We start from the raw sequence: 72,089 nt of genomic DNA on the forward strand, positions 1-72,089 counted from the left end.
TGACTTGGTGCGTCACAAACAGCCGATTCTAAAGAAATTAGTGACTGCAGTTTATACAGAGATTAAAGAATCCATGTTTATATTCCTGTAACTCCAAGAGCGTCTTCAGTGGAAATGCTTCTAGTTATGACTGATGTGGAGCTGAGCTTCCCAAGATCACACAGAGGAGTAGAAGTGTTATTAGAACTATGGTTTCCGAGCACAGTTTACAGCTGTTGTACCTAATCGCTTTTGATATCTCCAGTGCGGTTCCAATAGACATGAGGCGAAGGGCATGATGGGTGTGGGGCACAAAGGGTATGTTCTTACTTTTTACCCTCCTACCTTTATTTGCTTGGTGCATGAAGATGCAAGGTTAATCAACATGTTATTTTCACATTTGAGCTAATTACTGTGTGAATGTAAATAACAATAAAAGATAATTTCAGACTGTGAAAACACGCTTTCCTTTCTCCCTATTTCACTTCCAATATATATGATTGTGTATATTTATCGGAGCCTGCAGTTAGTAAACAACAAGCGATTTGTATAGGGTTGATTGAAAGTCCCCAAGGCTGTCCCTGTCCCCCCCAGAAATGTATTGTCTCCTACGCCCCTGGACTTGGGCCCCACAAATAACTCATAAGTGCCCCAGGGTACGGTCAGGACCTTTCACACTGTTTACTGACTGAACGTGTGCGAGTCAGATGCATTGCTAATCCCTGCTTTCAGAAAGACAAGTCTCAAGGTATGAAAGCAATCAGAATTTCTAAAGAGATATATGAGGTGGGTGTCAGAGACATATAAGGCTTCAATTCAAAGCTATCGCTAATTTCTCGTACCTTTAGAACACTAGCATTATAACACTTAAGGCAGACCATTTACTACTGAAAAACGACCATTTTTAAACGCACCAAACAACTGTCCCCCTTGTTTTAAAACGTAATTTTTGATTCATTCATAAGGTCAAATCCTCAATAGCTTGAAACTATTCATGTGATTTACAGCAGTAAAATACCTTAAATGCTATTATCAAATTTCCATTTGGGCTATCTAGTTTATGCTTCATAGTGCTCAAGCAGGAGGCAGTTTCAGGACACAAATACCAATAAAAAAAACTATAATAAACCTCTTAGATCGCATGTAGTTTACATATAAATTATGAACAGTACATTGTATTAAAGAATGCTTATGTTTTACCTCATCTGTGTCGGTAAAAGAGGGCCTGATAAAGTCGTGTAAGCTCTGTCTTGTGATTAATTTACACTGATGCACATGGCCCTAGGCTCATTTTTTCCTCGTATTTTTATTAGCGCTTAGGTACTGCTTTCAGCGTTCAAGGAATTCAGCACATGTAGATTGGTGCTGCACAATGAATAAATACATTATTTATTTATTTTGCATGAGTTCGGGTGAGTACTTCCACTCCAGAGTATTTTCCATCGCCCATCATGCGTTGTCCGTCTCCCCTCTCCCCCGCCCCGCCACGGAAGTGGTCATATCATCTTAGCCCTGCCAATAATTTGGTGAACCTGGCTACAATGCACACAAGCGACACCTAAAAGAAAATATAAGAGTGCATAGCCCATGGACACATATGCCACACACTCTGTTTCACTGATTCATGCCAATAAATGTGTCTTATTCATACTTGGCTTGCAGCCATAAACATGTCTTGTGGATTGGGCCTTTTAAATTGTATTTTATTTCACAAAAATATAACAGTTTTTTTTACCGTGTCTAAGCACTACAAATGAATAGTTACCATTTAACGGAATATAACATGTATCGATCTTGACAACATAACAACCGGAGCTGGTTCTACAGAGATGTCGACTTCTGACCTGCAGCTCACACACAGACATTGAGAGCTTAACTCACTGGGCTAGTTGTCTTGACACTGATGCGTATTTTGTGACTGTCAAATTAAGAAAACACACAAAAAGCATCCAGAATCGCACTTTGCAAAGAAGGGCGGTTAAATTGTGTTCAAAGCGCCCTGTAGTGTCTTGAAACCACACTCAGATGCAATTAACATCTCATAAGTAAAATAAATATCACCACAACACACCCGGACGTCAAATGACATACTCATAACAAACAGCCCATTTGCGAATGTGTATTCCTTGTATTAAGGCATTCTGATAAAAGTTGCCCCGGATTTATAGTGTTTTGACTTGACTGGGACAGTCTGTACGAGGAGTGTGAAGAGGGTAGCTCTCTTTATTGATGCTCACAAGATCGCCTGCCCTTTTTCCCTCACCACAGAGACTGTGCGCTGCTCTGCTTTGCAGTGCTTGGTATGGCAAGTGATGACGCAGAAACAAAGGTTTTACATTTATTAGCGCATAAACGTAGTGCCGCAATAATCGAGTGTGACTTTAACCGAACTAATAAAGATTGTACGGGGACAAATGTGCCCTCAGAGTAGTTCGCCAACATTTATAAGCGTGCTTTATATAACGTGATGTATTAGAATTGTACTAATCTGACATAACCGTAAACGTGTGCCATGATTTGCTTGTTTGAAATGTTTTAACTTAGCATAACTTTAGTGGAGGCTTCGGCCTAGTTGCCTTGTCTCACGGTGTAGATGCTCGTGTTTTTCTAATGTGCTAATAAAACGTGTATTCCTGCTTGAAGCTGTACTTTTCCAGTGAGATCGGTTCACATGCTTATCTTTAAGGTTTCGTGCCAGCCTGGCATCTTCTTCTTTGCTCCAAAGTCAATCTGCAGGTGCAGACAATGGAAGCTCTGAAAGTGAGTTAATTGGTAAAATATGTTGCAACTTACGTTCCCGACTCCAAGGATAATGTATGCCTAGGTAGAAGCTTGTGAATTGTTGGTTTTGATTGGACAATTTGAAGCCAACCTATGAACCCTCCAATGGAAGACCCTACTGGATTTGAACTGTTGTTTATAAAAACCTGGTGCACAAGAAGAAAGCAGCCATTAGCCATTGGCCATTACCCGCCATTTGCAGGACATTGCAGCCATTATGGCCCATCTTGCCGACTTCGTCATTTTGCCATCTTCTACGATGCCAATTGATGTTCGACGCCATTTTGAATGAGACTTTGATGCTTTCTCTAATCGAGAGAAAGAGACTTTAAGTAATTCTCGCCCTAGAGACTTTAACTTTGATCTGCCCCTTTGCATAAAGTAGTAGTTTTGTCCTTTTATCTTGCCGCTGTGAGGCAATTGCCCCGTCCACCCTGCCCCCTTTGCCCTGTCCCATGCTGATCGAAACCGGTACCTGTGAGACGAAGACTTCCTTGAATGCTGATTGAATTTGGTAAATATGAAAGGAAAATGTACAATTGCATTGTGTTTCTTTTTAGGTAACCAACTGCTGAATTTTGATAAGAGCCCTAGTTAGGAGTTTTCCAAATCAATGTTACTAAATTGTTTTTTTGCATGAAGTCCCACATGCAGATGCTAATTTGAGGTTAGATGAGGATTCATTTGTTGCACAATGCAATTTGAGACCTTGTTATGCTGACTAATGTATGCAATTAGCCCATTACAGATTATAGTTTTAGTGGTTTGCGTTGCTATTATCGAATGCATTGTTATTCAAATGCTGCATAGATTGCATCTTTTTCGCCGTTATGGACAGCTATTAATGTTCATTTACATATATCATTTGGTGTTGAGACACATTTATATCGTGCTAGCTTTGTTAATATAGGGAAATAAATTCATTAACTTTGAATGAACTGGTGTGGTTATTCATGGCCGAAAGGTCATGGTTCGCCGAAATGTTTTCTGGATTAATTGTGAAGTGTTATGTTGATCAGGGCATTGCTTATGTTCGTTATTGATTATTGATTTGATTAAATTGACTAATCTCGGGTGAAGAGAGCCCCACTTGGTCAAAAGATTCATCGACCCAAGAGCGTCCGAATACAGGTAATTTATTAGGACGGAACGCTCTATCAGTAGATGGTAGCAGAGGACGGTTTCGCCCTTTGGGACCCCACTCGAGAGGTGACGGTTTCGCCCTTTGGGACCCCACTCGAGAGGTAACGGTTTCGCCCTTTGGGACCCCGCTCGAGAGGTAACGGTTGCGCTCTTTGAGACCCCACTCGAGAGGTATATGGTGTTGAATTAGATTTTTTCTTGGGTAAAACAGATTGAGAGAATGATGATGCCCTAAGTCCCCCGCGACTTTCCCGGGATCTCGGAGCTTGCGAATGGAGAGAATGGAGGTGTGAAATCGGCGTTGGCGGTACTAGTGACGGTATGAGTGAAGTCAGGGTTTTGCGCTTGCACAGCTTATTGCCGCAGATTGTTTGAAAAGGTTGCGAGGATTTGAGAGAATAGCGGAGGTGCGACTCCGAGTGTGAGAGTAGGGAAGTCGTCGAACTTCATGTGCATGTGGCGCTTTGTACAGAAAAAGGTCCACGTGGTTGTTGTTGTTAAGACGGGCCCTGCGAGGTCAAGAGACTCCGGAGTATGTTGAAAAGTGTATGAGACACTTGTTTTATGTTGTGGTCTGGTCGGTTTAATAGGTTGACCGGGCGTGGTCAACGAGTCGGTACGTGTGTTAAGGGAGTGAAAGAAAACTTCGACTTCGGGCTTTGACAAATTCTAAGTGCACTAGAATAGATCATTGACAAGTTGAGAGCAGAGTCTGCGGGTCAGATTTGCTTGCGAAAGTGGGGACAGAGAAAGATGGAATAACTGCCGAGGCTAGCGAAAAATCCCTAAGGTCCTGAAGCGATTGTGTTACCCTTCCTGTAGTAAACCGACAGATCTGTTTTATTATTATTTGGTTGCTCGCGATACATGCCAGAAGTTGTTACGAGAGGAGCTGAGTGAAGGAGGACTAGCCGCGAGGCTTTGTCAGCCGCAGTGTGTGTGAGTGTGACGTCACTAGGAGCCGCGCTGGGATAGGTTGGTTGCAAAGAAGGGCCGCGCACGGATTGGACGCAGTCCGTGGGGCTCGATTGGAAGGGGAAAGGCAAGCGAAGAGTATTCCGGGAATTAAAGTCACTTATTGATTACAAATTTTGTGAAATAAAAGACGAGAAAATGAATTTTTTTAAAGCATTAAAGAGTGCGATGAAGGGAGAGTCTTACATTAAAGCGAGCGTAGGAGAGGAGACGCCACCCGAAGGTACACCAGCTTACATTGTAATGGAGGAAAGGGGGGTAGCTCCGTGCCTTTGGCTAAAGCAATGGCACAAGCTGACAGAGAGACATGGGAGCGTAGCGTTCCCGATCCATGGGACATTCAATATAAGGATCCTAGAGAATTTGAGATTCGCGATGTACGACATGAAGGTACCTCCAAGGCCAGCACAGTTTGAGGCTCTAGCGATTTGGGAACTAATGGCTAGACAGCAACAGCAAAAGAAGTTCGAGACCAGGATAAGAAAGGTAGAAAAGACACTAGCGGACGCTAGGTGGGATAATGCACAGAAGGTGTGGAGGTCAGATATATTGCAGGGGATAAAATTGTTTCCCGCAATTGCTAAGGAAGAAGAGGCGACAGGCAAGAAAGCTACCTGTAAGACAAACAGGAGGTGTTCCAAAGATAGAGAGGATTAGGAAAAGTTAAGGAGAGAAGACGAGTCAGAGGATGAGGAGTTCATCATGCAATTACTGAACGACCGTCCACCACCTTATGCAGAGAGTGAACAAGGTCCAAGTACCAGTTCTGCCCCTCCGGCACCGGTACAGAATAATGAAACTCCGAGTTCAGAAACGCCATCGGGATCTAAGGACCCGAGTTTACTGTTCACCCCGCAGATACCGCAGGTTAGGAGAATATATCCAGATGTGCCTATATTGAAAACAGCAGAAAATTATCAGCCGCAGGTCCCAAGGTACTACAGCAGTGACAACAGTACGGGAATGATTCTAGATCCAACCGTAATGGGAGTACAGAATGGTCGCAACCCAACATTGGCACAAGCTGAATCAACCCAGTTTTTGATGCCTCAAAAGCAGATGCAGGGGGGAACCGCACATGCTCAGATGACGGGGAGTCAGACGGGCATGCCGGCAATGATGACCCATAGTGTGGGAATGAACATGCCTCAGAACCTGGGGAATGGACAGAACCCAGATGCGATATCCCTACCTATTACTGTAGGTCCACCGGTACCTTTGTACATTCAGCCTAACTCAGGTATGAGCGGTCAAGGATCAATGGTGCAAAGTGGGACGGAAAGGAGGTACATAGAAAACACTCCAGAGACAACTCCGATAGCGGCTCAGCCAACTGGATCTGGGTCCTTGATGGAGTTTAGTCCCATATGTGCTCAGTCAACAGTGGTGAGGTCGAGTCCCCCACTGATGATACCGCTATCATCGAACACTGAAAAGTTGCCGCAACCATCAATGGCAGTCGATGTGAATGCTACACTGATGGGGTTGAATGCGCAACAGCTGACACAGTGGTTCAACAGTCTGAATTCCACACAAAGCTCAGCCAGTGGGAAGGGAGAAGACTATCTGAATAAGGTCAGGTTGAACATGGAAGCAGAAGAATTGGTGGAAGGGACTATGGGTTTGAATAGGTTAGAGTCCTACTCGGAAGAAGAGCTGAGGTATCTATGTCCCAGGATTACGAGAGAAGTGAACAAGGTACATAGAAGGTTGCAAGAAATAGCTGACAAAAACAGGGTTGAGATAGACAAGACAAAACACTTGAGCAGGAGCTATAGATTGGATTTCGGGACCACAGACTTTGAACACATGAGGTCAGCAGGCATGAAAACGCACCTTAGAGAATTGCTGCAGAGTGCACAAGTGTGGAGGTGCTTAGACAAATGGGAAAGCAGATGGGCAAAGAAAAAGGAAAAGAGGAAAGACAGTGTCCCAGAGCACAACGAGAAAAGATCACAGAGTAGTGATGCAATAACCATGTTACCAATGAGGGAGACAGCAGGGGGAAAATTAATACATGTACCGTGGCACAGAAGCGACATTCAGTCTTTTACGGATGATTTTCCCAAACTGAGAGAGAAACCGATTGAATGGTATCAACAGACTGATAGGTTTGTGAAGCTTGCAAAATGTCTTTGGGAAGACCTGAACACCCTCTTTGAGATTGTGGTTCCGGCAGATTTGTGGGAAGACTGCAAAAGGGCTGTAGGTTGGCCGACAAGTGAACCAGAGAGAGACAGGGATACGGGTGCACCATCACCTATGGTAATGAGCTTGTACTATAAGGTGATTGAGCATTTGAAGACGAAGGTTGCCGCGAAAAATGTGCATTGGCAGAAGATTGATCGAACTGCCCAAGAGGCTAAAGAGTCGATTCATGGTTACTATGAGAGGTTGTTGAAGGCGTTCAAGAACTATAGTGGCACGGAAACAATAGAGGCGAAGGACATGCTTCATTTTGTGTTTAGATTTGTGGAAGGGCTGAGACCAGAGATAAGTCAGATGATAAAGACGCATTTGATTTGTTGGCAGTCGAAACCTATTGATGAGGTGTTGAATTATGCGAAATACTGTAGCGACGAAATTGAAGTGAAACAGAAAAGGTTGAAAGAGAAAGTGATGGTGATGCAACTTAAAGCAGCTCAGACAGGTCTGCAAGGGTTGCAAGGGTTCCCACAGCAGATATCGCAGCCGCAGCCGCAGGGAAATATGGTGTTTCAGCCACAGGCGAGAGGCAGAGGCAGAGGAGGCTTTGGGAGTAATGGTCCGGATTTGAACACTGTTGCAATTCCGAATGGTGTGCAGGCAATGAAAAGGGTGATGCCGTGTCACGTGTGCGGAATCGTCGGACATTGGAAACGCAAGTGCCCGATGGTGATGCAGGAAGGTGCAGGTGTTGGTCAGCAAAACAATGATGTCAATGCATTCCAGACAATGAGGGGACCGAAAATGAGAGGTCCAAACCCAAATTTTCAGACCATAAATCAGCTGCAGGGATTACAGCCCATGCAGCCGCAGCAGATGCAGATGCCCCGTATGCAGATGACGCAAATGCAGCCAATGCAACAGCAGTTTCCCATGGTACCTAATCAGCAAATGCAAATACCTTTGGCACCAGTGAGTCAGCAGCAAGTGATGGTTCCTCCAAAGGTCTCGGGTCAGGTGATGAATACAAATGGCACCGTACAACAGTTCCCATTACACAGTGAGAATGGAATAAACAATGTATGGGAGAGTGAAAGTTCAGATGAGGAGGGAAATTGTGTGCTTGCAGCATCCTTGGAAGTTGATCAAAAGGGTCCATATGTGGAGGGAAGAGTTCTGGGTCATCGTGTTTCATTCTTGGTTGACACAGGAGCCACACGTTCAACTGTTAGGAGCATTGAAGTACCAAATTTGCCACTCTCAGGGAGAACAGTTCAAGTAGTGGGAGTAGCAAACAGGCACCTGACGAACCCAATCACAGATCCAGTACAAGTCAGAATTGGTAACTATCAAGGGTTACATAATTTTGTGGTATGTGACTCAAGCCCGATAGCACTGTTAGGGAGAGACCTATTGTGCAAATTGGGATGTTCGATTATGTGTTCGAACGATGGAATTAGAATTCAGACGAGCAGTGATGGGGAAGAAGAGGACAGTGTAGAAGGGGATGAGATGGAAACTGTCGATGAAGAATATCCTCTGATTAACCTTTTTCCGATGATAACTGAAGAAGATATTCCAGCTGAATTACGGGAAACAGTCGGAAAGGAAGTGTGGGATATGACAGGAAAAGAGGTGGGATTGGTGAAAGGAGTGGAACCAGTGAAAGTAACCGTAAAACCCAATGTAACCTTTCCCCAGACCCCACAATACCACATGGCACAAGACACCCTCATGAAAGTCGCCCAACTCATTGACGAGTTTGTAAAACAGGGAGTACTGAAAGAAGTGTTAAGCAGTCCATGTAATTCACCAATCATGGGACTAATAAAGCCGAGTGGAAAGGTCCGAATCGTGCAGGACTTGAGGAAAATAAATGACATCATAATTAAATGCTGCCCTGTAGTACCGAATCCAGCTGTGATAATGTTTCAAGTCCCTTGCGAGGCCGAGTGGTTCTCAGTCATTGACTTGTCACAAGCATTCTTTTCGGTGCCTCTTCATGAGGACAGCCAATTTCTCTTTTGTTTCAAATTCTTAGACAGAGTTTACAGTTGGTGTCGAATTCCTCAAGGGTTTTCTGAGTCACCGTCAATTTTCAATCAGATTCTAAAGAAAGACTTGGAAGCGTTAGAATTGCCATTCGAGTCAACCCTAGTACAGTACATCGATGACTTACTGATTGCATCTAAGACAGAAAGTGGCTGCACAGCCGACACCATTGCTCTACTGAACCATTTGGGAAGGAATGGACACAAGGTGTCTCCTTCAAAGTTGCAGTTCTGTCAGAAGAAAGTAAAATACTTGGGTCATCAAATAGAGAAAGGGTCACGGAGAATAATGAAGGAAAGAATAACAAGTGTACTTCAAATGAGTCCACCAAAGACGAGGAGGGAGGTGAGGAAGTTTTTGGGGATGGTGAGCTACTGTCGCCAGTGGATTCCCAACTTTTCAACTCTAGCAAAGCCTTTACTGAAACTGACCCAGAAGGATGCCTTGGATAAAATTGAGCTGAAAGGAGATGAGATGGATGCTTTTATTGAATTGAAAGAATGCATGTGCAGGGCTCCAGCTTTAGGTATGCCTGATTACACAAAGCCTTTCACATTGTTTTGTCATGAACGTGATGCATGTTCTTTGTCTGTCTTGACCCAAGCTCATGGTGGCATAAACAGACCAGTAGCGTATTTTTCAGCTACTTTGGATCCGGTCGCAGCAGCACTGCCAGGGTGTTTGCGCACCGTAGCAGCAGTTGGTATCAGCCTCACTCAGAGTGAAGGAATAGTGATGGGACACCCATTAACAGTCATGGTCCCTCACTCAGTTGAGATACTTTTGACCCACTCCCGAACGCAACACATGACTGGAGCAAGACTCACAAGGTATGAAACAATAATTCTGGGCTCACCGAATGTGCAGCTGAAAAGGTGCACTACGTTGAATCCAGCAACCTTGCTTCCCGGTGAAAATGCTGAAATTGAGAACGCTGAAGACGTCGAGCACGACTGCCTTCAGGTGACTGAATTTTGCACAAAACCCCGACCTGACATTAAGGATACTAAGCTTGATGAAAATGACCATATTATTTTTGTTGATGGGTCATGTTTAAGAGATGCATTGGGAATTTTGAAAGCAGGATATGCTGTATGTACTGTAACAGGTGTCTTGGAAGCATCCTGGCTTCAAGGAGTCTATTCCGCACAAGTAGCAGAGCTTGTAGCCCTTACAAGAGCATGCCAACTGTCTACATTGATGAAGGTTACCATTTACACTGACAGTCAGTACGGGTTTGGAATTGTGCACGACTTTGGGCAACTATGGTCACAGAGAGGTTTCCTGACCTCTTCAGGGTCCCCAGTGAAAAACGGGGAGAGAATAAGGGAATTGTTACACGCCATTCAGATGCCAGCCGAAATTGCAGTGGTAAAGTGTAGTGCTCATACAAAAGGACAGGACTATGTTTCCCTGGGAAATGCATATGCGGATCAAGTCGCAAGATTTTGTGCCTTGAACTGTATATTGCTCAGGGATGAATGGAATTTGATAAGTGAACCAGAACTCGAACCAGCTGAAGCATTTGCCTTGAAGGTCGTGGACACAATGGATGAACTAAAAGCATTACAGAATAGCGTCAGGGAAGATGAAAGAGTTTCCTGGATTAAGTCACAATGTACAAGGAGACCAGATGAGTTATGGGTTTCAAATGAGGGAAAATGTGTTTTACCAAATAGTCTCTTATCGCAGCTAGCGCGGTTCTATCATGGGCAGGCTCACCTAGGGAGAGATGCCATGATAAGATTGTTCAAAACTGACTGGTTTAACCCCAGATTCCGTCAAGTTGCAGAAGCAGTTTGCCATCGTTGTGTCATTTGTCAGCAGATGAACCCAGGAAAGGGAACGGTTGTGAACGTGAGCCACATTGGCAGGGCGGGTGGCCCGTTCAGCAGAATGCAGATGGACTTTATTGAGATGCCTGTGCATGGAGGTCTGAAGTATGTGTTGGTGATTGTGTGCATTTTTAGTCACTGGATTGAAGCATACCCCACACGTAGAAATGACAGCCTTACAGTTGCAAAACTATTGTTGAGGGAGTTGATACCACGTTTCGGATTCCCGATCTCTTTAGAATCAGATAGAGGAAGTCACTTCAATAACGAGGTGATAAAGTTACTTTGCGCAGCGCTGAACATTGAGCAAAAACTGCATTGTAGCTATCGCCCTGAAGCCTCAGGACTGGTGGAACAGATGAATGGTACACTGAAATCAAGAATGGCGAAAATATGTGCATCGACAAATTTGAAATGGCCTGACGCATTGCCTTTGGTGTTAATGTCAATGAGAAACACCCCTGACAGAAAGACTGGATGGTCCCCGCACGAAATTCTCATGGGCAGGGCCATGAGACTTCCTGCAGTTCCCGCAAACGCGCTTTTGAATATTACAGATGATATGGTGTTAGACTACTGCAAAGGTCTGGCTGACGTGGTTCGCTCTTTCTCTCACCAGGTGGACGCAACCACCTTGTCACCGATCCAAGGTCCAGGACACACACTGAAAGCAGGTGACTGGGTCGTGATAAAGAAGCACGTGAGGAAGTCGTGTCTGGAACCCCGTTGGAAAGGCCCTTTCCAAGTGATCCTGACGACCACTACCGCTGTGAAGTGTGCGGGAGTTCCCAACTGGATTCACGCCAGTCATACAAAGAAGGTGTTGTGTCCCACAGATGAGGAAGTTGAAGCGCTGAAACTGCCAGTACCTGATAACAAAGTGCCGAGCGCTGAGACAGAGCAAACCAGAACTAAGAGCGAACAGGCAGAAATAGAAGAGAGAGAAATATTCTCTGAGGACGAAACAACCGATTCACTTGGGGAAGACCAAGGAGAAACCTCGGACAGCGACGAAGCAGCTGAAGGTAACAAAGAGCCTGAAGCAGCTGAAAGTGACAAAGAGCCTGGAGAAAGTAACGGTGACAAAGGGCTCGAAAGAGGTGAAGAAGCAGGAGAGCCTGATCAGAGGAGGGCTTTCCCAGAAGCAGACGGTACAGAAAAAGAAAAGAAAAACCTGATTGACTCCCCAGAAGGAGGGGACAAGGCAGAACAGAACGAAACTGTTCAAACTTCCTCAGAAGAGATCGCAGGTCCATCAAGTGGACACAGTGCAAAGAGAAGACCAAGTATATCACCAGTAAAACTAAGAACTAGAGAAACGTTGAACGACAGTGAAGGGCCAAGAGTGAAAGAGAAAAGAAAGGAAGTGTCTGTCATGGTACCAACATCAAGTGAAGAAAAAGACTTGGCCAAAGAGGAAAGTACCAGTGAGGCAGAATCGAAGAGAGATGCAAAATTGAAAAGGAAAAGGATACCAAACAGGAGATATTCCGGTCCAGAATGGGCATATGTAGTCAATGACGATTGGACCGACGAATTTGTATCTCTTAGCCTCGAGAACGAAGAAGAAGAGATACCAATAGAAAAGAAAAGTTTTATGGACACTATTGATTGAAAGGGTGATAAATGACATTGCTTGCTATAATCTAACGTGATACAACCAGCTGAGACATTGCTAAACCGGATGAGACATTTGCTAACTTGATAAGACTTTGATAACCTGATTGACTCTTAAACCCGATTTGAGACAACGTTGCTAACTGATAAAAGACTGAGTTATTGCCGAATTGAGACAAATGCTGCTAACCGATAAGTGACTGGGCTCCTGAAGAAAACTGTGTGAACATTGCGCTCGTTCAGCTTTGTAACTAATTGCTAAATCGTTTCTTTATAGGTGCTTCTAGCTCTCTGATTCTATACAGATCATGACTAAGTACGCTACACAAAACAGTAGAGTGAAATATTGTAAATATGCGTGTATAGGCTTGATAACTGCATGTGTACTAATAATAATGGCAATAGTGCTTGCAACGCGTGGTAAGGGTGAGAATGAGAAAATTGATGCTTCTACTTCTGCTCCTGTTACTGTCACTGAACTAACCGCATTGAAAAGACTAGAATTAGATGAGAGACACTTGCATGATAAGAAGGAACTTTCGTATAATGTTTTCTATCGCCTACTAACAGAATATGTTGAGACTATGGATGCGAAAGATTGTTATGTGTGTACACAGATACCGACATCGGTAACGGAAGGGGTGACTTATCACCACATGCCTCTTACATATGGGATTACATGTAGTTTAGTAACTTCTAGATTTTATGGTCAAACTAACATACAGTATTTTTATTCAAATTATGATGTTACCTTTGCATATGTTCCTATAATAACGCAACTAAGTCAGATTGCTAAAGATTGGGATGCTAAAATAATGAGGGAATTTTTCGAGCCAATGCAACCTTTTGAAACAGCTCACGCTCATAGGGAAAACCTTACCTGCTCGCTCTCTGCAGTAGAAATAAGCTTTTTAGATCGCACAGATGATAGAAGGGCACAAATGAATGCGAAATTAGAAAAAGAGCTAAGTAAGAGGACTTCAGTAGATAATTATGCTTTTGCCGCAATAAAAACACAAGAAAAAATAGCTTTAGACGCTTGGCATGTAGGGAAATTTTGTATATATCGTGGTGAATCTTATTATGATAACATTTTCGTGGGAGCGAGTGAATGTAAACATACGTTTATCTTTAAGGCCAAATGGACATTCATGCTGAACGGACTTGACCCTGTCATACCTGGTGTATATTAGATTTGTGGGCATAATGCCTATTATCGTCTTCCAAAGGGATGGTGGGGGAGATGTTATTTGGGTATAGTGTTCCCAAAGGTTTATCAACTGGATGACCTATTGGTGATTCCAAAGACGTCTGGATCTCATCGTATCCAGAAAAGAGAGACCGCAGCTGCTGTAGTAGGAGATATATTTGGAGCCATGATTCCTTCATTGGGAGTTGTGTTGAATTCCATCAAAATAAGAAAGTTGTCTACTATAGTGGATAACATGTTGACAAAGTTTTCAGGTGCTATAATCCTGATGGATGCTGAACTTGCAGCAGAAAGAGCTATGACTCTTCAAAACAGGCTTGCCCTAGACATTCTTTTAGCAAAGGATGGCGGCGTTTGCAAAATGCTTGGTGCGCGTCACTGTTGCACGTATATACCAGACAACAGTGTGAAGATTAAAACAATGCTTGCAAATCTAACAAAAGAGAGTGCAGACTTGAAGGAATTGAAAGAACCAGGAGTTTGGGAGAAGGTTGGAAAGGGAGTTGCTTCAGTGGGAAATTGAATGGAATATTACTAAAAATAATACAGGGAATACTAATAATACTAATTTGCATCTTTGGGATTTGGGGAATAAAGAGGGGAATACTAATGATCATGGCAAGAATTAAGAGAAGGAAGGAAGAGAAAGTGATGAAAAGAATGGCAGAAGAATACAAGGCAAGAACAAGGGGAACTAAAAGGCAAAGAGAACTGACAGAATTTTAATGGAATAAAATTTGTGGGAATAGTTTTGTGTGATGACAAATAGTCATCAGAGGAGGGATTGATGACGCAGAAACGAAGGTTTTACATTTATTAGCGCATAAACGTAGTGCCGCAATAATCGAGTGTGACTTTAACCGAACTAATAAAGATTGTACGGGGACAAATGTGCCCTCAGAGTAGTTCGCCAACATTTATAAGCGTGCTTTATATAACGTGATGTATTAGAATTGTACTAATCTGACATAACCGTAAACGTGTGCCATGATTTGCTTGTTTGAAATGTTTTAACTTAGCATAACTTTAGTGGAGGCTTCGGCCTAGTTGCCTTGTCTCACGGTTTAGATGCTCGTGTTTTTCTAATGTGCTAATAAAACGTGTATTCCTGCTTGAAGCTGTACTTTTCCAGTGAGATCGGTTCACATGCTTATCTTTAAGGTTTCGTGCCAGCCTGGCATCTTCTTCTTTGCTCCAAGGTCAATCTGCAGGTGCAGACAATGGAAGCTCTGAAAGTGAGTTAATTGGTAAAATATGTTGCAACTTACGTTCCCGACTCCAAGGATAATGTATGCCTAGGTAGAAGCTTGTGAATTGTTGGTTTTGATTGGACAATTTGAAGCCAACCTATGAACCCTCCAATGGAAGACCCTACTGGATTTGAACTGTTGTTTATAAAAACCTGGTGCACAAGAAGAAAGCAGCCATTAGCCATTGGCCATTACCCGCCATTTGCAGGACATTGCAGCCATTATGGCCCATCTTGCCGACTTCGTCATTTTGCCATCTTCTACGATGCCAATTGATGTTCGACGCCATTTTGAATGAGACTTTGATGCTTTCTCTAATCAAGAGAAAGATACTTTAAGTAATTCTCGCCCTAGAGACTTTAACTTTGATCTGCCCCTTTGCATAAAGTAGTAGTTTTGTCCTTTTATCTTGCCGCTGTGAGGCAATTGCCCCGTCCACCCTGCCCCCTTTGCCCTGTCCCGTGCTGATCGAAACCGGTACCTGTGAGACGAAGACTTCCTTGAATGCTGATTGAATTTGGTAAATATGAAAGGAAAATGTACAATTGCATTGTGTTTCTTTTTAGGTAACCAACTGCTGATTTTTGATAAGAGCCCTAGTTAGGAGTTTTCCAAATCAATGTTGCTAAATTGTTTTTTTGCATGAAGTCCCACATGCAGATGCTAATTTGAGGTTAGATGAGGATTCATTTGTTGCACAATGCAATTTGAGACCTTGTTATGCTGACTAATGTATGCAATTAGCCCATTACAGATTATAGTTTTAGTGGTTGCGTTGCTATTATCGAATGCATTGTTATTCAAATGCTGCATAGATTGCATCTTTTTCGCCGTTATGGACAGCTATTAATGTTCATTTACATATATCATTTGGTGTTGAGACACATTTATATCGTGCTAGCTTTGTTAATATAGGGAAATAAATTCATTAACTTTGAATGAACTGGTGTGGTTATTCATGGCCGAAAGGTCATGGTTCGCCGAAATGTTTTCTGGATTAATTGTGAAGTGTTATGTTGATCAGGGCATTGCTTATGTTCGTTATTGATTATTGATTTGATTAAATTGACTAATCTCGGGTGAAGAGAGCCCCACTTGGTCAAAAGATTCATCGACCCAAGAGCGTCCGAATACAGGTAATTTATTAGGACGGAACGCTCTATCACAAGCCACAGTGTCCACTTGAACACAAACCCTTTTGTGACGACAATGAACCTTTAATTTCAGGGTGATGCTGAGAGCTGAATCTTCCGGTGACCACGGACACTGACTGAAAGCTGCTCTCAAGGATCCCTGCATCGAACACCAAAGAGATCATAGCGACCTCGATCTAAAGCGGGGGTGTGCAGAACCAGCCGACTTGCAATTTCGTGTATTTATTTGTAAAGTTCACATGCAGAATTTCGTGGATCTGGAAACTATTTCTGCTGCTGTTTCAAGGCTGCTCAGGCATGAACGTCATTTAGGGGTCGCAGCTTCGACCCTTGGCTTCCCCTTTGCTACCCTGGCACTGCTTTTGCTACCCCTGGCCTGAGAGGTGGAAAATTCAGTGCCAGGAACACAGTGGGAGCTCGTCCTATGGACGTTAGTTGGGCCCCACTCTCTTGGTTTTCTGTCAATTTTTATTACACTGATAGTGAATAATAATATATTATTCACTAACAGGGTAATAGAAATGGAGTACAATCAACTGAAATATGTCCTTCCATGACAGCTGTGCTATGTAAAAATGCTTTAACAGGTATGTTGTGTGCATGCTTGCAGGTAAGAGTGTGTTTATGGGCGAGAGAGAGTGTATGTAAGTTAGGCCTGGGCAGAGTTCATGTAGTTCCATTCTGCGCATTTCCACAGAGTTGATTAAAAACTCTATGGAATTCCACGAGGCAGAGTTCTGTAAGTCATGGAGTCCTGAATGAGCTGGGTGTATTCAGGAGAGGGCCGTAGGCAGTGAAAGCTGCTGTTTCAGGCGTCTTTTGCACTGGCGGCCAAACTCTAAATCAGGCCCTAAGTGTGTCTTTCAACTTTCAACTGCTGAACCCAGTCACAAGGACTGCTTCCGCTCTGATTCTCAAGGGCATAGTGAGAATACATAGAGGCATATTTACACAGAATTGGTGCAGTGCTGCGCCAAAATTGGCAGCACCACGCTGCGTCACTTCTGAAATGCAGGGATGTGCCGTATTTGCACAAAAAGGGCGCTCCCCTGTGTTTCTCCTAGCGCTGGTGCTAAATTTAGCTGCCAGTGCCAATGCAGGCATCCTTGCACAATAGTGCAAGAGTGTCTGCGTTGAAGGGAATTATTGTTTCTGTGCAGAAGTTGTCCCTTCCTGCACATGAACAATCTACAATGGTGATTTGTTACTTCTTTGTGTGCTGCAGAATGCAGCTCACATAGAAGTAGCAAATCTTCATTAGTGAATGATTGTTTATGTGCAGGAAGGAACACTTTCCTGCACATAAACAATCATTCATGGAGTTTTGCAGCAACACGGAGAAATAAAACAACATGGAGAAATAAAAGTTTTACTCCTCGTTGCGCTATGCTAGCTCCACCCCTGGGGTGGTGCAGGTTTTTGGCGCTACAACAGATTTACTAATTCTTGTAAATCTGGGGTAGCGTCAAAAGCAATGGGTGTTGGGGTGGAACGGCCACAGCAACACCTATTGCATTCCCCCCTGCCGCAGAAAACTGCAACAGAGGGGCCCATATTTACAAGGCGGCGTTAAGCCACAAAAGCTGGCTTAGCGCTGCCTTGTAAATATGGCACAGTGCACAGCGCCTCCGGAGCATCACATAAAGTGACACTCCGGTGGCGGTAGGGGCATGTAAATATGCCCCTACGTGTTTGTGCAGGAGTAAAGGGTAAGCGACTGTTTAACAGCTCAACATCATTGTTGACATTTGGTTATAAAAATATGTGCCTTCCCCCTTACTAGTTCAATCTGTTTGCTGAGGGATGGTATAACCTGGGAGAAGCAGGTGAAAAAACGTCTGACTCCAGGCATTCCTTTGTTATAGGAATCCAGATAGTCTGAAACACTGTCCAAGATCACACCATTCCTCAGTGTGCCAGGACTATGACATGACCTCCAACTAGGTGACTGATTGAATTGAGAACTATACAGTGGGTGATACTCAACCAGTATCAAATGTGTTAGCTTTCTACAAGGGAGTTTGTACTCAGTTAAACCGAAAGCTGGCAGAAATAGAAATGTTTATATGTGCCGGGGGGTATACAACGTTTTTCAGGATTCTTCAGGATTCTTTGGAACTCAGTATACAAAAATGTACATTGGCTTCCAGATTAATCCATGTTCTTCATATGATGCATTCATAAATTGTTGTTCCTTGTTAATGGTTCTGACAAGTGTTTTCTGAGGTGGGGGAGCAAGAAATTATCAGGGAGTCTTGAAGCAGCGGCCCGTCCTTCAGGGTGAAAGGGTCCCACCCCACCTTTTTGCAAACATGAAGAGTGTCTCCAGGCTGAGCAAAGCTCAGCTTGACAGTCACAGTTCATGTTCAGGCCAGGGAGCCATGCACTGTACATGCACTAAATGCTCAGTTACATGGCTACCCGAACGGAACTTTGCCATAAAAATATATGACAAGTTAATTGTGCAACAAACATTATGTAAAACTATGATAATCTGTTTAATTCTTTTTTTAAAGTGTATTATTTTAACAGGGTAAAAAGTTTCACCTTTGTGCATCAGATTCTACCACCGCATTGAGAAGCATGTATTAAAAGTAATAGTTTTTAAAAACATTGATGATCCTGTCCCACTGATTATGCCACTAGTGAACAAAGAGGCAAGTCAGAGGTCATGTGCACCCAATATGTGGGTTGCAATCTTATAACATATGGCAGAACATTATAGCTTTTTTAAATTAAATACAAGAGCTTTTTGTACAGCGCTCATCCTAAACTCACACATTTGAAGGTGATCTCATGTGGTATAATCCAGCAAAAGGAGGCTCAATTAAATAAAACAGTTGTCAAGGATCACACAATTTGATGAATCATGAAAGCCAGAATTGATCCCAGATTTTCTGGTTCAACATTGAGCAGTTCTTTTATAACCCTTTCTCTTGCTCATTTTTTTGCTTTGTCTTTAATTCTAAGAATATGAAGTTAGAACATGAGTGGCAAGCAGAAGTCAAATGAGAGCCTGGCTCATTTTCGTCTCGAAGGTCCAAGAGGACAGGGAGCTGAGCCAGAGCAAGGAATGTGGCTCAAGACTGGCTTTCAGCTTTGAATGGCTCACCACATTTAGGCCCTCATTATAACATTGCGGTAAAAAACGCCTACCGCTGCGGCAACAGCTGCCAAAAGACCGTCGCCGCATCTACCAGCCGTCCACCAAATTATGGCCACAGCTGGATTTCCCCCAGAAGGATGACAGAAATCTGGCTATGGCCATGCCAGCGGATGGCTCTAGTAGACCGCCACTAGCCGTATTATGAGAATTAATACGGCCTGGCGGTGTCCTGCTGGCGGACGATGCTGCTGGCAGCAGCACCCCATCCCGTCTCCTGCTGGAGGATCCCCTAGACACAGGTAAGTGGGTGCTCTGACAGGAGAGGGGGGTGTTGTGTGGGTGTGTATGTCTGTGCATGCATGAATGCAGGTGTGTGTTGCATGTTGTATGTGTGTGCATGTTTTGGAGTGTGAGTGTGTGTATGTTGAGTAGTGTGAATGCATGTCTGTGTGTATGTATGTGTGTGTCGATGTGTGTGTGAATGGATGTATGCATACGTGGATGAATGTGGGAATGGGTGTGTGAAGGGAGGGGCGTGTATGAAAGGGGGGTCTGGAGAGGAAGAGGGGCGGGAGGAACCTGTGGAGGGGCAGGGGGTGGGGGAGACCCCTATCAGTGACAGGGAAGTGATTCCCTGTCACTGATAGTGCCTAACCACCATGGTTTTCGTGGTAGTAAGGAAGACATGAAAACCATGGCAGTAGGCAGGGTCATAATCCCGTAGTGATGACGGCCACCGGGCTGGAGATTGATGTCTCTAGCCCAATAAGGAGGAAAGTACCGCCAGCCTGTTGGAAGTACTTTTCTCCATATTACTGCCGACCGCCGGGGTCAAAATGACCCCCTTAGTGTTTTGTTGCCAGGTTTCAATTCCTTTGCTACAGGTTCAGACATAGCGCATTAAGGGTAATGAGCATCCTCTTAGAAGTATATCATATGCCTCCCTAAAAGTATCACAGGCGTACAATACAACAACAGAACATTTACCTTAATTACGATTTCCATTTCAGGTGAGTGAGCTATAAAATAACTCCTGGGGGCACAATCCATTACCATCTCCTCTGCTTTCCTCACCCCAATCTTTATTTCACAATGTGTCATCAGTTGAAGACAAGCTAACAAAGCTTCTGCTATAATTTTTTTTCTCACTGCTTATTATAACCTTACCCACCTGTATTTACATTTTTACTTTCACCTTAGAAACCTCCTATTGTCATGGGTTCTTTCAGCACCTTGTTTGGGCACTCTTATTTTAGCCCTAGGCCTGTAACCTGTGCCCTTTTACCTACATACACATTGAATTCATTTCATTTTATTTTAGCAGAGCTCACTTTTCAGCATGGTAGTTGTTATATTCTAATCAGTTGTCTTACTGCGACAGCATTGTTGCTCATGTTTTCAGTTCTTTGCACAACATTTCACTCTGGGCCCTGCTCAAGGGTATCATGCCTGTACACAACAGTTTCCCCAGTATTGCCGCTCCAAGAGTTACGGAGTCAAACCTCAAGCCCTAGACATATCATGACATCAGGACTGTTCTTAGAACACAACTCGCTTTGTTATATAAACATAGTATAAGCCAAAGTAGGATAGAGGGCATTCCAGCCATGGCTATTTGGGAATGTACATCCATCTATTGACAGCTCCGCTGTTCCTGGCCTTGTCTTTCCAGCCAACTGAGAAGGTTGCCAGCAGACCACAGGCAGACCCTTGCCCACCTTTCAGGTTTGTGGTCCGGGCTACTTCAACAGACCAGGACGAGCAGAAGGGCTAACACTGCTATGCTCCCATGTTACATTTTAGGGTGTAGGTAGGAATTGTTAGATCTCATGATTATGTCAGTGTTATATCTGTTAAGCAGTCAAATGGAATTTGATGCTGAATGGAATCTTAATTAAGGAGATTCCGTGGAGAGAAGGTGAGAAGTGATAGGAGACGTTAGGACGTTGAGCAGAGGCTGGGATGTTTTGTCCTGTGAACTTATCTTAATGTGTGTTTAATAAAACAAAGACAACTTCTGTACGCCTGCTGAATATCTTTTCAACACTGGCGACGAGCGGGAAAACTTTTCCCTTCGTGTGAAAATGGCATCCCAACTCCGACGTGACACTTCTGTGACTAATACGCCTTCATTTATATTTCCAGGCATGGTATTTACTGACGGTGGTGAGACTTTGTGTTGTTTTCCTTCAACAATTTCCACGGTGGTTAAACGTGCTTAAACGTATTCGTTAAACGTGCTTGTTGCTTTGTTTGATTGGTATCCTGGCAACGCATCTCTGCGGTAGCATCCTTCTCCGGTCTGACGTGGCGGTCTCCTAGCAACTTTGTTATTCAGGAAGACACCATTGACAACAAAAACCACACACATGAACTTTCAGATGCGGTCTAGCGTGGCAGTCTCCTACCAACCCAGGTATTCAGGAGAACACCATCAACAGCATATACATGCGTAACTGAGCATTTAGAGACTCGCCTTTAATTTTCAAAAACGCATTTTGCTGCTGCTCTAGTGTGTGAAGCCCAGTTAAAAGCAATTCAGATACAGACCAAATACATCCAGGAAATGGCAGCCAAACCAGTTGACTTTGTAGCTCTTTGATAAATGTGCCATGTGAATCTTTTGCACTGCTGTGCTCCTTTTCACCGATGGACTGAGGCTGAGCAAGTAGTTTGTTTTTTTCACTCAAGAGCACTGCTGAGCTCCACAGCTCTTATTCTCTCAGCTTCAAGGATTACCTGAGACTCTGCTTTTCTGCTGCGCTCTTCGGACAACTGAACTTCATACAGAGCTTCTTGTGATTCTATTTTCTGAAGTTCCATTGGGCACGCTTTGTCTGCTGACTTTGACATTTGTTTTTTTTCACATGTTTGCCTGTCATAATACTGCGATAGGCACGCACTTACTACTTATTTACCCTGAGAATTTGCCGCAGGATTTCTTACCTTATATTAAAATTTGGTTAAATATAAACGTTTTGGTTGTTTTTCAATGATTACCATGCAGAATGTTGAAGCACCTCCTTTCTTACTTTCCACTCCTGGGGAACCACCCATTAAGTGGGGGAATGGAAGAAGGTATTTGAGAGGTACGTTAGGGTGTGTGGCACTTCATTGAGTACGGAAAGGAGAACTGCGTTGTTACTACACTGTCTTGGAATAGATGGTAAAGAGGTTCTTGACCATCTTCCTAATATTCCTGACAGTGAAGCTATCAGTCTTAATGAATATGAAATCTGCATTAGAAAGTTATATTTACACTACTTACCGAAAGTTAGCACTATTTTGGAAAGATATTATTTTGGCAAAAGACTTCAGTTTGAGGGTGAGACTGTTGAGAATGATATAACAGATTTGAGACGTTTAGCCTCCTCATGCAAGTTTGGCGCGTCACTGGATGAAAGAATTCGTGATCAATTCATGCTAGGGTGTAACATTGATAAGGTACGTGATGAATTGTAGCTATTGGATGATACTCAAACTCATGAAGTGGTTTTACTTGCAAAGAAAATTGAACATTCCATGAGGTGTGTTGAAGAGATGAAAAACAAATCCTACCAAGGATGTTAGCATTGTGAAAGGTGGTAAATCTAAATTGAACAAGTTTATTAACAGAGAATCAACTCAATGCTGTTAAAAAGAAATGTTACAGGTGTGGCAAAGAAGGCCATTTTGCAAATGATAAGTCTTGTCGAGCAATTAACAGTTTTTGCCTATTTTGTAAAAAGAAGGGGCATTTTTCGACAGTGTGTAATTTAAGAAAATCTAAACAAACAATTGATTCAATTGAGAGTCGGTCAGGTAAAAATGAAAATACCTCTGACTTCTTCTGTGGACAGGTAGTTTTACAAGTGTCTGGTAATAATCTCAGTGGTCCTCTAGATTACATTTTTGTTGACAGAAAAAAATTAAAGTACTATTTGATTCAGGTGCTAAAATCACTATAATTTCTAACTCATTTTATCAAAAGGAGCTTTTAGGAAATGTCAAATTATTAAAACCTGACATTAGACCATGTGCATATGTCGGTGAACCTATTGATCTGCCTGGTTATTTTAAAGGTCTGATTGAATGCGATCAACGGTACACTTCAGGGAAAATTTATGTTTCTAAAAATGGTGACAGTATCTTAAGTTGGTGGCATCAGAAGGATCTAGGCATGATGCTGGATCCTAATAGTTCTCCACCCAATAGTAAAAGATAGACAAAGTATAAATAAGGTTGATCAAGAAGTCTGCACCTCTGATCTTTCAGCTGTTTTACGCGAAGAGTTTAGCAAGATTTTCAGCAACAAGATTAGGTGTATGAAAAGATATTCCCACAAAATCAGACTAGTTCCTGGTGCAGTACCATTCTGCAGCAAAGTTCGCTATGTTCCTTTTGCAGTGAGGAATGAGTTACAAAATGAATTGAGAAAGTTGAAGGATTGAAGGAGGTGGAAGGGACAGAATGGTTGGCCCCTATTGTGATCGCAAAGAAACCTAATGGCAATATAAGGTTGCCTGTGGACCTCCACAGGCTTAACAAGTGTGTGGTCATTGACAAGTATCCTCTTCCTAATATTTCCGAATTGTTATCCATGTTGTCTGGGGCCTAAGTATTTTCTACTGTTAATCTGACTTCGGCCTTTCACCAAATAGAGTTAGATTAATCTTGCAGGAATCTAACAGCATTCATTACGCCATTTGGTACTTATAGGTTCGTCCGGTTTGATTTCTGCTGCCCCTGTTTTCTAGAGGGTAATGGAACGAACCTTGAAGGGCATTTGTGGTGTGTGTATTTACCAAGATGATATTTTAGTTTATGGCAAAGACACGACGGAGCACAATAGAAGTTTCAGGAACGTTTTGGAAAAAATCTCTGAACACGACTTGACCATCAAGGCAGAAAAGTGCAAATTTGCTGTTGACACTATTGATTATGTAGGCCACACTATTACCGCTGATGGCTTAATACTCCCAAAAAATATGGTGAATACTATTCAGGGTTTGACTTCCCCTACATCAAAAGAGGAACTGATACGATTTCTAGGAATGGCTGAGTTTTATAATAACTTTGTTAAAGATTTTGCGAGTTCCTGTTATAAAATGAGACTCTTATTGAAAAGAGGGGTAGATTTTGCATGGAATGAAGAATGTGAAAGGGAATTTATAAAATTGAAGAAAGGTTTAGCTGAAGCCCTGAAATTGAAAAACTTTGACCCTAACTTGCAGTCTATCTTGACTACTGATGCTAGTGAGAAAGGTTTGGGAGCTATGTTACAACAAGGTGGATTTGGTCCTGAGAACACCATTGTTTTCATTTCCAGAAGCTTGGAAGGTGTCGAGAATAAGTATTCAGTTATAGAAAGGGAGGCACTTGCAGTGTTTTGGGCCATTAAAAAGTTGAAAAAAATTTTTGGGGGTGGTTTGTTTGCGGTAAGAACCGATCATAAGCCTTTGTGTGAAGTTTTCAGTTCAAAGGGCATTGAGGCCGTACCAGGAAGGATCACTAAGTGGATTGTAAGCTTACAAGACTATGATTTTGTAGTAAGATATGTCCATGGTTCTGACAACTTTTCAGCTGATGTTTTCATCCAGACTGGTCCCATCTGATCTGAACGATCCTGGAGATGTTAGTTCAGGTATTGAGTTGGAGCACTTTGAATGGGTATGTGAAGTGGATTACGAAATCATATCCGAAGAAAGGTGGCATGAAGAAACTAAGGCTGACAGTGTTCTAGTGGAGGTCATGAAGTTGGTGCAAGTGGGTTGAAAGAATAAGAATCAGGGTAGTGAAGATTGTAGGTCTTTTTTAAGTGTAAGAGATCAACTAGCGGTGGATGGTGACTTGCTACTGAGGGGAACAAGAATAATTCCTCCTACTAGTGTATGGAATCTGTTGATTGATCAGGCACATGTTAGCCATATGGGCATTTCCAAAACTAAAGAAAGATTATGTTCTTCTTACTGGTGCCCTGACATGGTTACTCAAACTGAAAGGGTGGTACGAGATTGTGTATAGTGTGCCATTAGTGAGAAAGCCATGAAACCCAGAGTGCAACCAATGGTAATAAGGGATAAACCAAAAGGGCCATGGCAGGATATTGCTTTGGACATTTTAGGACCCATTTTTAATGAGAGTTCGGTTGAATACATCATTGTGGTTGTTGACATGTTTTCTAGATGTCCTGAGATATGTTTTACCAAAAGCATTGAAACTGAGAAGGTCATAAGGTTCCTGAAAGATTTGATAGCCAGGGAAGGCATTCCTTTCACGATTCTTACTGATAATGGTGTTCAACTAGTTTCCAAGGAAATGGAAGATTTCTTGAAGGGGTGCAGCATAAAACATAAATTGCGTGCCTTGTATCATCCTGAATGCAATGGTATGGTTAAGAGATTTAACCGTGTTATTAAAGAGACCATCACCACAGCAAAGAACAGTTAGTTAAATTGGAAACAGGAAGTTATCAAAAAGGTTGGAGCATATAGGCACACTCCACATTCAACTACAGGCCAAACACCATTTGTTTTATTTAGAGGCAGGCGTGGCAGTACGATTCTTGAACCTAATTGGGTAAATAAACTTTTGAGTAATAAGAGTATGGATGTGGTCGATGAAAGTTGGGAATGTAAAGTGCACGAAAAGGCATTAAGGAGTAAACTGAATTTTGAAAGAAAGAACTCTGTAAAGATGACTGTGGTTAATATTGGTGATTTGGTCAAGAGAAAAAGTCCTTCTGCTAAGTATGGGGGGAGAAAGTTATCATATCCGATGCGAGTGTTAAAACTTTTCACCAATGCTGTAAAAACTGATGATAACCGTATATGGAATTTGAATAGGGTGGTAAAATTTTGTGGTAACACTAAGGATATAGGAAAAGCTGATGCATAGCATGAAGGAACATTGGGAACTACAAATGATGCAGCTTTGAGAAGACCGAACAGAAGCGTCAAGTTTCCCTCACGTTTAAAGGACTACAATGTGATGTGAAATGTGGTGTTAAAAGTTTCTCCATGTGTTTCCTTTCAATGTTTTTTTTGGGGTGTTTGTTGATTGTAGGTAATTCTTTTATTTGTGTCATTTGAGGGGGGAGATGTGTTATATCTGTTAAGTAGTCAAATGGAATTTGAAGCTGAATGGAATGTTCACTACGGAGATTCCGTGGGATGAAGTGCGAAGTGATATCGAGAAGACGTTGAGACACTGAGAGGGGCTGGGATGTTTTGTCCTGTGAACAATCTTAATGTGTGTTTAATAAAACAAAGACAACTACTCTACGCCTGCTGAACATCTTTTCAACAGTCAGGCTGTTGGAACTGTTTATATGTTTTAATCTAATGGCCAAAATCATCACTGTATTATGTTTCATCTTCCTAACAATCACAGCTTATGCCTTCTTACCACAGAATGAAGTTGCTTCAATAAATATATTAAAATTTATCCTGCATTTCTTTGTCTGCCTTCGCATGTGTGAGCCTTTGTGCAACTAAGTGAAAGGGGTCAAATCTGTTCCAACACGACTTCCCTGGGGAGTCAGAGTGTCATGTTTCTAGGCTGCCACAAATCACCTTTACTTTCTAGGTTTGGGTGAGGTGCTGCTAGATAGCTTAAGAAGCCAGGCCGACAGCTTCCAGTCGGTGTGGGACTGACTCAGTCACCCACATGCAGTGGAACTGCCACCCTAAACTTAGCAGTCTTACCCCCATGGTAAAAGTCATACAATACTATTACTAAGCAAATCGAGAGGGTTCAACCATGGATGGAGTGTACTAAGGACTGAGATGAGGAAGTACAGAGTTGATGTAATGAAGATCACTAATTAATAAATGGATCATTTCCCTCAACTTTAGTAAACTCTTTCTCATTCCATTTCCTGCAGCAGTGATGGAGGCAGGGGCTCTTCTGTCTCACTGAAAAAGTGCATAAATTGGTAAAAAGACATGTCCACTTCCATTTAATATTATAACCAAAGCAATGGGGAGCAAAGATAACTCCACTTGATACAGAAGACTAAATAGACTGACACAGATGTCCATCAGGGATGTAAGTTGTTAGCTCACATACCTTCACCACAAATGTTATGCAGCACCTTGACCTTTACAACACATTGTATAAAAAAAAAGTACCCTCATGGTTAAATCCTGCATTGTGAGGTTCCTATAAACGGCCTCCATGGTACTCACCTGAGTTGTAAAGACTGCATCGTAATGGTGCTGCTTGATAGCAGAGGTGTGGTAAAGATTATATATCAATAATACACATTCAGCCAAACGTTTCAGAAGCAATAACATAATTTTTCATTTTAACAGTTAATCCAAAATCATTACAAAAAGATTAAAATCATCTTTGTCTCTGAGAGTCGCTAGGCCAATTACCTCTTCTCTTGCTGTCCTTCTGGTACACTCACTTATTAAAGCATCAACTACATTTTTGAAAAGCACAGTAAAAATTCGTAGATTTTTGGTGTACAAATGGTCGTTCAGCATGCAGAGCAGCAAAAAAATTGCTCGGCTGGTTAGCTGATGGTGTATATCACATTTAAACAATTGCAAAATGTATTTACAATTATTCTACTGAGACAGGCGTATTAGTAATAGACATAGTAAAATATTTTTGAGCCATTATTCTAAATATCTCAGTCTTTGCGAACTGCATCTATTGACTAAACCCCCGGTTATATCAGCAGTAGATGAATCAAGATTAAATGTATTTTTTATTAACTTATCCATATTTTACACATCTCTGGAAATTCTCATTATTTTTCCTTTCCAATTATAGAGAATATTTCCTCCAAGTAGTGCAACGTGATCTCCCCCCATAACTTCTACCTACATCGTTATGAAGGTTTTTCACTTCACTCCTAGTTAGCAGCAAAGAAACAAATTATATTGGTCTTCACCACTTTTTAAACACACCTGGTTTAGTAAACATCGCGAGGTTGGCATTTTTGGGCCCTTTGCAAGTGAAAGGAGGTAAATATTACTTTCTGCAATGCCTTGTTGGTTCGTGAGATTCAACACAAATTTCTGCTCCGAATATCGGCCGTGGGATAAATTTAACCTCATCAGCTGGGATCAAGGCGATATCAGATCTTCTTCCCTACAAATTATTAAATCTTATTAAGCCCCTAGGGACTATCGGTGCCTTTTCAACCAACTATTTCAGAAGTTCTTTCTTATTACTGTAGTTAAAATGGGTATACATAACTAAGTTCACGAAACCTATGAAATATGATTGAAATGCCAAACAAAGTTAGATTTTTTTCCTACAGCTAATCGGATTGTTTAGTTCACTTTTGTTGACTGTATGCATTTTTACGTAGCATTCAAATGTTCTTTCATTAACACCAAACCTTTGAGCATCTAGTGCGAGCTGCAAGTCACTAAGAATCAGCCTTTCATCCTTCAGAGGTTGATAGATTTAGAAACATTCAGGCCCATATTTATATATTTTTTTGCGCCGCCTTTGCATTATTTTTTTTACACAAAATTGGTGCAAGTTTACAAAATATAATTGTATTTTGTAAATTTGCGCTACTTTTGTGTCAAAAAATGACGCAAATGCGGCAGACAAATAGTATCAATATGTGCCTCAGTTAGCAAAAAAACCTGCTACAGCCCTTGAAGTGCACAACTGGATATATTATAAACTGTGAATTTCTGCTCCAAGATATGGCAGTATAATCTGACATCCATATAATGGGGTGATATTCACAAATGAGTGGCACATTTAACAATTCTCAAGTTATCCTCCAAAGGACGAAAGGATAAGACTGATGACAAGTGATGTGCATGTTACGCATACATCATATCTGTATTGTGTGCTTAAACTATGGATATTTTTCACCTTAATTCCAGAAACAGGAGAAGCAACATTACACACTAGTTGAACATTTGAATAGGGACATTTTAAGGGTTTTGGTGGCCTTGGACCAGACATAATTTTGGGCCCCATGCACAGAACAACTCTGGAGGAATTATACATTTTCAGCTCATTCACACCCTTTTTAACTATGGTGGGATCATTGACAACTCCCTTTCTTGTCTAGCTTAAATCTGAGCACCACCCTGCAACAGTTTCTCTCTGGATGGCCAGCATCAGAGAAGCAGAAAGACTAGTGGCGTGAACAAGCATGCTGCATGTGCTGCAGTGGACTGGTGTCTCATCTTTTAGGCCTGTGCATACGGAGGGTACATTTTTGGTTAATGCACTCCACTACCTCCTATACAAAAAGCAAGCACCCTGAGCCATTTGTCACTATGCTGTGATTGCACTGACCCAGCAGTGGGAACACACGGACCGTGCAATCAAGAAGGGAGAGTATAAAGATGTTCTGCACACTGACACGTGACCCACCATGGGCACTACCTTAGCACAAGCAGTCTCCCCTTGGACTGCACCAGAAAGGCAGGAAGACTAGTGGTTCAACCAAACCTTCTATTCACAATGAGTGGTGTACTTTGTCTGTCGACACCATTCAAACATACAGTGCTGATGGGTGGTTTTGTTTCCTGCACTGCCTCTCAGCCACAGGACTGGTATTCAGAGTCCGATGGCACACTGCCAACCTTTACTGCAATGTAAGTGACACAAAGTATAAAGACATAGGCTCGTGCAGTTGGGCCAGACCTATGCACTTTAAAATGTTAAAGACTTGTTGAATTTAACCAGAATCTCATAGATAATTTTAACCCTCACTATCTTTCAGGAAGAGCAGCCAGGGTTGACTAAAATGAAAGAATAAGTATACATCCTGGGTATATAAAAGCGCCAAACAGTCTTGGACTGTCACAGATGTCTAGGGAGGGGGCCCCTTGAAATCTGGGGGTCCTGGGCCAGAGCTCACTTTGCCTATGACTTAAAAGGTCACTGTATTTAATAGCATTGCAGTGTTGACTTCTGTTCCCACCTTTCAGCTAACTAAAGACTGTGTTTGTCAGGAGTGGGGTCAAGGGCTCACTAGTGGGGCATTAGTATGTTTGCATCTATAAATAGAAAACAGACCTCTAGGTGACATGTTTCATACTAGGGGTAGCTCCTCTTGCCAGCAGATGCGTTACTAAGTGGTCTCCTTCTGAGCTCTTTCTTCAGCAGTGATCAATGGATTTATCATAGAAGAGTCTGGGTAATTCAAACTGTATGAACTGGAAGATCAAAATCCTTTTTTATTATTCCCTGCCTCACTTATACAATATTAAAATCTAATTTGACTAGGACAGTGAATTGGACAGCCTTCCTCACTACTATTCTAGCGGTTGACATGTTTCTGTCTTAATTGCCCAAACAGTCTGTTGTTTGCTGATAAGGTGATCGGGAGAGAGCCACAACAAATAATCAGGGTTTTTAAGAGTCCTGTTTACTTATGTACTTGCTACTGTGTTTGTAACTACTGAGCAGAGGAGGATATAATGTGAAGTAAGGCAAACTGCCTGTCTAAGGGGGGGTACCAAAATACTTAATAAGGTCATAGAAGGCCTTGTCCACTGCGCGGGGAGCGCTCCTACTAGTCAAATTCTATTTTGGTTGTGGCCATAAAAATCTTCGCACCATTCCTGCCTCTAACACCAGGAGTAACTTTGCCAGGGTCAATTAGGATAGGGAATACTAACCTTCCAACCTTTAATGTATGTCCACAGACCCAAACCGCTAAGCCACTGTAGCTTCCTGCACAAACACTTAGGGGCATATTTACAAGCCCCTAACACTGCCTTAGCGTTATTCTTTTTACAGTACAGCAGCACTAACCAGACCCCCACCCTGTGCCATATTTACAAAATGGCACAATGCAAGCATTGTGCCACTTTGTAACCCCTTGCACCACATTATACCTGCACCAGGTATAATGTATGCAAGGGGGGCGTTTCCCTGCAGGGAGGCCTCAAAAAATGGTGCAGTGAAATTCACAAGATTTCACTGTGCCATTCTAGCGTCCTTTTCCCTACTCAGGGCAGATGTTAAAGTGATGCTTTTGCATTAGCCTATGGGTGTCCCTGTGCTTTGCTGGACTTGCAACAAAATCTTTGGAGCTAGTCCAGCCAAGTGCTACAATAGCGTCAAAAATTCTGACGGTATTGTCCTAAAGTGCACCGTGGTGTGCTGTATTGTAAATACAGCACTTCCATCGTGTCTTTAGGGGGGTGCAGGGCGACACAAGAAAATCAGCCATCAGAGACGATGCACCAGTTCCTTGTGTACATGCCCCTTATTCTTTAAAGTCCTGCTAGTGCCCCCTTCATCTTCTAACCTCATCTTCAGTATACAGGTGAGCCTTGGTTCCGGACAATGAGCCTGGATGAAGCGCTTCTGATGAAGAGTCTACACTCTTACTCTTGTTCTTTTGCTCACTCCTACTGTCACTCTTACTTTTGCTCTTACAATCACTCTATATCTATTCCCACTCTTACTCCTATTTTAATTTCTATTCTTACTCTCAAACTGACTCTTACTCTCACTCTTATGCTCACTCCTAGTCTTACCCTCACTCTTACTTGTACTCATACTCTTATTCCTATTTTTACTCCTATTTCTATTCCTACTCTTACTTCTACTCCTTCTCTTAATCTTACTCGAGTAGTCTGCCTTCTTCCCTGCAAGAGAGAGAATTGTGCACTCCTTGTGTATCTAATCTCAGGGTCCTATTTTGGTATGAAAATGTGTTCTGTTGCTAATATGACTGGGACTGTGGTACCCTTGTGGTTCTCCGGTGTCCTGTGTTAGTCTAGTGAGAGTACAAAGGTAAGCGAGGTTACCTTGGAAGGAGTGGTTCTTTGTCACCATGTAGTAGCAAAGCACGAGGCAGAGCTGTCACCATACTGCAGTGATGGGCTTGTATTTAACATCTGATAGCGAAGCTGTACTTTGCATACACTGTTATTACACATTGTGCTTATTTAAAATAAATAGATGGTCACTCACTCATCATGCATCTTATTAGGTGTAGTGTATAATGTAATGCTAAAGGATATCAGTACTACTCAGTCTCCCCCAGGTCACCTTCAACTGGTCTTTCTGCCTGCTGGTAAAGAGGTGATTTGGGTGCCAAGAGCAGTACATGTGTGATATGAGTCCAGGGTGTTTGACCTTAGGGTCTGCAAAATGCCATATTGTTTTGTAAAGTTCTGTGAAATTTCATGAAAGTTCACATTTTATAACGAAATTTGGTTTGCCCGTATATATTGCATGACTTTAATTTAGTGAGCGCACAACTGGCATAAAAAAATTAGAAGATACAGGCGGGAGACCAGTTTGAGACAAAAATATCTTTCAAAGAGGCATTTTTTGAAGGAAACTAGTCTCCTGCTGGTGCCTAGTAAGATTTTTTGTTTTATGTGAGGTGCCCTATTAGTATAAAAATATACACAAAAACATGAAATGCGAAATCTTAACACATTTAATAATGTTTGCTTTACTTAAAATCCTGAAATTTGCCATTAGAAATAAAAATGTAATCTAGGCCTAGTTTGGGTGTGGAAGATTAAACCTGATTGGTAATGCGTCAGCCAGGCTGACCTTGAACCTGCCTGCAGAGCACTTGACTGAGGTCATCTGAGCTGGCTCCCCGCTTTCAAGTGCAACAGTCGGATGTCAAGGCATTTGCCATCAGGGCTTTCAGGTCTTGGTTTCTTCCTACTCCTTTCTCAGAGGTGCTTCCTCCAAATGGCCACCGATTGGCTTCTTCCTTGATTCTCAAACTTCCTGCTATCCATCATCTGGGGCCCACCAGCACTCATGTTTTTTGGGGTTGGATTTATTTATCATCATCATACCCAGTGCTTTAAATGGGCCGGTACTCTCCGGTACTGAGTACCGGCACTTTTTTATTTTGAGAGGGAGAGTACCGGCATATCTCAAGAAAATCGTAATACTTTTAATTGGAGAGTACCGGCACTTCTCAGAAACAAGCAGGTACTCTATTACAGAGTACCTGCACTTCTATTTTTCCATTTAAAGCACTGATCATACCTCGACTCAGAACAAGCGAGAGAAAGGCAGAAAAGAGGGGAAAGGTAGGAAGAGAAAGAAGGAAAAACAGTGACAGAGGAAGAAAGCACGGAAAAAAAGAACCTGAAAGAGTTAGCTGGAGGACCAGGAAGTGTCTGCTGGTGGATGAAAAAGGGATGAGGTGAAATCGAGACTACGCAGCCTTGGTATTTTACAACCCTGACATTTAACAGCACCAGTGGTGGGCTTTCAAGAAAGACTTTGGGCTCTGAGACAAAATCTTTTGCGATTTAATCACTTGGTATATCATAATAGCTGACTTTCCAGTCTCACTAGTCTTGTGTTAGTCTAGTGAGAGTAAAAAGATCAGTGAGGTTACCTTGGGAGGAGTGATTTATTGCCATCAATGTAGTAGAGAAGTATGCGGTAGAGCTATTTTCAAATTGCACTGATGGGCTTGTGTTTAACATCTGACAGTGAAGCTGCACTTTGTATCCACTGTTATTACACATTGTGAGTATGTAAAATAAATTTGATATACTTAGATGGTCACTTTCTTATCAAGCATCTTATTAGGTGTAATTATTATTAAAAATAAAAAATAAAAAAAATAAACAGCTTCACGGACTCTGACATCTCCTGCCGCCTCGCTCATTTCTCCTCTTCCCTTTTCTCAGCATTCTCTGGGACACCAGCACATGCTCCCCGGCAAACCTGGTGCTGCTTTCATGCTAAAGCTAGCATGAAAGCAGCATCAGGTTTGGTCTGAGCAGCTTGGACTGCCGCTCAGACACAACCCTGGGGCCTGTGCAGTTTCTCCAGCATGACTGTTCAATACAGCTGGGCTGCAGTAACCTAAGTGTGCATGTGTGTTTGGCCAGCCTGAGACAGCCGTCCAGCCAAACAGACATGTGCACTTAGGTGCACTATCTCCTCCTTCTCCTCCCTTCTATCCCATGGCCCAGTCCCGCCCCTTCCTTCACATGAACTATCGTTTTTTTTCTGCTGCCGGCTCAGCCAGGGGCAACGCTCCGGAGCCGCCCCTGACTGGTAGCATTTGGAGAACCTACATGCAAGTGCTAGGGTAGGCCCTGTGGCATCCACTGTGATGACAGGCACTGCAGCTCATGGGAAGAAACCTCTTTGGAGCACAGACACTTTGAATGATGCAGATAATCTTCTGAGCACGCGCACGATAACTCAGTGCAGCCTGCGGCAACTGGCAAAGTTGTACCGGGAACTACAATAAAACTGAGAAATCTGGCAGGCTGAGGGCTGCTGCTCCTCGCAGGGTCTAATGCTGACACAGCGTCTCTTGACCTTATCTGTTGGTAGGTTCTAGCCCACGAGACCTCCTTGGGTGATCCAGGTCAGTGCTTAATTTGTGCTTGTTGTTTCCGGTGCTGAGCACCGGCACTCATTTTTAAGGGCCGTGGCTTATTCACCTGCCTCAAGCATTTGCTGCGAGCAAAAGACACATATGGGAAAGACGGAGGAAGAGAAAAACGAAAAAAACGTCACAAAGGGAGAAAGTAGAAAGCTGCTAGAGTGAGCTGAAGGGGCAGGGAGTGGCTTTATATGGATTGAAGAGGCTGGAGATGGCTTCAGGATTGCGCCGCCTCAGTATTCCGTGTTCCCACCTTTAATTGCAGCAGCCGCGTGTTTAAGAGGAGGACTTTGAGTACCGGCAACGGGTTTTATTTACAAAATAAGCACTGGTGATCCTTGTGCAGAAGAGATAACTGTTCGGTGCTCGCTGCAGCTTGTCTACCAGTTGTTTGCTTTCCAGTTCATGGCTCCAAACACATCTAACACGTCTCCTATGGTGCCAGGGATCCTGAGGACTCAACGAGCGGGAACCGTGGTGTGCGTCAGAAGGAGACTGATAAATGCAAGCTTCATAGGTGTGCGCCTCGATTTTCTCTCGAGCAGAGCCATGGTAGACATAGGAATAAAATGGGATGAGGAGACCCAACACAACATGGGCCGGCTTCTGCCCAACTCCCTCCCCCCAACGACATATTAAAACCTATACTGCCTAAACTTTTTTTGTTTACCAATTCAGCTGGGATAGGCAAACAGAAAAAAAAGGTACTCGAGTCATTTTGTAGGCGCGCACACGCTTGGTGCCAAATCCTACAAAATTATGCCGAAGCCCATGTATAGCTTTTTTTTCCTTTCATAAAAGCCATTCAGCACAGCATTGAGGATGCTGTACAACATGGCTAGAACCATTGGAAGAGACAATAAGTCCCAAAAGCAAGGCTCACTGCCTTTGCCAATGCTTGTTAATATAGGACATTCTTTCCCTGATCCCCTCCCCACTCCCTCCAAAGGGTCTGCCATGTTCTAATAGCAGTACGGCCCTTGTGGCCCTCTCAATCGTTATCGGCCTTCATCTGGAGTAGGTCTCTGTAACTCGTGTTCAGGGTCTTTACCACCCATTAAAACCCTTAGAACTGTACAGCACAGAAACAAAGTGGGGAACCACTTACAGCCTAGTTTCTGTACTGCAAGGGACCCCTTCCAGCACAAAACCCATGCTTCCCTCACCTAGACACCCTGGCTCCAAGGCACAAGTGTGTCTGCGCAGGCACGTCAGCCAAAAATGCAGAAGCAGAGGAAGAGAGCAGACCAGTACCACATCACATCTTAATACATGTGACGTTTTTCTCTCTTTCACGCAACGCAATTCAGCAACTTTACTCGCCGCACTGCGTAACTTCTACGTAAATTCGGGCCAATGATTTTCGAGTGTAACATGCTTCTCACCTGCTTAGATCTTCCAGTCCTTTGCTTCTCTAAGTCTCTCTGTTTAATAAGCATTGTCCTGGTGGAAAGAGCTTTGGTTCCTTTACTCGGGGGTGAGTTTTCTTATACGCGTAGTGCTATTTTCAATATCTATCAGTCTAGAAATTGCAAACAATGGCTCCTCTTTTCTCTCTGCTGATTTAGCAGGGCACCTGCTGTTTTCTCCTTCGTAGCGCTATGAAACCATCACAGGCATATGTGTGCTCTACCAAAAAGCCTAGGCCGTACCCTAACACACCCGCAGTACAATTTCCCATTTTCCCACCCCACCAAATTCTTCGAAAAAAGGTGTCACATAACCGCTACAAGAATATGTGGAAGAAAGTCAAATGTTTAACAACGGTCAGTGGGGGTTCCTGCCAAGTAATGAAACTTCGGGGGGGGGGGGGGGGGATACAAAGTCCCTAGAGGGGCCCCGGGCCTCCTGGACCCAGTCAGTGACCTACCGCCCGTACACAGTGTAGTGTGCTGCGCTCCCCCCCTCCCTAATGCGGGGGCTGCGAGGACTTTGTTACTTCACTGGTTCCTGCTCTTAAGACAGATAGAATACACTTTCACTGTCAGTGGAGAGGAGCTCCTCTTCACGGTCACTGAAAGCTAACATAACTCTGATTCTTCTTAATTTTTCCTGCTCCGCAAGGCACTGTAGATCAGGACAAAAACAGAATGGTCGGATTGTCCGAGTGTGAAATAGATATCATGTGTTCCAGCCTCCTTGATTGCACCAAGTCACGATGAATGGAGACAATGCCCAAAAGCATATCTACCGGGAAAATGACTTGGGACTTGACATTACTGGTTGCCTAGACAAGTGCTTCATTTGAGCCGGAGGGAGGCACCGGCACTTAATTTTGGGGGCCGGCTCTTATTTTTTTGCAGCAGGCATTTCTGCCAGAAAAAGACAAAAATGGGAAATACGGAGGAAGAGAAAGACGGAAAAGCGTCACAAAGGGACAAGGCAGAAAACTGCAAGAATGAGCTGAAGGGGCAGAGAGTGGGTAACCACTGACCTAGACCAAATATGAAAGTTAATAAGAAAAAGGAAAAGCTCTGGGTTATATACCCCCCCACTGCAAAATGTAACCGTCTCTGTATTCTGAGCCCTACATCCACCACCTGACAGAAAATCAAGACTTTAGGAGTCTTTTCTTATACTGACCTGTCATTTTCCCTCAATAAGGAAGTCCCCATTTGCAAACCTTGAGGTGCGGGAAAGCACTCCTGCTCCTCCACACTTCTCAAAGGACTGAACTGGCGAGATGGCTTGATGTGGGGACCGTCGACTAAAGCAATTCAGGTCTAAAAAAATCCTGCAAATAGACTATAACAGCTTCAATTCCGTGTGGTGGTGGTATTTACGGCACCTGGTAAACACAGTGGTGTATTTCTGGATGTAGTACAAACCTCCTTTGCTCGGTTCTTTGTGTTTTCTGCTGTCTCTAAGAAGCGCTGGGACAATCAGGAATAACACATAGAATCAATGTTTACATCGCCAAATTTCTGCATATTTCTGCCTTTTTTTCTGATAGTTTTCCCCATAAATTGTGTCAGGGGACAATTATTGGAGTGCTGTGGTTAGGTCAGAATTATGGTCTGTCCACAAACACAACTCGCACACAAAGTAGAATTAAACTTCTTGTAATGAGTCATAGGCTTCACAATTAGACTGCCAGGGTGTGCCTCACATTTAGGGCGTGATTTAGAGTTTGGCTACTGTGACAGATATCCTGTCTGCCATATCACAATCTCCATAGGCTATTATGGGGTCATAATATGGTGGACTGGATATCATCCATCACAGTTGTGTAGTGAATCCTACTTCGTTTTTAATGGGATAACAGGAATAGCTTAGCCTTTGGCTTGCAGACTCGTGCTCCGTCACCTAGTGACTTTTAACCTACTTAGCTTGCTCTGTCTTAGCCCATTTAATTATTTATTTCTTCTAAGATGGCTGCCTTGTTTATAGTTAGGCCACTTGTTATGAGTTACATTATCAGTGTCACCGCGCTAAGGTGTCAAGATCCAGCAACAAAGACAAACAGTAGGTGTTCACACTTAGGGATTTTCCCTCTCTATACTTTCGAGGGATTGTTTATATTAATTGCCGTCCCAAGCATGTCTGTTATCTATTGTTTGGGAACACACCTACGTCAGGGGTCCTTGTAGATTTGTATAAATACATCGCACTTTAGATAGATAATCAGAGGGATTCGGACCAGAGGGCATCACCACCATCGCTGATATCGATGCTGCAGTTGTCTTGACGCTGACCCAGTCTTCGTGTCCCTGCGGAGTCAGAGATAGAGACCTCATTCCAAGGTAACAAGAGTTGGGGGCTCCTCTCATGGACATGGCATTGGCAGATTAGGTTTAGCAAACCCAGCCCTCCTTTAGGTAGGAGGTTAGGCCTTTCACGTTAGGGTATTAGGGCATATTACATCTTGTATGTCTTTCTTATGCATTGCAAGATGGTGGGGGTCTTTGTAATAATGATTCTCGTCTTCACAATATTGTTTCTTGCATTATTCATTATCCTAATCATTGCAGCCCATGCAACTTATCGCAAATTGCAGTTACATTGAATAAAAAAATATTGAAACTTCACTGCATCTTTGTCTTTGCCTGTGTTTGTATGAGACATGATATATCTGTGAGAAAGGGGTAATCTCCGTTTAACCACGACACTCCCTGAGATGTTCTATTCTTGAGTCCATGCGTAAAGGCTACCACAAATCACCTTTTACTATTGTGTTTCCGGTGAGGTGCTGCTAGTTAGCCGGTCCGGTTTGGGACAACAGTTGCGACTTGTTGTAGGAAAGGCATAGTCGCCTACAAACAAAAGTACTGTCATCCTTTAACCAGCAGTCTTGCCCAGAGCAGGAGTCCAAACTACGACATGGTGCCACCAACAATGGTGTTTAGGCACTAATTTATGGATACCCCGATTATCACTGTCTCACAGAAAACAGGTACCCTAAGTACCATTATACGGAGACGTCCGTGGTCTTTGGGAAAATCCTCCTCAGCCGAAAAGGTAACACCCGATTAAGCTGTAGGTTGTTCGAGCTCAAACTCATAAAAGGACTTTGCTCCCCATTTTTGGTGTTCCGTTTTTCTGAACAAATATGGCTAATACCATTGACATTCCTGAAAATGCTAGACAAGCACTAACACAACATTTATTAATGCATGGCCTTACAGATGAGGGCGGGGATGTTACTCTTATAATAGAAGCTAATGAAGCATACCAAACAGAAACATTTTACTGTTGGGTCACCTTTCCTGAGGTCGACCAGAGAACACATTCCACACATATGAAATTGCATATGAAATTGCAAACGTACCTACACGGTACCGAGCATACCAGTATCATGAAATATCACTCACATACCAAGAGCATCAGAATTGGTTTGAAGGCGCCCTACCACATGTACTACAAAGAGTGAGGTTAGGTCCATTAAGTAATGACGGACCAACATGGCCTATGTTTGCCACATGCACACCTCACCCAAGCATGCAAAATATGCCAATAGCAGATCTGCGTGATTTATATAATGAATTGGTGACATTATATAGACGATTAGTTCAGTTCGTAATGCGAACATTGAACACAACACCAGCACGTCCAGCACCGCCAGCACCTGGTGGTTATCAATTGGCTACTGGGATTAATCCACAAACAGTGCATACTATTATGGGTAAAGTGCCCGCAGAATGGGAAAAAATACCGTTCTGGATTGCCCAGAAAAAGAATCAGCTGGAAGCTGTGTTTCCCCATATGGGACTACAGGAGAAACATAGACTGCTTACTATGTGCTTGCCTTTTGGGATGGTTCCGTCGGTGGATGACTGTGCCACATGGGATACAGTCTTCGCTGCCATATATACTACCACACATGGTCCCCCGACACTTGCCAATTTACTGGAAGTGTGAAAATAAATACAAAATGAGCATGGGGCTGCACCAGCCCTGGATTTGGGGAGGAAATTAATGCATAACTTTGACGCCGTATCCTCAATAATACTCAGTAACATTAAAGAGGAAGCGGTAGCACTGGCGATACGCCAGCATCTCCGGGAAACTCCACCCCAGGAATAAGAGAGACAGCTACCGAAAATTATTTCCAATACCTATACTAATATAGGATGGGATAGTTTGGGAGCTAAACCAAAGAAATTGGAGTTACAACGTACCACCCATAAGGAGGGTACAAAGCAGGCACAAGAGGGCTCTAAGAAGCGCTGGGACAAACAAAAAGATTTCAAAGAAAAAAGAAATAAGAAAGCTGATTCTCCAAACCCGGAGAACTCCGAAAGGAGATATACTCTCAGAAATAGGGAGAACATTAAAACTCCAGACAGATATACTGATTCACGTCCCTCTCATTCCTTTCAGGATGCTCCGGATAGACGTAGCGAGATAGGGGGCCGTCCAGATCGACATCCTGAACACGTGAAAGAAAAGAAAGACTCGCAACAGTCTACCATTAAACAAGAAGACAAGACTCCTCAGCAAAAGCCACAGTTTAAAAAGAAGAAGGTGACAGCACTGACAGCTAAAAATGCCAGTATACTTGAGAACACTGTTGAGGAACAAGACGTGGGCAGTGACTCTGTTATACAGCGAGGCAGAGGTAACAATATGTCGCCAGAGTCTGAAAGATCATCTGGATGCAACAGCAACTATCGATTTTATTGCAGTTGAAACAGCGTACGGCCGCGTTCTCCCACCCAATAGGGTTTTTTACTTGAAAATTCAGATAGATGGACACGTGGAACGCACTATTAGTGTGATATTTTGGGATGAACTTACTAATGATATCCTATTAGCCGAAAGAGACTGGCCACCTGAACACGTCCGCAAGCTCCCGCATGGGGAAGATGTCCTTTTGCCTTCTTTCTCCGATCTTCTTCCGGAAGCAGACAAAGAAGCCAATGCTTCTGAATGGGCTTTAGCGCAGGCACCTGCGTTATATCGCAGTCATGTAGGTTGGGACAAGGAGTCTCCTTGTCATGTTATTCCCGTTAGGTCTACACCCCAACCGCAGCCACAATATCCTGTTAAACATGAAGCAAAAGCACCGGTGAGGGAGATCCTCGCCCAACTTGAGTACCAGGGAGTGATTGAGGCCTGTACATCTGCAATGAATAATCCGTTATTCCCTGTTGCAAAGCCAGACCATTCATATAGAATAGTCATTGATTAGAGACATTTAAATAGTCATACACGTACATATGCTATACAAAATTCACACAGCACTAATAAATAATATAGTGCGTAAAAAATATAAAACAACATTAGACATTTCTAATGGATTCTTCTGCCAGAATTTAGCACATGAAAGTCGGGACCTGAGTGCATTCTCATTTGGCTCTCAGAAACGCTTTTGTCGTTTACCTCAAGGCTATAAAAATAGCCCGGGGCTATTTTCAGCCCGTGTAACATCAATATTACACGATAACGATTCCGAGGCGTTATCCTACGTGGATGACATATATCTCACAGACGACATCCTCGACATCCATCTTGCGAGGGCCGATCGGATCATTTTGGGATTTGCAGACCTCGGTTACAAATTAAATTTCAAGAAAAGCAAGATAGCCTTTCTTAGCGTATTTTTACTGGGATATGAGCTATCAAACGAGGGAAAGAGCCTGGCCCTGCACTTTCTAGAAAAATTTGCTCAACTGCACCCTCCTAACACGCTTAAGAAATTACAGTCATTACTAGGTTTCTTTAATTTTGGCAGAACATACATTCTAGATTATGCACAACGGATCAAGCCACTTTATGACTTGGTTCAGCCCAATTTTTCTAGCAGACACTGGACAATTGAACACACACGCATCCTTAGGGAAATGCAACAGGGCAAGCTAGAAGCTAAACACTTGCACAAACATGACAATAAAAAAAGATTTGGTCATCAGAATAGTTGCTGGTGCCATTGGATTTACTTATGTCACCTTTAATGAGGATGACACGGTACCCATAGCATATAAATCACATCTATACTCCAATGCTGAACAGCGTTTTGCACCAACAGAAAAGATTCTGACGGCAGTTCAGATGGCCGTCATAAAAGAGAGGCCACTTACTCAGGGGAAACGTATTATTGTTGTCTCCCCGGTGCCGGCCTTAGGGGCTGTCACCAAAGCAAGCGTCCCTAACGCTAAAGCATTACATCCACGTTGGATTCAATGGGCAACGTTTCTGACCGCCACTGATGTCGATTAGATTTTTGATCCAAAACTTCAGACACAAGAATTTCTCCAGTACGAACAAGAGTACCCTGCTCCTCTAAACATCTTGCCACTGGACAACTACCATACTGTCATATACACCGATGGTTCAGCACAACCGGCTCTAGGTACTAAACATCAATACTCGTCAGCTTGCACAGCCATGAGCAGAGTGATGGAAGATGGGGTTTTCCACCCTCACAATACCTACACGCAGACCTTAGGAGACTTCATAGCCCAGTTGGCTGAGCTTAAATCTCTTCTTCTAGCACTCTAACATACTGAACGAGGATGCCAGACCATAATAGTCTGTGATTCTTATTACTGCGTCTAGTCATACAATGACTATCTCAATCATTGGAAACCGAACGGGTTTAGAGATTCTAAAGGGAACACCATTAAACACAAAATACTGTGGGGGAGGGTGGCTGATCTTAAGGATAAGCTGCTGTGTGTCCATGTAGTCCATACATTGGGACACCAACGTGTAGGAGTTCACGTTGCCGTTAATACATTGGCTGATGAAGCAGCCAAAGCAGCGGTAGCTACGGCTTCTGTGGCTACAGTGACTCGTTCTCAGACGAGATTGGATAATGAAATATTGACTGCCGTTAAAGCTTCGGCTGCAGGCAAGCCCCTTCCGAAAGGATACCCTACAAACTATACTTATGATATCAGTGCGCAGAATGTTGCTTACACAACAATTCCTGGGGTTGGAGACCGAGTGATCCCCAATGAAGACCAGAGATTAGATCTAATTAAAGCAGCGCATGAGGGTGTTGCTTCTGCACATGCTGGTATACAGGCCATGATAACACTCCTACAGAAACGCTTCTGGTGGCCTGGTCTATGCAGACGAACAAAGAAGTATGTCCTTTGCTGTGACATTTGCCAGCAGCTCGAGGGCTCTAATATCAAACGCCCACCACAGACATCCCTCTTAGTGTCCAACAGGCCGATACAGTGTGTGTACCTGGACCATTGTGGTCCCTTACAGCCTGATGATGCATACAAATACATTTTAGTCACTGTAGATTCTTGTTCTAGATTCCTGTGGGTATGGTCACAGCGGTCGGCTGACGCCCAGACTGTTATACAAGACTTGGTTATATTTATTGGTACATATGCGATTGCAGCGTTCCATTCGGACCAGGGCCCTGCATTTGCCTCTAAGGCATTCAGGGACACCATGAGGACAATGGGTGTTGAACTCCATTACTCCTCACCATACCATCCTGAGGGAAATTTGGTCGTGGAGAGGGGGAATCGTGATCTATAGCAGTCCTTAACAGCTCGAGTATTAGGTTCAGGCCGCAGTTGGTTACATCACCTATATGGGGTCCAGAGAGCACTGAATAATCTGCCTAGACGGTCCTTGGGGGGATGCACTCCATATGAGGTTCTCTTTGGGATACCTATGTATGTCCCAGATCTTGATGCCCCTGGTATGGTGACAGCAGAAACACCATTTGACATAAATGAACGTCTCCTTGTTTTACAGGAGCTTCAGCAATTTCGTGATGATAAATCATCTGCAAGTGCTGCCATTTTAGGAATAAGGGATTTAGCGAAAACTTCGACTGGCTGGATTCCTAAAATTGGGGATCTGGTTCGTGAGAAGATCGCAGTGAAGAAGGAGTTTGGTCCATCAGACAGAGCACCTGTACCAGTCTTGGGAATTCAAGGCACCAGGACTGTCATCTTACCACCACTGTCTGGTTCTGAGACGAACAGATTCATCTCCATTGATGACATCAAACTATACTATGTGGCCGATCCTTCACAGTAGACCAAGGGTGGTTCCCGATCCCCTCTCACTACCCAACAAAACATACATCTACATAGTAGGATGAACATCACTACTACAGACTATGCAACAATGTCAACTGCTGTTCCAGACACCTCCTTGACCATGGGGAGGGCGGAAAATGAACTCTTGTTGGTTCCAGTCACTACTTCAGTGACCACCTCGGTTCAAGATCTAGCTGTTTTTTACACAAACACATCACAGACTAATGACACTGTCCACCAAGAGTCCCCTCGTGAAGTGGAACAAAGTACAGATGGTGCACCGGCTCCCGAGTTTGCAGAGACTGCCTCTGGCTATTTCATTGACATTGATGATTTTTCTTTGGATTCATCCACTACTGTGATTGACCATGTTTCAGAAAGAAGTCAGCTGTATCAATCGCTTAAAATGAACTATTTGAAATACCCATGGAACTATTTATGGTTCTTTTTGACATTTATTGCATTATTGTTATGGATTGGTTTTGTGACTGTTTTCTTTTTGCTTATAAATGGTCACTATATTCCTGATCGATCCTCTGTGGAGCCTGTTGATCAAATTTTAACTCCATATCATTCTTCACAGACTTGTCCCCTGTAAATGTTACAGCAATACCGATTTCTGATGGGATTGTGTGGGACAAAGTTCCATTCGATATATACAGGACTACTGAAATTATTCAAATACCATATGTGTTCAAAATTTCAATGACTGATGTAAATACACCTGATGTTGTCTCTGATGATTGGGATGTCCAAACAGTTGATTCCATGCTAACTGAAATGAAGGACTATTCCGCTTTCGAAAGTGATGGTGTATATGAAAATACAATGAATTATGGGGAAATGTTCTGCTATTACAATTGGGGACATTACTACCTACACCGTGCCACTAGATACAGGCCAGTATTAAACTACACACAGTGGGAACACTGTTTTACACCACCGGTGGGGAGCCCAAAGTACTATAGTGATAAATGTACATACTTTTCTGGGCATGACACAAGAAAAGCAGAGTCGTATTATTTTAAAATACCTCCGGCACAAATTAGGAAAATTTTGCTAAATGATACAAAACTGATTTATTCAGATCCCTTTGTTTCCCGGCTCGCAGTTGAAGGTTACGAATACTGGAAGAGCACTATTTATTTGAAAAGTGTATGTGGAACACAAGATTGGCAGATACAGGGTAGGGAGGCTTTATTTCAAGCATGCCTGATTCCTGTGCAAATGATTTTCTTAACTGACACAATTCAGCAAACATCCTGTCTGGGGTTAGCAAAAATTAAAGACTTGAACACACCCAGGGGCATATTTGTACTCCGTTTGCGCCGGAATTGCATTGTTTTTTTTTTACGCAATTCCGACGCAAAACTAACTCCATGTTTATACTTTGGCGTTAGACGCGTCTAGCGCCAAAGTCCATGGAGTTAGCATCATTTTTTAGCGTGGACACCTACTTTGCGTTAATTATATGCAAGGTAGGCGTTCCCGTCTAAAAAATCGACTCCGAGGCATGTACGTCGGATTTATACTCCCGGGCAAAATTCACGCCCAGGAGTGGGCGGGTCAGAAAAAATGACGTACGGCCGCTTTTGCGCCGTTTTTTAGCGCCTGCAAAAGGCAGGCGTTAAGGGACCTGTGGGCTCTGAAGGAGCCCAGAGGTGCCCTCCCATGCCCCCAGGGACACCCCCCTGTCACCCTTGCCCACCCCAGGAGGACACCCAAGGCTGGAGGGACCCATCCCAGGGACATTAAGGTAAGTTCAGGTAAGTGTTTTAAAAAAAAAACATTTGTGGCATAGGGGGGCCTGATTTGTGCCCCCCTACATGCCACTATGCCCAATGACCATGCCCAGGGGACAGAAGTCCCCTGGGCATGGCCATTGGGCAAGGGGGCATGACTCCTGTCTTTGCTAAGACAGGAGTCATTTCTATGGGGGTTGGGAGTGAAAAAAAATGGCGCAAATCGGGTTGAGGCGAAAAAATTGCCTCAACCTGACTTGCTCCATTTCTTGACGGCCAAGCCCCATATCCCCCTACGCCGGCGCTGCCTGGTGTACGTCGTTTTTTTTAACGCACACCAGACGGCGCCGGCGGCTAACGCCGGCTAACGTCATTCAATAAATACGGCGCCCGCATGGCGCTTCAGAATGGCGTTAGCCGGCGCTAATTTTTTTGACGCAAAACTGCGTTAGCGCAGTTTTGTGTCAAAAAGTATAAATAGGGGCCCCAGTATCCCCACTCCGGCAAGGTTTAAAGATTGGCAATACTTCCTCAATACCACCGAGGACAAGCTAGATGCAATGGTTAAGGCTGGTACTTATAATTCTTCACTTTCTAGCCCCGGTGGGTGGTTAATCTGGCCTACTGACACTAATGAGTGTTAGGCGCATTTTTTGAACTCTTCAGGGGGTTTCTCAATTAACAGACCAGACCCTCGCTTTGTATCGGGTCAACATACAGGTATAGTTATGACATACAGTGTGGGTAAGCTGTGCCAGCAATGGGTACAGACCAACACATTAGCCGCAGTTAAGAAACACCTGAATACTCTTTCTGAAGATATAGACTTGCAGGATTTTCTGCTGGGTCCTAGGAAACAGCGCTGAAAGAGGTTTCTATATGCTATGTATAATGACATTTGGAAACTTTCCCAGATTGAGGCTGCTGCACGTTTAAGGCAATTGGATAAAGAAAATTTAGAAAAGGCATTAGCTTTTGTCAACAACGGCATGAATACACTGTCCAACAGGATTTATTCACTATCAAATATAGTGTCGTCTGCTATTGATATTACTCAGACAGACTTGTCCCGGTTATATCATGGGCAAACACAGCTACGTTCCATCATGCATCTGGGTTGGACTCTACAGACACTGAAAAATGGCCGCATTCCATGGAAGTATATTAACGGGAGTGAATTCTTCACTGCTTTGAATTTTTCCAAGGAACAACAGACAATGGCTAAAAGGGAGGCTAGTTTCACCATGCTTCGCGTAGAAAAGATAGATAAATTGCCCTTCACGGTAGCAGAGAGTCCTTCAACTATCTGGCTCTTATATGGCATAATTAATTTACCGATTTTGACCTTTCGTTTCTCGAGCTGCCTGAAACATCTTGCAGTGGGAAGGTACGAGCAACTAGGAGATAGCTATTTTAAGGAAGAGTGGGAGTTGCCCTTTGACTACAGATGTCTGAACGGTGAAACAGAGGTCTTTCTTAGTGGAAGCGAATGTGAGACTGCTGTTCGTGATTCCATGATATGCAAGCAGGTGTCTCTTCACAGTCTTTGCAATGCAGGGTCGCAAATTTGGCCTGTTTGTTGAGGGGTACTCCCGTCCCTTTGATTCGCCCGGTATTTCATGTACTTTCCAATGGAAGTTATGTGGTACTGAGCGATCAAAGCTGTTGCGGCATGCGACCAGAAATTGCCTACGCAATCTCGGTCTCGAAGGTCAATACCTGTTGTGGATATTTTTTGTTTCCCCCCACATGAGCGATAAAAGTATCTGACATGTGGCCCCACATAGATACTATTAATGTGAACTATGACAAGCTGAGTAGGCTAAAGGGGCTTTGTTTCAAAAACAGGTCGCCTTGACATCCGCAAAAGAGACATATGCTCTCCAGATTGCGAGATCATCAGCCGAGATACAATCCCTATTAAATACCAACTTCCCCAAGCACTTTGGAGAACTGGTATCCAGAATATTTAATGCTTCAAGCACCACTGGGATTGTTCACTTCTTTAAGGCTGTCGGGTCTGGTTTCGTATCCATCTTCCAGACTGTCTTCGGAGTCATCCCGTCAGCCATCCATTCGCTCTTTTTAGTGTGTTTGGTGGCTTTCCAATTATTTTGGCTTTGATTGGCGGACTACTACTGCTATTTCTTCTGATTCGCAGTGGTTGTTTCTTTCCAGCTACACAGAGCAATGGAGCTGCTCCCACCAACTCCACTGTGCCGTAGCGCATGGTTCAGACCTTCGGTGCACCCTTGCTGGTGGAACTGGAGCATGACTGTTGTTGTCATTTCGGCCCCTTCTCTGGTGCGTATAACCAGTCTTCCGCTGCATATGGTGTCTCTTTAAACATCTGCCTATGGTCTGTCTTGCTGTTGCACCGACATCTCCTGTGGACCACGCACTGCTGATGTCCACAATGAGGGTTCATACATGGTCATGCCCCTTGAGACTGAGGTTGCTCCGTGAGGCCACCTATGAGCCTTCCGTTTTGAGATCTACCACGGATGAGGACACTGCAACTGAGAACGTTACACCAGGAAATACTGCTTACTACTGCTCTGTGTATCCGTTTGTCCACCCAGCACTCGATTTGACATCAGAGGATGTTGACTCACTTTTGAGGTCCTTGGTTGGTGACTTCGATGACACTCTTCAAGATCATGCGTACAGCACATAATTTGATTAATTGACTTGCCATTCCCGATTTAAAAACTATGCATTTACATTAACTTGCTTGGCACGCAGTGCTTGTCATGGTTGACATTAACAGCTCTGTATGTATTTTAGATGAATTGTTTTTAATATCTTTTTTAGCACATTTGAAAAGATTTTTTAGTTGATTTTTATGCTTTTAGCTTTGAGTTCAGAGCAATCTTAGCGTTTTGGGTTCCTGTACCTTCGTCATACCTGTTACGGCAATGGGGAGGGTGTAGTGAATCCTACTTCGTTTTTAATGGGATAACAGGAGTTAGCTTAGCCTTTGGCTTGCAGCTCGTGCCCCCGTCACCTAGCGACTTTTAACCTACTTAGCTTGCTCTGTCTTAGCCCATTTAATTATTTATTGATTCTAAGATGGCTGCCTTGTTTATAGTTAGGCGACTTGTTATGAGTTACATTATCAGTGTCACAGCGCTAAAGCGTCAAGATCAAGCAGCAAAGACAAACAAACAGTAGGTGTTCACACTTAGGGATTTTACCTCTCTGTACTTTCAAGGGATTGTTTATATTAATTGGCTTCCCAAGCATGTCTGTTATCTATTGTTTGGGAACACACCTACTTCAGGGGTTATTGTAGATCTGTATAAATACATTGCACTTTAGACAGATAATCAGAGGGATTCCAACCAGAAGGCATCACCACCATCGCTGATATCGATGCTGCAGTTGTCTTGACGCTGACCCAGTCTTCGTGTCCCTGCGGAGTCTGAGATAGAGACCTTATTCCAAGATAACGAGGGCTGGGGGCTCCTCTCATGGACATGGCATTGGCAGATTAGGTTTAGCAAACCCAGCTCTCCTTTAGGTAGGAGGTTAGGCCTTTCACGTTAGGGTATTAGGGCATATTACATCTTGTATGTCTTTCTTATGCATTGCAAGATGGTGGGGGTCTTTGTAATAATGACTCTCGTCTTCACAATTTTGTTTCTTGCATTATTCATTATCCTAATCATTGCAGTCCATGCAACTTATCGCAAATTGCAGTTACGCTGAATAAAAAACAATTGAAACTTCACTGCATCTTTGTCATTGCCTGTGTTTGTATGAGACATGATATATCTGTGAGAAAGGGGTAATCTTCGTTTAACCACGACACTCCCTGAGATGTCCTATTCTCGAGTCCAGGTGTAAAGGCTACCACAAATCACCTTTTCCTCTTGTGTTTCTGGTGAGGTGCTGCTAGTGAGCCGGTAAGGTTGGGACAACAGTTGCGACTTGTTGTAGGAAAGGCCTAGTCGCCTACAAACAAAAGTACTGACATCCTTTAACCAGCAGTCTTGCCCAGAGCAAGAGTCCCAACTATGACATTTGTGACTAACCCCCTCTGCAAAACTCTAAATCAGGCCCCTAATTTGTTAAAAGAAAACAATAAGTGCAGGCCGACGGGTTTGATAGGAGTTGTCAGCAGCACTGCTGAGTTAGGGGTTATCAAAAACCAAGTTTTCATAGTCTTGAATCCTCCTTATACCTCTTAATTTCAACATCCTGTCACTTTATCACACTGCTTCCTTGTTTTATAATTGTCTTCCTATCTTTATTTTCCTTCTTCTGTCTCTGTCTGACCATTTTTGGGGGAACATGGGGCAAGCAGGGGCTACTTGACCTCCGCCTTGGGGGTTAATGTCCTTTGCCTCTGATGTCCCAGGGCTGTCTACTTATGGCTGTGCACACTGTACCAAGTACAACCCCTTCAGCACTTGACTGTCAGTGGTAGCAATTGCAAGCAGTCAAAGGCCTTCTCTGGGAGGTAGGGTGGGCGGTGCTTGAGCTCAGACCTCAGGAACAATACAGCAGCACAATAACGGATTCTCCAACTCACTGCTTTACTTTTATGGTTCAAATAGGATCTTTCACCTAAAAGCCTCCTTGTGACTTAAAACAAGAAATCAACACCCTGGGTAGGAAGAACTTTCTCCAGGAGTTTTTCCTCATTTGGATCACAATTATATTTCTGCTTATTGCTCCCCTTAGAAACTTGGGAATTGCCCTGGACCCCACCCGCCTGTTCTCAGCAACTCTGTTGAGCGTGCCGCTCTCCCTTTGACTTAGAGCTGTTCTTCTGAAGTCTTCTGTTGTCCTGCTAGCTAACCACTTATCAGCCAAAACTAAACATGTTTCTGAACCCTCCTCTAGCAGATCTGACAGATAATGTCTAAGTTGGGTAGATACTCTTCCTTGAGTCTCTCTCTAACCATCAACTGGTTGTGTGCATAAAAATACTTGATCTCTATCTCTGTCAACCACTCATTCAAATCACACAACACAGGCTTCAAATGGAACACCATCCGTTCTATTTATTTCTTTAAAGCTCTGTAGGTACTGAGCAGTCACAAGCCCAAACTGCCTTATCAAAGCTTCCTTCACTGGCTCATAACTCATTTGCTCAGCCACCAGCATCCTTCTGATGCCTATTGTACCTAGTATTTGCAAGACACTCTTCAAAGTGGCTTCCTTAGAAGCAGAATTCAAAGGCTGAGCTATACAAGCAGTCCCAAAGCTCACAAACCACCCTTAAATACTTTGCTCTTCCACATGTATGTGAACAATCTCTTTTGAAACCTTGGCAGATACTCCTGTAGACCTAGGAGTGGAATCAGTATTGGCAGATGTAATTGTATCTGCTGGTGTCCTGAGCTTCTCCATCTCTCAATTTATCCTCTTACTCCAATTCACTCTCCTTTTGATTTTCCTGACTTTCCCTTCCCTGCTAGTCATGCTCCCTTTTTCTCTCCTCACAAACCTTTTTTCCTGTGTCTCTGTCCTCCTTTCATCTTGTTCCTGCAAACCTAATCTCAGTTCAATTTTTCAGCTAGCCTTAAACTTCCCAAGGGACTAACTCCTGGAGTTGGTACCCTATAAATCAGTTGCAGTGATTTCTTAAAAAATATTAGAAATTAAATTTAAAGATACACATGGTTTGTGCTTGGGAAAAACCTGTGCGAAGGAGCTTGACCCCCCCAGCACTCCCTTCCTGGGTTCCTATTATGGTACACTCTGCAGAGCCCATCACAGTTTGTTTCCTTCCCTCCAGGTTCTCTAATTTTCTTTAATGTAACTCACAATGACCTCACTGTATTTGTAACTGAGAAACCTCCACCTTATGGTCTACCCCACTAACTTGTATCTGGCATATTACTGTGTAAACAATATTAGAAATTAAATTTAGAGATACACATGGTTTGTCCTTGGGAAAAACCTGTGCGAAGGAGCTTGACCCCTCAGCACTCCCTTCCTGGGTTCCTATTATGGTACCCTCTGCAGAGCCCATCACAGTTTGATTCCTTCCCTCCAGGTTCTCTAATTTGCTTTAATGTAACTCACAATGACCTCACTGTAGTTGTAACTGAGAAACCTCCACCTTATGGTCTACCCCACTAACTTGTATCTGGCATATTACTGTGTAGGCCCTAACGTGTACAAGTTGAACATATTGCTCTGTTAGGAAAAAGGTAAGGTCCCACTTAAAAAGTCTTTGTTAAGGATCAAAGTGCCATGAGTTCAGTAAATTTGGATGAACAGGATTACGACAAAAGTCTTTGTTACTCCAATTCGAATTATTTATTTTAGAAGACAAGTAACTCCCAATTGAGATACAACAGGATGGATCCAGAGAGAAAACAAGGGTCAGCCAAGTAACTCCCAATTGAGATACAACAGGATGGATCCAGAGAGAAAACAAGGGTCAGCCAACACGTGTTTCGCCCCACAGGCGCATACGCCAGGGCTTTCTCAAGGCTGAAAGAAAGAAAACAACATACGACTAGAAAAATTAATTTGATTGTGTTGAAAAAGAGAGTGATAGCAGAAGGCAGGACCGAGGGGTGGAAACCCGGATTCGTGCAGAAAGATTAGGTTCTCAGAGACACTTTGGGGGTGCCGCCCGCCAGACTTCCCCCAACAAAATACCGCTCCGCGGTCGCAAGACCGCTGAGGGTATTTTGGGATTTGCCCTGGGCTGGCGGGCGGCCGCCAAAAGGCCGCCCGCCAGCCCAGGGCAAATCAACCTTCCCACGAGGACGCCGGCTCAGAATTGAGCCGGCGTAGTGGGAAGGTGCGACGGGTGCAGTTGCACCCGTCGCGTATTTCAGTGTCTGCTTTGCAGACATTGAAATACTACGTGGGGCCCTCTTACGGGGGCCCCTGCAGTGCCCATGCCATTGGCATGGGCACTGCAGGGGCCCCCAGGGGCCCTGCGGCACCCCCTACCGCCATCCTGTTCCTGGCGGGAGACCCGCCAGGAACAGGATGGCGGTAGGGGGTGTCAGAATCCCCATGGCGGCGGAGCGCGCTCCGCCGCCATGGAGGATTCTGTAGGGCAGCGGAAAACCGGCGGGAGACCGCCGGTTTTCCCTTTCTGGCCGCGGCTGAACCGCCGCGGTCAGAATGCCCTTGGGAGCACCGCCAGCCTGTTGGCGGTGCTCCCGTGGTCGTTGACCCTGGCGGTCAACGACCGCCAGGGTCAGAATGACCCCCTTTATCCCAATGATTGGTGATGCGGGAAAATAGAAATGCTAAGAAGAGTGAAAAGTGAATAATTAGAAGCTATGGTGGTTCTAGTGCTTGTGTTACATACTGGCTAGGAAAAAATATAAATTAGAGAAATAGGGTGAAGGAGGAGGTGTGAAGAAGTCACCTGCAGATTGTGAACAAGAATATAGTCATGGTAGGCAACAGATAATTATCACAGGAGCAAGGTTAATAGTGCCAGTGACTAATTATTACAATAACGGTGGGAGAGTGAAGGTGAATGTGCTGGTTAGGATTAGTCTAAGTAGAGATAGTAATGATAACATTGTCAATGTTAGGTGTAAAATATGACATATAATTGCGGGCATACCCTGTAGACAATATTCGGCTTGCTAAGGCAAACAGTTATTTTAAGCATTGTTCCATTTTGATAATCAGCAAAATAGATACATACAACCGTCATGTAATATTTACGGTAAGGTTAGATAATTGATGATATGGTGAGCAAAAGTTAACATGAGGAAAAAGGCAGGAGCAGTAAAATAATACCACATAGCAGCTGCCTTGGTAAGTAAAAGGTAGAGTCTATGTATGTGAGAAATACAGAGATCTTAACGATTAGCAGAGATAACTCAAAATCTTGCAAAGGAAAACGTTATCAGTGTGCCCATCATGGTAGGAACAAAGGTACTGGAAAAACGCTATTTATAGCTTTAACCGTATTGAGCGAGAAAAGGTGCTCCAAATTAAAAGGTTTATGTAAATGCGGAGTGCTCTGAAAAATGATTATATGTGGCCCATATCTTGAGGATTAGAATGTCGAGGCAGGCCCGATATGGTGCTGATTAAAGCTGCACATAGTTTGATGAAGGGGTGCTAAGTTACAGCCGCCGGTCTCATCTGTTGTGGATTGGTATCTGATGTTAGTCGTCCGCGTCTGTCGCCATAATTTTTTTAAGAAAACGAGATGGACGCGCCGACCCGATATCGCGTCTTAACCCCTTCGCTGCCAGGCCTTTTCCCCCTCCTGTGCCGGGCCTTTTTTTGCCTATTTGGGGCAGTTCGCGCTTAGGCCCTCATAACTTTTTGTCCACATAAGCTAACCAAGCCAAATTTGCGTCCTTTTTTTCCAACATCCTAGGGATTCTAGAGGTACCCAGACTTTGTGGGTTCCCTTGAAGGAGGCCAAGAAATTGGCCAAAATACAGTGAAAATTTCGTTTTTTTCAAAAAAATTGGAAAAAGTGGCTGCAGAAAAAGGCTTGTGGTTTTTCCCCTGAAAATGGCATCAACAAAGGGTTTGCGGTGCTAAACTCAGCAGCTTCCCAGCTTTCAGGAACAGGCAGACTTGAATCAGAAAACCCAATTTTTCAACACAATTTTGGCATTTTACTGGGGCATACCCCATTTTTGCAGTTTTTTGTGCTTTTAGCCTCCTTCCAGTCAGTGACAGAAATGGGCATGAAACCAATGCTGGATCCCAGAAACCTAAACATTTCTGAAAAGTAGACAAAATTCTGAATTCAGCAAGGGGTCATTTGTGTAGATCCTACAAGGGTTTCCTACAGAAAATAACAACTGAAAAAGAAAAATATTGAAATTGAGGTGAAAAAAACATAAATGTTTCTCTACGTTTTACTCTGTAACTTTTCCCTGCAATGTCAGATTATCGAAAGCAATATACCGTTACGTCTGCTGGACTCCTCTGGTTGCGGGGATATATAGGGCTTGTAGGTTCATCAAGAACCCAAGGAACCCAGAGCCAATAAATGAGCTGCACCCTGACGTGCGTTTTCAATCTATACCGGGTATAAAGCAATTCATTTGCTGAAATATAAAGAGTAAAAAATTGCTATCAAGAAAACCTTTGTATTTCCAAAAAGGGCACAAGATAAGGTGTTGAGGAGCAGTGGTTATTTGCACATATCTGAATTCCGGGGTGACCAAACTAGCATGTGAATTACAGGGCATTTCTCAAATAGATGTCTTTTTTACACACTCTCCTATATTTGGAAGGAAAAAATGTAGAGAAAGACAAGGGGCAATAACACTTGTTTTGCTAATCTATGTTCCCCCAAGTCTCCCGATAAAAAAGATACCTCACTTGTGTGGGTAGGCCTAGCGCCCGCGACAGGAAACGCCCCAAAGCGCAACGTGGACACATCCAAATTTTTGGAAGAAAACAGAGGTGTTTTTTGCGAAGTGCCTACCTGTAGATTTTGGCTTCTAGCTCAGCCGGCACCTATGGAAACCTACCAAACCTGTGCATTTCTGAAAACTAGAGACCTAGGGGAATCCAAGGAGGGGTGACTTGCGGGGCTCGGACCAGGTTCTGTTACCCAGAATCCTTTGCAAACCTCAAAATTTGGCTAAAAAAACACATGTTCCTCACATTTCTGTGGCAGAAAGTTCTGGAATCTGAGAGGAGCTACAAATTTCCTTCCACCCAGCGTTCCCCCAAGTCTCCCGATAAAAATGATACCTCACTTGCGCGGGTAGGCCTAGCGCCGGCGACAGGAAACACCCCAAAGCGCAACGTGGACACATCCTAAATTTTGGAAAAAAACAGAGGTGTTTTTTGCGAAGTGCCTACCTGTAGATTTTGGCCTCTAGCTCAGCCGGCACCTAGGGAAACCTACCAAACCTGTGCATTTCTGAAAACTAGAGACCTAGGGGAATCCAAGGAGGGGTGACTTGCGGGGCTCGGACCAGGTTCTGTTACCCAGAATCCTTTGCAAACCTCAAAATTTGGCAAAAAAAACACATGTCCCTCACATTTTTGTGGCAGAAAGTTCTGGAATCTGAGAGGAGCTACAAATTTCCTTCCGCCCAGCGTTCCCCCAAGTCTCCCGATAAAAATGATACCTCACTTGCGTGGGTAGGCCTAGCGCCGGCGACAGGAAACACCCCAAAACGCAACGTGGACACATCCTAAATTTTGGAAAAAAACAGAGGTGTTTTTTGCAAAATGCCTACCTGTAGATTTTGGCCTCTAGCTCAGCCGGCACCTAGGGAAACCTACCAAACCTGTGCATTTCTGAAAACTAGAGACCTAGGGGAATCCAAGGAGGGGTGACTTGCGGGGCTCGGACCAGGTTCTGTTACCCAGAATCCTTTGCAAACCTCAAAATTTGGCTAAAAAAACACATGTCCCTCACATTTCTGTGGCAGAAAGTTCTGGAATCTGAGAGGAGCTACAAATTTCCTTCCACCCAGCGTTCCCCCAAGTCTCCCGATAAAAATGACACCTCACTTGCGTGGGTAGGCCTAGCGCCGGCGACAGGAAACACCCCAAAGCGCAACGTGGACACATCCTAAATTTTGGAAAAAAAAAGAGGTGTTTTTTGCGAAGTGCCTACCTGTAGATTTTGGCCTCTAGCTCAGCCGGCACCTAGGGAAACCTACCAAACCTGTGCATTTCTGAAAACTAGAGACCTAGGGGAATCCAAGGAGGGGTGACTTGCGGGGATCGGACCAGGTTCTGTTACCCAGAATCCTTTGCAAACCTCAAAATTTGGCTAAAAAAACACATGTCCCTCACATTTCTGTGGCAGAAAGTTCTGGAATCTGAGAGGAGCTACAAATTTCCTTCCACCCAGCGTTCCCCCAAGTCTCCCGATAAAAATGACACCTCACTTGCGTGGGTAGGCCTAGCGCCGGCGACAGGAAACACCCCAAAGCGCAACGTGGACACATCCTAAATTTTGGAGAAAAAAAAGAGGTGTTTTTTGCGAAGTGCCTACCTGTAGATTTTGGCCTCTAGCTCAGCCGGCACCTAGGGAAACCTACCAAACCTGTGCATTTCTGAAAACTAGAGACCTAGGGGAATCCAAGGAGGGGTGACTTGCGGGGATCGGACCAGGTTCTGTTACCCAGAATCCTTTGCAAACCTCAAAATTTGGCTAAAAAAACACATGTCCCTCACATTTCTGTGGCAGAAAGTTCTGGAATCTGAGAGGAGCTACAAATTTCCTTCCACCCAGCGTTCCCCCAAGTCTCCCGATAAAAATGATACCTCACTTGCGTGGGTAGGCCTAGCGCCGGCGACAGGAAACACCCCAAAGCGCAACGTGGACACATCCTAAATTTTGGGAAAAAACAGAGGTGTTTTTTGCGAAGTGCCTACCTGTAGATTTTGGCCTCTAGCTCAGCCGGCACCTAGGGAAACCTACCAAACCTGTGCATTTCTGAAAACTAGAGACCTAGGGGAATCCAAGGAGGGGTGACTTGCGGGGCTCGGACCAGGTTCTGTTACCCAGAATCCTTTGCAAACCTCAAAATTTGGCTAAAAAAACACATGTCCCTCACATTTTTGTGGCAGAAAGTTCTGGAATCTGAGAGGAGCTACAAATTTCCTTCCACCCAGCGTTCCCCCAAGTCTCCCGATAAAAATGATACCTCACTTGCGTGGGTAGGCCTAGCGCCGGCGACAGGAAACACCCCAAAGTGCAACGTGGACACATCCTAAATTTTGGAAAAAAACAGAGGTGTGTTTTGCGAAGTGCCTACCTGTAGATTTTGGCCTCTAGCTCAGCCAGCACCTAGGGAAACCTACCAAACCTGTGCATTTCTGAAAACTAGAGACCTAGGGGAATCCAAGGAGGGCTGACTTGCGGGGCTCGGACCAGGTTCTGTTACCCAGAATCCTTTGCAAACCTCAAAATTTGGCTAAAAAAACACGTCCCTCACATTTCTGTGGCAGAAAGTTCTGGAATCTGAGAGGAGCTACAAATTTCCTTCCACCCAGCGTTCCCCCAAGTCTCCCGATAAAAATGACACCTCACTTGCGTGGGTAGGCCTAGCGCCGGCGACAGGAAACACCCCAAAGCGCAACGTGGACACATCCTAAATTTTGGAAAAAAACAGAGGTGTTTTTTGCGAAGTGCCTACCTGTAGATTTTGGCCTCTCGCTCAGCCGACACCTAGGGAAACCTACCAAACCTGTGCATTTCTGAAAACTAGAGACCTAGGGGAATCCAAGGAGGGGTGACTTGCGGGGCTCGGACCAGGTTCTGTTACCCAGAATACTTTGCAAACCTCAAAATTTGGCTAAAAAAACACATGTCCCTCACATTTCTGTGGCAGAAAGTTCTGGAATCTGAGAGGAGCTACAAATTTCCTTCCACCCTGCGTTCCCCCAAGTCTCCCGATAAAAATGATACCTCACTTGCGTGGGTAGGCCTAGCGCCGGCGACAGGAAACACCCCAAAGCGCAACGTGGACACATCCTAAATTTTGGAAAAAAACAGAGGTGTTTTTTGCGAAGTGCCTACCTGTAGATTTTGGCCTCTAGCTCAGCCGGCACCTAGGGAAACCTACCAAACCTGTGCATTTCTGAAAACTAGAGACCTAGGGGAATCCAAGGAGGGGTGACTTGCGGGGCTCGGATCAGGTTCTGTTACCCAGAATCCTTTGCAAACCTCAAAATTTGGCTAAAAAAACACATGTCCCTCACATTTTTGTGGCAGAAAGTTCTGGAATCTGAGAGGAGCTACAAATTTCCTTCCACCCAGCGTTTCCCCACGTCTCCCGATAAAAATGATACCTCACTTGTGTGGGTAGGCCTAGCGCCCGCAACAGGAAACACCCCAAAGCGCAACGTGGACACATCACAGAAAACAGACCTGTTTTTAGCAAAGTGCCTACCTGTAGATTTTGGCCTGTAGCTCAGCCGCCACCTAGGGAAACCTACCAAACCTGTGCATTTCTGAAAACTAGAGACCTAGGGGAATCCAAGATGGGGTGACTTGTGTGGCTCGGACCAGGTTCTGTTACCCAGAATCCTTTGCAAACCTCAAAATTTGGCTAAAAAAACACATGTTCCTCACATTTCTGTGGCAGAAAGTTCTACAATCTGAGAGGAGCCACAAATTTCCTTCCACCCAGCGTTCCCCCACGTCTCCCGATAAAAATGATACCTCACTTGTGTGGGTAGGCCTAGCACTCGCGACAGGAAATGGCCCAAAACACAACGTGGACACATCACATTTTTTCATAGAAAACAGTGCCTACGTGTGGATTTTGGCCTCTAGCTCAGCCGGCACCTGGGGAGACCTAGCAAACCAGCGCATTTTTGAAAACTAGAGACCTAGGGGAATCCAAGATGGGGTGATTTGCGGGGCTCTGACCAGGTTCTGTTACCCAGAATTCTTTGCAAACATCAAAATCTGGCTAAAAAACACTTTTTCCTCTCATTTCGGTGACAGAAAGTTCTGGAATCTGAGAGGAGCCACAAATTTCCTTCCACCCAGCGTTCCCCTAAGTCTCTCCATAAAAATGGTACCTCACTTGTGTGGGTAGGCCTAGCGCCCACAAAAGGAAATGGCCCAAAACACAACATATTTTTTCACAGAAAACAGAGGTGTTTTTTGCAAAGTGCCTACCTGTGGATTTTGGCCTCTAGCTCAGCCGGCCCCGGGGGGGGGGGAAATGCCCTAAAATAAATTTGACCCCCCACCCCCCCAAACCCCCCCTGCCCAGGTGCGACCCTTGCCTACGGGGTCGCTACCCCTGCGTGACATTGGCGCCAAAAAACAAATTCCCGGTGCCTAGTGGTTTCTGCCCCCTTGGGAGCAGATTGACCTAAAATCGACCAATCTGCCCCCAAGGGGGGCAGAAATGGTCTAAACACAGTTTGCCCCCCAGGGGAGCGACCCTTGCCTGATGGGTCGCTCCCCATCTCTAAAAAAACAAACATACAAAAAAAAAAAAACACAAAAAAAATTTGCCCTGGCGCCTAGAGGTTTCTGCCCCCCCCCTGGTGGCAGATCGGCCTAATAATAGGCCGATCTGCCCCCAGGGGGGGCAGAAATGGCCTAAAATAAATTTGCCCCCCGAACACCCACTCCCCCCCCCCCCGGAGGGACCCTTGCCTATGGGGTCGCTTCCCCTGCGTGACATTGGCGCCCAAAAACAAATCCCAGGTGCCTAGTGGTTTCTGCCCCCTTGGGGCAGATTGACCTAAAATCTACCAATCTGCCCCCCAGGGGGGCAGAAATGGTCTAAACACAATTTGCCCCCCAGGGGAGCGACCCTTGCCTGATGGGTCGCTCCCCATCTCTAAAAAAAACCAAACAAACAAAAACAAAAACACAAAAAAAAAATTTGCCCTGGCAACAAGAGGTTTCTGCCCCCCCTGGGGGCAGATCGGCCTAATAATAGGCCGATCTGCCCCCAGGGGGGGCAGAAATGGCCTAAAATAAATTTGCCCCCGAACACCCCCCCCCCACCCCCCCCCGGAGCGACCCTTGACTACGGGGTCGCTCCCCCTGCGTGACATTGGCGCCAAAAAACAAATCCCCGGTGCCTAGTGTTTCTGCCCCCTTGGGGCAGATTGACCTAAAATCTACCAATCTGCCCCCAAGGGGGGCAGAAATGGTCTAAACACAATTTGCCCCCCAGGGGAGCGACCCTTGCCTGATGGGTCGCTCCCCATCTCTAAAAAAAAACAAACAAACAAAAACAAAAACACAAAAAAAAAAATTGCCCTGGCAACAAGAGGTTTCTGCCCCCCCTGGGGGCAGATCGGCCTAATAATAGGCCGATCTGCCCCCAGGGGGGGCAGAAATGGCCTAAAATAAATTTGCCCCCGAACACCCACCCCCCCAACCCCCCCCCCCCCCGGAGCGACCCTTGCCTACGGGGTCGCTCCCCCTGCGTGACATTGGCGCCAAAAAACAAATCCCCGGTGCCTAGTGGTTTCTGCCCCCTTGGGGCAGATTGACCTAAAATCGACCAATCTGCCCCCAAGGGGGGCAGAAATGGGCTAAACACAATTTGCCCCCCAGGGGAGCGACCCTTGCCTGATGGGTCGCTCCCCATCTCTAAAAAAAAACAAACAAACAAAAACAAAAACACAAAAAAAAAATTTGCCCTGGCAACAAGAGGTTTCTGCCCCCCCTGGGGGCAGATCGGCCTAATAATAGGCCGATCTGCCCCCAGGGGGGGCAGAAATGGCCTAAAATAAATTTGCCCCCGAACACCCACCCCCCCCCCCCCGGAGCGACCCTTGCCTACGGGGTCGCTCCTCCTGCGTGACATTGGCGCCAAAAAACAAATCCCCGGTGCCTAGTGGTTTCTGCCCCCTTGGGGCAGATTGACCTAAAATCGACCAATCTGCCCCCAAGGGGGGCAGAAATGGGCTAAACACAATTTGCCCCACAGGGGAGCGACCCTTGCCTGATGGGTCGCTCCCCTTCTCTAAAAAAAACACCAAACCAATAAAAAAAACACAAAAAAAAAATTTGCCCTGGCGCCTAGAGGTTTCTGCCCCCCCTGGGGGTAGACCGGCCTAATACCAATAGGCCGATCTGCCCCCAGGGGGGGCAGAGATGGCCTAAAATAATTTTGCCCCCCCCACCCCTGCCCCCCCCCGGGGAGCGACCCTTGACTACAAGGTCGCTCCCCTTGTGTGACGGCGCAAAAAAAAGATCCCTGGTGCCTAGTGGTTTCTGCCCCCCTTGGGGGCAGATTGACCTAAAATCGGCCGATCTGCCCCCAAAGCGGGCAGAAATGGCCTAAATACATTTTGCCCCTCCAGGGGAGCGACCCTTGTCCAAGGGGGTCGCTCCCCATCTGTAAAACAGAAAAACAAAAAAATCCCTGGTGCCTAGTGGTTTCTGCCCCCCTTGGGGGCAGATCAGCCGAATCAAAATAGGCTGATCTACCCCCCCCAGGGGGGCAGAAATGGCCTAAAATAATCCCCCCCCCCCACCCCCCTCCCCAGGGAGCGACCCTTGCCTAAGGGGTCGCTCCCCTTGCGTGAAATTCACGCAAAAAAAAAAAAACTCCCTGGTGTCTAATGGTTTCTGCCCCCCTTGGGGGCAGATTGGCCTCATCAAAATAGGCCAATGGCCTAAATATAATTTGCCCCCTAGGGGAGCGACCCTTGCCTAAGGGGTCGCTCCCCACCTAAAAAAAAAAGAAAACATAACAAAAAAAAAAAAAAAAAAAAAAAGATCCCTGGTGCCTAGAGGTTTCTGCCCCCCCTGGGGGCAGATCGGCCTAATAATAGGCCGATCTGTCCCCCGGGGGGGCAGAAAAGGCCTTCCCAAAAAATTGCCCCCCCTGGGAGCGACCCTTGCCAAAGGGGTCGCTTTTTTTGCTTGACATTCACGCGCAAAAACAAACTCCCTGGTGTCTAATGGTTTCTGCCCCCCTTGGGGGCAGATTGGCCTTATCAAAATAGGCCAATCTGCCCCCAAGGGGGGCAGAAATGGCCTAAATATATATTGCCCCATAGGGGAGCGACCCTTGCCTAAGGGATCGCTCCCCACCTAAAAAAAAAGAAATCATCACAAAAAAAACAAAAAAAAAAAAAAAGGTCCCTGGTGCCTAGAGGTTTCTGCCCCCCCTGGGGGCAGATCGGCCTAATAATAGGCCAATCTGCCCCCAGGGGGGGCAGAAAAGGCCTTCCTAAAAAAATGCCCCCCTGGGAGCGACCCTTGCCCAAGGGGTCGCTCCCTTTTGCCAATTTCAAGGAAAAAAAAAAAAATCCCTGGTGTCTAGTGGGGTTTCAAAAGCCGGATTGCAAGCAATCCGGCTTTTGAAACCTGTGAGAGACTTCAAAGGGAAGGAAATACATTTCCTTCCCTTTGATGCCTCTCGGGGCCTCCCCCATGGGATTGAAAAAGAAATGCAAAAGCATTTCTTTTTCAATCGCGCTGGAAGCTCTGCTTCCAGCGCGATGGGGGAGACCCTGTGACTAATCAGCGCGCGCTCGCGCGCTGACGTCACAGGGGGGGTTGGGGGGGGTCGGGGGTGGGAGGGGAAGGGCTTCCCCTTCCATCCCTGACTTGGGGTTGTGGGGGGGAACCCCACAGAGGGAGCGAGAGCGCTCCCTCTGGGCTCTGTGCACAGGACGTAATGGTTACGTCCTGGGCACAGCAGCACTGTGCCTCAGGACGTAACCATTACGTCCTGGGCACAGAAGGGGTTAAATCCATTACGGAAAAACAAAAAGTCCTACCTCAGTGTTGTCAGCGAGGTATGGACAGAGAAGAGGGACTGTCATGGACTGGGATGAGCGGCGCCATCTTGTCCTAAGGCAAAGGGCGGCGCCATCTTGTTACGGATGTGTAATGTCATCCGGGCTACTAACGGGAAAAAAAGAGAAGAAGAGAGAGTCTTGTAATAAACAGTGTGAGAAAAAAGGTGTGAGAGAAAATGTGAGAAAGAAAAAAGGGTAGTGAAAAAGGTGATACTAATGATACTGCCTATTGTGATGAGGCAAGGTATAGGAGCAAGCTGGTATTTGATACCAGGGGCTATTGTGCTACTCGAAAAACAAGCCAAACAAATTGTGCCTCTCTGTCCAATACAAAAGAACATAGTAAGACAAAAGAACTAAAAGGGAAGGAAATGTGATGCTATGAGCAGAATGCATCAAAGTTGTAAAAAAACAGGTGATTAATTAGTGTGAACATTAGAAAAAACAACAGCAACTGAGAAAGGCAGCAAGAAATTATTGGAATAAGCGAATGGATGGATAGTCCTCTCTAGTGAAGAGAAACATCTTATGTCAATAATACATGACTGGTGCTATTACATTAACCAAAAATGCCACTCATGATCTTTGTTAAGTCCATTGTTCACTGTTTCATATTGAATTATCAGGCGGCTTTCCTCCTGGCGCAAACGTACACGTGATTTACCGCCTCTTGGGGATGCTGAAATTCGTCAGAGACCACTAAAAGTAAAGGTGCGTTGGTGAGAGTGAAATTCAATGAAATGTTCTACTAGTGGTGCCTTTGTGTCCAGTTTCTGTATATTACGGTGATGTTCTTGGTTCCTGGTTTTGAGAGAACGGGTGGTGCTGCCTATATAGGCTTGATTACAGGAGCACCAGATAGCGTAAACAACATTAGAACTTTCACAGTTTATAAAATCATTGATGTGATGACTTTGGTGATTGATGATAACTGATCTGGATTTGGAGAGGCCCAGCTTGCAGATTGAACATTTGCTGCATGTATAGAAACCTTTTGGTTTTGGAGGTAGAAAGGTTGTAGCTGGCTTCACACGGAAAAAGGATGAGCATAATTTGTCTCTTAGGTTGGGGGCCCGTCTGAAGCCTATTTGAGGATAATTGGTGATGTGTGTATTAATGGAAGGATTGTTCTGTAGTAAATACCAATATTTTCTCAATTCTTTACAGATAAGGTGATGGCCATTGTGAAACTCTGTAATGAACCGGATTACAGAATTCTTACTGGTCTGTTGAGATTTATTGAGCATCTGGTTACGGTCCATATCTCTCAGTTTATCCTTCGTATTGTTAAGTGAGTTACGGTTGTAGCCCCTGGCTGTCAGTCTCTCAGTCATTTGGGTAGAGATGATGTCATAATCAGATGTGTTGGTACAATTCAGTCTAGCTCTCCTGTATTCACCTTGAGGAATGTTGCGAATGGTACTGGGAGGATGACAACTGGTAGCATGAAGGATTGCGTTAGCTGCTGTTTTTTTCATGAAGAACTTAGGGGGTCATTACAACCCTGGCGGACGGTGTTAAAGTGGCAGTAAGACCGCCAACAGGCCGGCGGTAAATTTTGCAATTACGACCGTGGCGGAAACCACCAACAAATGCAGCCACTTTAACACTCAGACCGCCACGACGGTACAGACAAACAGCGCGGCGGTCACCGCCAACAGACAGGCGGGAGACAATGTACCGCCCACACTATTATGACAGGCCAATCCGCCACCCTTTTCCGGGGCGGATTCACCGCGGATAAAAACACGGCATAAACAGGCATTTCGAAGGAAAAACGCTCACCTCTACACACTCCACGAGGAAGGAGGACAGGATGGAGCCGGAACTTCATATTCTCCCAGCGCTAGCCTTCCTGCTCTTCTACGAGGAGCACCAACGCCGGCGGCGAAGACCAAGGTGAGTACTGCACCTACGACACAGGGGATGGGGGAGGCAAAAAACAGGGACACACACACTCAACATCCCAACCCCCACCCCGACCCTCACCCACTACAACACACACACCAATGCATATCTATACATTACAGTAACACTCCCCAACCCCCCTGGAAGAATGCAAAGACAAAAGGAAATTAGTGTAACTATTGTAATATATAAAAAATCAGTAAGCAAAAATATACATATATATATACACTATAAACAAAATATATACCACGATTAGTAGTCTATGTTTTGCATCATTCATAGTCCGTGGACCACTGGGCCCAAAATGCATGGGCGAGGCCCACACAAGATACCCGAACATGACGGAGAGAACACTGCAGCGGCATCAGATAGAAATACAACAGGCACCTCAGGGGGAAGACAAGGGGGGGCACCTCAGCCGGATCAGTGCACAACGCCAGATGCACGAGGGGGCACCATGCCCACTGTTCAATCCTGGGGAGTGCAAAGCCACAGTCTCTCAAGTCTCTACAGTGGGTGGTTTGCTCACTGTACCATCCTGGGGCGTGCAAAGCCACAGTCTCTCAAGTCTCTAACAGTGGGTGGTTTGCCCACTGTACCACCCCGGGGAGTGCAAAGCCACAGTCTCTCAAGTCTCTAACAGTGGGTGGTTTGCCCACTGTACCATCCTGGGGAGTGCAAAGCCACAGTCTCTCAAGTCTCTATAGTGGGTGGTTTGCCCACTCTACCATCCTGGGGAGTGCAAAGCCACAGTCTCTCAAGTCTCTAACAGTGGGTGGTTTGCCCACTGTACCATCCTGGGGAGTGCAAAGCCTCAGTCTCTCAAGTCTCTACAGTGGGTGGTTTGCCCACTGTACCATCCTGGGGAGTGCAAAGCCACAGTCTCTCAAGTCTCTAACAGTGGGTGGTTTGCCCACTGTACCATCCTGGGGAGTGCAAAGCCACAGTCTCTCAAGTGGATAACAGTCTCCACTCGTTCTGGAGGGGGACTGGTGCCCAGAGTGCTTCATCCTGTGCAGGACAGAGGGAGTGGATAATGTTCTCCACTGGTTCTGGAGGGGGACTGGTGCCCAGAGTGCTTCATCCTGTGCAGGACAGAGGGAGTGGATGCTGTTCTCCACTGGTTCTGGAGGGGGACTGGTGCCCAGAGTGCAGCACTCACGGTCCCAGTTGCGTCACTGCCCCTGCCGCTAATGGGCTAGCGGTGCTTGCCATGGCGGTCTTTGCCCTGTTCAGCGGTGCATGAGTTGGCAGTCTCTGACCTGTTCAGCGGTACTTGCCCTGTTCAGCGGTGCTTGGCCTGTTCAGCGGTGCTTGCCATGGCGGTCTTTGCCCTGTTCAGCGGTGCTTGAGTTGGCAGTCTCTGACCTGTTCAGCGGTGCTTGCCCTGTTCAGCGGTGCTTGTCATGGTGGTCTTTGCCCTGTTCAGCGGTGCTTGCCCTGTTCAGCGGTGCTTGCCATGGCGGTCTTTGCCCTGTTCAGCGGTGCTTGAGTTGGCAGTCTCTGACCTGTTCAGTGGTGCTTGCCCTGTTCAGCGGTGCTTGGCCTGTTCAGCGGTGCTTGCCATGGCGGTCCGTCATTGCCCAGCTGGGCTGTGGCTGGCGGTCCTTCATGGGTCAGCTGGGCTGTGGCTTGCGGGGCCCTCCTGGGCAGCTGGGCTGTGGCTTGTGGGGCCCTCCTAGGCAGCTGGGCTGTGGCTTGTGGGGCCCTCCTGGGCACCTGGGCTGCGGCTTGTGGGGCCCTCCTGGGCAGCTGGGCTGTGGCTTGTAGGGCCCTCCTGGGCAGATGGGCTGTGGCTTGTGGGGCCCTCCTGGGCAGCTGGGCTGTGGCTTGTTGGGCCCTCCTGGGCAGCTGGACTGTGGCTTGCGGGGCCCTCCTGGGCAGCTGGGCTGTGGCTTGGGGGGCCCTCCTGGGCAGCGAGGATGGGGCTGGCGGTGGCCTCCTGGGCAGCGAGGATGGGGCTGGCGGTGTCCTCCTGGCCAGAGATGATGGGGCTGCCGGTGGCCTCCTGGGCAACGAGGATGGGGATGGCGGTGTCCTCCTGGGCAGCGACGATGGGGCTGGCAGTGGCCTCCTGGGCAGCGAGGATGGGGCTGGCGGTGGCCTCCTGGGCAGCGGGGATGATGGCGGTCTTCTCCGCCGTGCTGCTCCTCACTGACTTTGCAGTCTTCTGTCCCTACCCCACCTTGGGAGGAGTCACAGCTGAGTCGACACTCCCCCCGGGACCCCTGTGAGCGGCTTGGCTGGCTGGAGTCTTCCCCCTCTCCCGCCGGGCACTGTCCAACTTCTGGTGCTTCACAGGGGGGGGGACTGGCTGTGCTGTGGCTCCGTGACAGACTGGCTGGCATGGTGGCCGGTGCACTTCACATACCTGTAACAACAGGCACCACTGGTCCCGGAGATTTTTGGCTGAGGTGCTAGTACGGGACCTATGAGTTGGACAAGGGGGGTGGTGGCAAATATGTTAAGGGGGGACAGGAAAAGTTGTTTGGAGACACTGGGACGGGTAGCTGGAGGGGGTTTGGGAGTGGAGGAAGAGGTGGTGGTTGTAGGAGGTGTAACTTTTGTGGATTTGGGTGCAGGTGCATGCGCTGGAGGCTGTCGTGAGGTGGATGGCTGTTGGGTGGGTGTGTGCCTGCGTTTGTGTATCTTCAGAGGGGGCGTCACAGACACACTGGGAGAGGACACAGGGGACGTGCAAATGGTAGTGGGGATGGTGAGTGCACATGAGTGGGGTGTGGTAGTGGGTGTGCTGGTGCGGGACGTAGTGGCTGTAGTGGTAGTGCATGCAGGTGTGAGTGTAGACGAGATTGGGAGGGAGAAGGGAGACGACGAGGAGGGGGAGACAGTGGAGGCAGTGGATGTTGGTGTGTCTGTATGTGTGTGATGCTTGCATGAGTGCCTGTGGGATGTGTGGTGCTTATGTTTGCCTGAGCTTCCCTTGTGTGTTGAGGTGTGTGCAGGCTGGTCTGATGGTGTGCTTGGGCTAGGCAGAGGTACAGGGGATTGGGTCTGGGTGGAGGAAGTTGGAGGGGGGAGGCTAGACACAGGGACAATGGCTGCCATCAGTGCTGAGGCCAGAGTTTGAAGGGTTCGATGAGGGGCAGCCTGACCAGAATGAATGCCCTCCAGGAATGCATTTGTGTGTTGCAACTCCCTTTCTACACCCTGGATGGCATTCAAAATGGTAGACTGCCCAACAGTGAGGGACCTGAGGAGATCAATGGCCTCCTCACTGAGGGCAGCAGAGGTGACAGGGGCAGGGGCTTAGGTGCCTGGGGTGAAGCTGATGCCCACCCTCCTGGGTGAGCGGGCACGGGGCGAAGGCTGAGGGGCTGCTGGGAGGGCGGTGCTGGTAGGGGGGGTGGCGGCTGTACCTGTTGAAGTGGGGGGCACAGATGTTGCCACCACCACAAGGGAGCTCCAATCGGAGGACGAGTCCGTGTCGCTGGTTGCAGATCCTGTGACCGCCGTGGTGCTCCCCTCGCCCTACGTCCCACTGGTGTATTCAGAGTCCGTAGTGTGGGCCTCCATGCCCATGTGGGATGCAGCTCCCTTGTGCTCCGGTGCCACTGTACCTCCGCCTGATGATGCTAATGCACACAAGAACAGGGAGACTGCAAAAAAGGGGCGGGAAACAGAAGAAAGCCAGGTTGAGTGCATGGCTTACCGCTGCCGTTGGCGGACAATACAGATACAGCAGCCCCGTGCACTACGTCGCGCTGTTGGGCTCTACAGTGCAATTCCTGGGAAATGGCCTACAAGGCTATGGACGACATCTGCACACATAGATGAACCTGGGGCATGAATAGCTGTACTTGGCACTCTACAGAGGTGGGGTGGGGGGGGCCACAGGGCCATGCCTTATGAATGGGCCTAGCCTCCGGAACTCGCCCTGGCAGAGGGGAACCCCCAGCCCTCCTCCCCCACCCAGACACCTTCACTGCGCGCAAAGTCAGCTAAATGATAGTGTACTCACCCCCTTGTGTCTGTTGTGATGCCCTCAAGTGCCCATCCAACTCAGGGTAGGCCACTGCCAGGATCCAGAACATCAGGGGGGTCATGGTTCGACGGGCACCCCTCCCACGTTGGGAGGCCATCCCCAGCTGAGCCTCTGCCGTCTTCTTGCTCCAGCGGCGAATGTCCTCCCATCTCTTCTGGCAGTGGGTGCTCCGTCTGTGGTGGACCCCCAGGGTCCGGACGTCCTTGGCGATGGCACGCCAAATATCTTTCTTCTGGTGGGCGCTGACCTACATGAAATGTACATTGGAAGAAGAGAAGTCATTACCAACTGCACAGTCAAAGTGAGTGGCCCCCATCCCTACCCTTGCCATGTGGCACATGCATTCACCGTCTTTCATGCACGCAGAACTCTGCCCCCTTCCTTCTTACAACCAGCCCTCTCCACGCAGGCATAGCCCATACAACATGCTCCCTGTTTACTTACCTGTTGGTCTGGAGGACCGTAGAGTAGCGTGTACTGGGGGAGGACCCTGACGACAAGCTTCTCCAACTCCTCTGCAGTGAAGGCAGGGGCCCTTTCCCCAGACGCACAAGCCATTGTCTCTTCCAGACCGAGGTCACAGCAGCACTTGCAGTGTAGGTCCTCTCCTGTCGAAGATCAGGTATCGAGTGATTAAACAGTTAGAAAATGGCGGTCACGTCTGTGGCGGTCACGTCCGCGGTGGCGCGTACCATCACTGCCGGTGTACATCGTCATTGGCTCCTGGGACCCATAGGGTCCAATGTTAACCAATGCAGCATTGCACTGCGGTCTTTGACCGCCTACCGCGACGGTGTACAACACCAGCGCAGTTACCTCACATCCCAGTGTCCCGCTGTAGAGGGCAGGCAGTCGCCATTTCAGGGGCCCACATGGCCTAATTACCAACTGCGTCACACATACCTAGGCCTACTCTCAACACATATACAGGCCAGATTTTGTGTATGATTGGTGTTCTGTGCAGACTGTGGGTACATACCTCTGAGTTATTTGACTCTGTGCTCGCTGTTGTCCTTCATAGGCACCATCCGCTGGGACATGTGAGGAGATGGCGGAATCCTCCGGTATACCGACCGCTGGTGGACCTGTCGACAATGGAGGAAAGACATTTGATAATCACCTACAGGTTGGACCGTGCCACAATCCAGGAACTGTGTACCCAGTTGGAGCCAGACCTGATGTCAGCAATCCACCATCCCACTGGAATTCCCCCTCAAGTGCAGGTGCTATCAGTGCTCCATTTGCTTGCAAGTGGGACTTTTCAAATAACTGTGGCCATGGCATCAGGGATGTCCCAGCCAATGTTTTCCAACGTGTTGTCCAGAGTGTTGTCTGCACTGCTGAAACACATGCGGAGCTACATCGTTTTCCCTCAGGTGGAAGACTTGCCTACAGTGAAAGGTGACTTCTATGCCCTTGGACCTATCCCCAACATCATAGGTGCCACTAATGGGACCCATGTGGCTTTGGTCCCCCCCCACAGGAGTAAACAGGTGTACCGGAACCGGAAGAGTTATCATTCCATGAATGTACAGATGGTATGTTTGGCAGACCAGTACATCTCCCATGTGAATGCCATGTTCCCTGGATCAGTGCATGACACATACATCATGCAGAATAGCAGCATCCCTTATGTGATGGGTCAACTACAGAGGCACCGGGTGTGGCTATTAGGGACTCTGGTTACCCCAACCTGTCATGGCTACTGACCCCAGTGAGGAATCCCAGGACCAGGGCAGAGGAACGCTACAATGCGGCCCACGGGCAGACTAGGAGGGTGATCGAATGCACCTTCGGCCTCCTGTCCCTCCTGGTGTTGAGTATTTCCTTCAGCACCCCTGCGATGGTGCCCAGGGCGGAGCTGATGGTTCTGAGTTCCTCCCTGAACCCCAAATACTGTTCCTCCTGCATGCGCTGGGTCTCCTGAAACTTGGCCAGGACCGTTGCCATCGTCTCCTGGGAGTGGTGGTATGCTCCCATGATGGAGGAGAGGGCTTCGTGGAGAGTACGTTCCTTTGGCCTGTCCGCCCGCTGTCGCACAGCAGCCCTCCCAGTTCTCCTGTGTTCCTGGGCCTCCGTCCCCTGGACCGTGTGCCCACTGCCACTGCCCCCAGGTCCCTGTTGTTGTTGGGGTGGTGGGTTTTCCTGGGTTCCCTGTAGTGGTGGACACACAGCTGATTGATGTGTCCTGGGGATGGAGGTATGGGCCCGCTGGTTGGGTGCTGTGCTGGTGTTACCAGAGGGTGGAAGGTCTGTGGTGGGCTGTGCCTGTACGAGGAGAACCGACTGTCCCGAGGCCCACGATGGTCCGGGCTGGTCATCTGGATCCAGTTGGACAGAGCTGCTGTCATCACTGTGGGCCTCTTCTGTGGGTGGGTGGAGATGTCTGGACCCTCCTGTCTGGTGACGTTGGGTAGTGGTCCTGCAGGGGTGTAAAAGCTTAATTATTGCATCTGTGTGTGTGATGGTGGGCAATGGGTGGGTGATCGGTGTACCCCAGGGCTTGCATTCCTATGTGGGGACTTGTGTGATGATGGTTTAGGGGATTGTATGGGTATGTGAAGTGGGCATGCTTTAGTGATGGTTGTCCGTGCGTTGGGGTTGCATGCAGGGCTTGGTGTTGGGATGGGTGGTTTGTGATAGTGGGGTATATGTGAGGTGGTGGAGTGATGAGGGTGAGCGTAGGGGTATGAGTTTGTGATGGCATGCAGGAAGGGTGGGGGATATAGTAGTAAAGATTTGACTTACCAGAGTCCATTCCTCCACCGACTCCTGCGAGGCCCTCAGGATGCAGAATCGCCAAGACTTACTCCTCCCATGTTGTTAGTTGTGGGGGAGGAGGTGGGGGTCCGCCGCCAGTCCTCTGAACTGCCAGGTGGTGTCTTGAGACCACGGAACGCACCTTCCCCCATAGGTCGTTCCACCTCTTCCTGATGTCGTCCCGATTTCTTGGGTGTTGCCCCACTGCGTTGACCCTGTCGACTATTCTTTGCCATAGCTCCATCTTCCTTGCAATTGAGGTGTGCTGCACTTGTGCTCCAAATAGCTGTGGCTCTACCCAGATGATTTCCTCGACCCTGAGCTCCTCCTCCGAGAACCTGGGGTGTCTTTGCCGTGCCATGGGGTGGTGTAGGTGATGTGTGGGGTGGTGTGTGTGGTGATAAGTGTGGTGATATGTAGTGGTGTGTGGTGTTTTGTGTGTGGAAGTTGTGTGGGTGATGGTGTTGAGTGCCTGTGGCTGCTAGTTTG

The sequence above is a fragment of the Pleurodeles waltl genome, chromosome 3_2 (assembly GCF_031143425.1).
Source record: "Pleurodeles waltl isolate 20211129_DDA chromosome 3_2, aPleWal1.hap1.20221129, whole genome shotgun sequence".
In the NCBI taxonomy this organism is placed as follows: Eukaryota; Metazoa; Chordata; class Amphibia; order Caudata; family Salamandridae; genus Pleurodeles; species Pleurodeles waltl.